Here is a 72089-nt window from a genome sequence, read left to right on the forward strand (position 1 = left end):
TAGTCTTGTCTTGATCAGACTTAACAGCCTCCTTGTTCCCTAAGAGCCCTGAGTGTTCTAGTTAGTTTATGTCAACTCGACACAAGCCTAGACATATCTGGGAAGAGGGAACCTCAGCTGAGAAATTACTCCCACCAGATTGTCCTCTGGGTAAGTCTGGTGAGGGCCAGAGAGGGATTAAAGCACTGAGAGTGGAAATAGAGGAAGACGCCTAAGAAGGCAGAGCAGAAGGAGAGGATCTGTATTAGAGTCGCGGCATTAGGAAGGCTGAGGACCACTGGTATAAGGTGTTCTCCTCCCATATTTATCACAACAGTTGGAAAGCAACTAACAAGCTACCCAAGAATAGAAGTTACTAATGCATTCTGTATCCACATTGGAGGCCTTTGCGCCCCTTCCTATCCGATGTTTCGTTTTAGACTTTCTGTGATTCCCAAGATTTGGAATAGAAGCCCAGGGCTGGGAGTTTCACCGTTAGCCAAGGTCAGGGCCTGATACTGTGCTGAGCATATCACTGGCGCTCAACAAATATAAAATGAACAAACTATAACCTGGGTAGCCAATGAGGCTGTGACAAGCTTCTGGGTCTGTGGAAGCTACAGAAACTCAGCTGCTTGTAGAAATTCTTCCTTAAGACAAGCAGCAGCCATCAGGATACATAACACCCAAGTTTTGTTATGTTTATTCAAACTCAGATATAAAATAGTAGGTGTATTTTGGCCAACACCATCAAGTCCCACCCTTAAAGTTCTGCTGTTTACAATTTATGATTTTCTTCGTGGTAACCTCTGCTATTCTTTCCCCCACTCAATGTTGTCTCAAACATTAAAATACATTTGTCTGCAAATGACAAGTGCCTCAAATAATGGCTTTCCATGCCTTCCCAATTTGACTGTTTTCTTTTCTCTGCCCTTCCTGAGTAACCAGTGCGGTTAGACAGCTCATCCACATATATTTCCATGAAGAAATGTGTGCAGGCCAAAGTGAGTCTCCTTTTACTGCGGTACGGGAGAGCATGTCCTAGATGTTCCCCAAGCCAAAGCACCATATTTTTCTGATGCAAGCAGGGCAAACTTCTCTTTTTTAAGTGAGGAACCTGCTTTCTCTCTGGCTACATCCTTGAATACAAATCCCTTGAAAATTATTTTTCAAGTTCCAAGGTTCATTAATTTAATTGAATCTGTTCCTGGGTTTTAATTAAATCTGTGTTTCTCCCAGTAACCTTTGGAGAAAGATAGCAGCCGCATCATCATATTGGAAAGGACAGGATTGCAGAGCAAGACACACATGAAAGCGAAGGACAGAAATGAGTAGGCAGGGTTCATATAAATTTATTTTTGTACCAAAAAATTAACATTCAGAGACAATGCTTTTATTGTACAGTATAATAAAATAACATTCACTAAATTAAAAAGTGGATTGTTTTTCGATGATAAACCGCAATACTTTCTCTATTTAAAAAAAGAAACAACATTTACAATTTGTAGCTCTTGTAGAGAAAGACACCTGTTCAATAATTACACAAATACTCCTGACAGATTTCAGTAGCCTGTTATGCATCCTTTCTTGGCTATGTCAGCTCCTACAGTCAACTAGCTTCTAAATTTGAAAGGCACCTGGTGACCAACATCCTGCTTGCTATTCAAGGTATCCATTTTAATTTTTTTGTTTGCATAGGCTTGACAAGTCTGAAAACTCTATTAAATTAAGAAGAATGAAGAAATCAACTACATGTGGTTGCCCGAAACAGTATCCTTCCCCTTAGCGACAAGTTCCCTCAGGGGAGTTACAAAGTGCAGCAGTTAAACATGTCCTGTACATTTAAACATTAAATATGTCAACAGTGAGGCATATTTTAAATATTTTTGAATCAAATACTATAGCACAAATATAATTTACAATATTCTCCACAGAAAACATTACACCTGAAATATAACTTTAGATATTATATAAAAATACATATATTTTTCTCTCCTCATTAGAAAAAAGAAAGTACTTCTTTGCAGGTTCCAGCATGATGTAACAATTCAAGAGAACTTAACCCTTCAAATCATCAGTTGTCTGCAATGAAATGACGCCCTCTTAACTTTGAGGTTCTCAGTGGCACACGGCTAGGAGTTAGATCCAGAGACTATGACCTCTTCACTTCATAAGCATCATTATACATCTTCCAGTCTGATTTAATTACGAAATTATACAGCCACTGTGTAACCACCAGGAGTCCTGCTGACTTTACATAGGCATGGCCTGTCCAGGGTCAAGAGAGAAGACCATGAGTTTTGTACAATGTGGGCCATGCCTCTTAGTAGTCTTACACACCTATATACATCTTCCACTTTTGGAAATGTTTCCAAGCATCTAGGACGTACAGGCGAATGTGCCACAGAACGGGTTTCACTCTATGTCTCGAACTTTGAAAGCTCCAAAGTAGGTCGCATCTTGATCCGGATCCAGCAGAAAGGGGTTGGACACCTGAACGCTGATTTCCTCCCCGGCTCGGAGCTTGAAAAACCCTCCAACGTTTATGGAGTAAAAATGGAATTCAGAATTCCCTGACCAGTATTTGGTGCTTCCGCCCTTCATCAGGTTTTGATAATTGGGGATTTTGATGCTGGTTTTAATGACATACACCATCAGCTGAAGATACTTTGCATCTAGGTCCCCCGATGTCTCGTGATGCCGGAAGCAAATGTTAGCGTACAGGTAATAGAAGCCATCTTGATTAACCCTTAGCTTTCCGTTGTTTAAAGTCATGTTGGAGATCTTGGCCCAGCCCCGATCGTGGTACCAAGAGGACAGACTGACTTTATGGGAACCTACAGAGGACAGAGGCACAGATTTAGAATTTACTTCTTGGATTAAAAAAAAAAAACTTTCCTCATCTTTTTTTTTTCATAGGATGGTGGAAGAGTGTTATGTGCTAACACTACAGTCTTTATTCTAACATGGTAACTTACCTTGATACTCATTTTCTATATGGGAATGGGTGCATTCAACTGAACTTAATGCTTTCTGTGCTGTCCACTGGAGGTGCAAAGCAAAAATCCTCTATTCTTGCCTTTGAGGAAGCTACAGGACACGAGCAATGAGTGCAACATGGTTCAGAAAAGAAGCAAAGCTTGGAGGAAGCGCATAGGATTTCTGTGAGAAAGGGGGGAGGTTATTTCCACACAGAGGGGTCAAAACTGACTCCATGAAGATGCTACAATGCCTGGAAACACACACACACAAAGAGAAGACTGAGCCCCGTGGAGGGGAGAGGTTCCTTCCAGGTTGAAGAGGAAAATTAGCCAGAGTCAATTCAGACAGGAAAGAAATCAACTTGGACAGGAAGAGAATTTCCATCTGTCACATAACTTAACCTTCATTCACAGACAGGAGTCTGTAGAAGGATGTAAGAATCGGGTCAAAGAAGCTATGGGTAGGCCAGTTCCACCTAGGTCACCATCTACTATCCTAACGTTAGCCAGAGTCACACAGCTGAGAGTCTATCCCCAGAGAAGCTCAGACACAAAATGTCCGAGCTCCTCAACTTCATGCAATTCCATATCTAACATTGTTAAATCATTGCCCGGTTCCATGTTTTCCTACAACCCCTTCTCGTCCAGAAATGAGGCGATGAGGGACGTCCATGCTATTGTTTCTGGAGAAGTCCACATTCTAGGGAACATTGTAAATCAGCCATATACCCAGTGTTTTTCATACTCCAGGTCTTTGATGTACATTACCGGCTCTTTAAAAATTGGGGATATCCATAATAAATCAAATTATGCAATATGTGTACTTATGTGGATATTAATTATTCTACCAGAGAAAGTGGTAACTTGGAGGGTAAGGCTTTACGGAAGCATGGGAAGGTCCAAAACCACATCTTCCCTCCGAGGATTTTATAAAGAGTTGCACCAAACTCACAGTGCCATCTCTCTGGAGCCAACAGGACAAACATAGTCAGCCGGTCTCAGACTAGGGGAACAGGGAATAATTTGTTTCTGCAGTATAAAAACTTTGCTGGGAGCTAGCCCTGTTGCCCTGCTGAGCAGTTCTTCCCAGAGAGATCCTTCCTCTGGCGAAGGACGGCTATGCAGTCGAAGGCCCACATTGGAGCACCGGATTGAGCCCCCCGAGGTCCGGATGGGGAGCGGAAGGAGGAGGAACATGAAAAACGAAATCAATACTGCGAGGGATGCTATCACCCACTGATACAAGGGAACGGATCTGATGAGAGTTTACCAGGGCCAGCCGGACTGGGACTGAACGAGGACGTGATCTAGCCAGATTCTCGGAATTTGGCCGGATTCTCTGACTGTGGCTGGCCCGGGGTCTTTCTGAAAAGCCATTGACTATGACACTGGGACCTGTTTCCTCTGCATATGCTGGATTTTGGGGATCCAGTCTGTTTGGACGCTCGCCTTCCTGGACCTGGAGGGAGGGGGAGGGAGCTGGAGCTTCCCACAGGGCAGGAAACCCTGACTGCCCTGGGGGACGGAGGGGAAGGAGGGGGGGAGTGGGGGGAGTGGGAGGGTGTTGGGAGGGGGGGCGGAAATGGAAACTTTTATAATCTAATAAAATTTACTAAAAAAAAAAAAAAAAAAAAACTTTGCTGGGTGCCATGCTGCCTACAGCTTGAGATGGTAAATGACAGAAATCAGTCAGGGAGCCCCAGAAAAGGTAAGTATTACAAGGTCTTGCTCATGTGCAGAACCTACAAGATGCGTGCATGTGCTTGAACACACACACACACACACACACACACACACACACACACACACACAACCATGCAAATAGAAGGGGTGTTATTTGGGACTGAGTTTGACGGAAAGTGAAAAAGGTCGAAATACAAGATATACTTGAACAAAAATGTTATTATGGTTTCAACATTATGGTTTGCAACAATATACTTAAATATTTTTTAAGAATAAAAAAAAATAGGGGCTGGAGAGATGGCTCAGTGGTTAAGAGCTCTGACTGCTCTTCCAGAGGACTCTGGTTCAATTCCCAGCACCCACATGACAGCTTAAAACTGTCTGCAATTCCAATTCCAGGGGACCCGACATCCATGACAAGATACCAATGAATATAAAAACAAATAAAAAAGAATAAAATAAATAAGCACAGGGACTAACACTGAAGTCACCACCTCATCAGCTAGATTCCAAGTCATGAAAGTTGACAACTCTCTGGCTTGGTGGCTCTAAGGAGATCTATGTATTATTATTAATAATAATAATAATAACAATGATAATAATACCACCTATACTATCTACCTTCCCACAGTACCCTGAGTCCTGGGGGGACTTGAACACTTGTATCCTTCCCTAGAGAGTCAGAGGATGAACCAGAGAATGATCTGTAGTCTCTTCGATGTGATCTGAGGACCTCCAAAACAAGCTACTGCAGAAATCAAATAGGAGATGGAGAAAGTGGTGGTGGTGGTGATAAGGCAGTAGCCCATCTCCAGTAGGACAACCCATCATTAAATAATCAAAAAAAACAAGGTTCCAGTGTTCAAAGAGGACAAACACCACAGCAGGGTGCTACAGCCCAGCCAGTCACCAGCCTGCGGGCACTGGACAGCAATCTTCTTTGTTCCCACTGGAGGTCTTAGCTCAGCTCTGGAGTCTAGTGCCCCAAATGTAAATACCACCCTAGGATCCCAAGGGAGTCAACATGAGACTGTCAAAGTCTGCTCAGTACATCATGGTGCAGGAGAATTGTCTGTATTCTGTCAATCATGTTTTAAATAAATGCTGATTGGCCAGGCAGGAAGTATAGGCAGGAAAACCAGACAGGAAGTAGAGGTGATGCAATGAGAACAGGAGAATTCTGGGAAGGAGAAAGCTGATTCCTCCCAGTCCAGCCCAGACCACCGAAGAAGTAATGTGACCTGCCCCGCTGTGAAAGGTACTGAGCCATGTGACTAACAAAGATAATAATAATGGGTTAATATAAGTCATAAGAGCTAATAAGAAGCCTGAGCTAATGGGCCAATCATCTTATAATTTATGGAGACCTCTGTGTGATTTTCTTTGGGACTAAACAGCTGTGGGGTATCGGGCAGGACAGAAACCCCAACAAGCAGGCCCTTCATGTTACACATCATCAGAAAGGCTGACATGTTGACTCCTCCAGACTGGTCCATGGCCACCTAATCCCTGGGCAGAGCTTAGGAAATTAAAAATATTCCCATCTCAAGTTACTCCATTTTGTCCAGCTTCTTACCCAATTCCTACACTACCTTTCCTTTCATTTGATCGTCACATACAAGTTAAATTACTAAAGTGAAGTCTCTTCTTCCTATGGAACGGGCCCACTTATGTTGGAGTGAGATAAGGGCCAGGGAGAGCAAGAATGTAATACAAAATAGTGGTGAGGATAGATCGGAACCTTGATAGAGTACCATCCCTATAGTTCAGTGTGTCTGAAGCAGCCTCTATATTATAATGTACTCTCTGCTTTTCTCCATTCCTGTTCTCAAGTACCAATTCCTCCTGGTGATCAGACAAGAGGACACCCAATATGGTGCTTTCTATTTCTGCCTAAAATGAAGGATGACTCACTCTGTCCAAAATTAAGATTTTTTTACCAAGTAGGTGGCCCTTGGGATGCTTACCACCGATGGCGGAGAAAATAAGAAGTGAGCATATAAAATATGATTTTTTTTCCCATTGCTATTGCTGCCTGCTGGAAAGAGCAATGTTTGAGATCAGTGACAAGGGACTGCCCAAAAGAAGCTGCAGAGATCCGTGATGTCAGCCAAGCTGAGCTTGGTGAGACAGAAGAACGGGAAAACTAGGAAGATTCAAGTCAAAAACGGGTTGAGGACAGGGAGCATATTGTTGGCCAGAAAAAAGCCGGTGGGGTGTTCAGGAGGCACACAGGTGAGTGTCTAGAAAGCCAGACAGCAGAAACAAAGGACTCACCAGAAGAGAGCAGTGGGGGATAGATGGGGAAGTAGAGATGAAGACCTGCCCAGCAGCCAGGATTTCTATTGCTAATGAGGCATGCTGAGGGCCTCTTACCCGAGCCCCATTGACCTCTCCAGCCCTGGGCTGGGCTCCCAGCTGCAAGATGTTGGACCAGGCTGGACCTCAGCAAACATTTAGACTGCCCAGCTTCCTAAGGAAAAGCCCATGTCCTGACCCCGCACCCAAAGACACCCTAATACAGTTGCCTGGAGAAACTTTTGAAACTGCAACACGGTCTACATAGGGCAAATTCTGATGGACTGTGTACGAATAAATATATAGCGGCGCTCCAAAATAAAAACAGCAAGGGAAAGCCAACTTCCTCGGAATCTTTCAGTACCAGCCGGTGTTGGGGGAACAATGGGCTAGCGGGGCTGTTGGCCCAACCAGAGCCGCTAACTCCGTTTTCTTAAATGGAACCACAGAGCAGTTCATTTCCCTGCACCCTAAACCAAATAGCTGTCGGGACACAACCAGGAGCTCCGCCTGGAGTTTTGGCACGGGTTAAATTCTAGGTGCCTGCAGAGGAAGCTTTATAACTAAAACGCGCTCGCCGTTGCCAAGCCGACGTTGGCACACCGTCGCAGGCAATATTTATCCTATGCCATTTAAAGTGAACTGAAAAGATAAATGTAGGGTACATTCACGGTACACGCAGCCCAGGCACTGGTATTAATTTGATTGTCTTTGTGAACATGCAAACTAGTTTTGCCACTCGGGGGAAATGAGCGTCGCTCCCCCACCAGGCACACACAGACAGAGAGCTATGCGGATCAGAACATGCAGCCTAGAGAATCTCCTAACAGCTCAAGAGTTGGTTCCTCACCTTCTGTATCTTCAATCAGAACAACAATAGCAACAACAAAATTCTCTCTATGGCCTATGCTAGGTTAATGGCTCAAAATTATTTATTCAAAGATGGGCTTTCATTACTTACAAGACTCTAAAACGTTTAAACTCAAAAAAAGAAAAAAAAATCCTACCTTAAGCCATATGTAGAATAAAATGGAATTTGCATAATGACTTAATCAAGCTCAAATAACAATTGTAAATCACATCTGGTGAGTGTACCATGCCTCCTTCTACCCAAAAATATAGCATGTATAGCTTCCCCACAACGTGGATATTACTTCTATGGTTACTGTAGCTGAGGCACAGATTCCAGTACTGCATACAAGGTCACAAGTAGACATTAGAACCCTAGTCATTAGACAGCAAACTAATTCATTTCTGCAAAAAAAATATATATGGCCCTTGCATTACTTCCTTCTGAGAAAGCCACGCTACCACAGGTGCCTTGCAGCCTGCTTCTAGGAAAATACCCAGCACCCGCCTGGGAACTAAGTAGAGTGGAAAGTCAACTTCTAATCTCGTTACCGTGGTGACGGTGACCTTAAGCAAGTGACAAACTATGCAAAGCCCCATCTCATTGAATAATCCAAATGGTAACTGCTACCTTGCAGTAAGGATGAGAACACACAGCAGAAGACCTAAGCCTAGGAGGTGCTCTGTATGGAGGACGCAGTAGCATTAACAGTGATGCTCAGTTACACTCTCTCAGAACAGAGCGTTCAATGGGATCCTTGTCTTCCTTGCCTAGCCCATTGGTGCGGGAGAATTGTCTGTATTCTGTCCATCATGTATTTTAATAAAACGTTGATTGGCCAGGCAGGAAGTATAGGCGGGTCAACCAGACAGGAAGTAGAGGCGGGGCAATGAGAATAGGAGAAGGCTAGGGAGGAGGAAGCTCCCTCCGCCATTCCTGCCCAGATCACCGAAGAAGCAACACGTGAGCTGACAGCTGAAAAAGGTACTGAGCCACATGGCTAACACAGACAAGAATTATGGGTTACTGTAAGATGTAAGGATTAGTTAATAAAAAGACTGAGCTAATGGGCCAATCAGTTTATAACCTAATGTAGACTCTGTGAGATTTTCTTTGGGACTTGCTGGCTGTGGGGTACTGGACAGGACAGATACCCCAACAAGTTGGCCCTCATGTTACAGCCCATGGTGAGTAGCCAGAAGAACTACGTGGTGCATTGAGCTCTGGATCCTCATTTTCAGAAGTAATTGTGTCTCTGGCCTGTTAAACTAGATGTTTACCAAGGAGCGGAAGGACAAGCATGAGCAGAAGCGACAAAATATCTCAGCTTCCTGAAGACTCCTGTCGTCTGCTAGGTGCCCCCACAGCCCTCCCCAAAGGAAAACTCTCTGGCTTGCTGAATGACGTCATCCACCAAGGAGGTCAGTCATGGGGATGCCTTTGGTACTAAGCTAATCTACTTCATGAGTAAAAACGCATGGCCACTGTCTTTCCGACTGGCCGGTACTTAAAAGAAACACCCACTTCCATGATCCAAAAATGAATACAGGGATGATGTGGTCTGTGACATGATTGACAGGTAGGGGTCAATTGAAGGGTTTGCCTCTTCCTTTCGGTTGAGAAGTCAAGACTCGAAAGTGTTAGTAACGGGCTACGGGTAGGTTTGAGCGTGTCCAGGGGTTGAGGGCTGAAAAACTGAAATACGTTTTCAGGCAGAGCGTAAATATAACTTACCCTTGGGGATGTTGGCAGCATCAATGGTGAGGTGAGCGAAGGGCTGCATCTCCGACTTGCCCCGCTGAGCCAGATCGAACAATGAGCCTTCCATCATAGCTGCGGATGACAGAACCAGGTGAGCTTAGAGATTCCAGACTGTCCGGGACTTCAAACACTCATGCAAACTCGTGATTACCTGGCACTCCCGTGAAGCGCTGTGGTCCAACGATATGTTGTAATTCCTGAAATGAAAGAGAATTTTATCCATCAACTCATTCTTTTGGTAAAGTAGTAAAAAGACGTAGGATTACCAGATGTACAATCAGCCAGTTTGTTTTACAATGTGGGAGCAAAATCCCTGCATCTCGTATTCCTAGATTCTGAACCCCCAAAACACTTAAAAAGTCCAACACACACATACACACACACAGAGTCAAACAAACCTTTAGGGCAATTAAAAAAAAGCAAGAGACAAATTAACCTGTAAAACCAAATAATTGAGCATAATTTTTTTTAAAAAAAATCTGTAACAGGTATACAAATGGAAATGAAGTAAGTCAGAAAAGTAACAAATGTACAAAATGCACAACTCTCTTTTGGTTAGCAAGGCACCTCCTTTTGTGTAAGTCAGTAGTGAATTCCTACTATAATGCAGAGGCTTAGCCTCTGGTTCACTCAAAAAGTGATTCGTTCTTGGTGGTGGTGGTGGTGTTTAAAGTCACATATATATATATACTTTAAATATATACTATATATTTAAATATACACTATATATACTTTAAATATAGACTATATGAAGGTCTAAGAGCTTTTAGTATGTCAATAATTAACTTAAAATTCTGTTGCAAATAAGTCTAGATGCATAGGCCAGGAAAAGGATGTATACAGGCAAATAGATGGCAGAAATTGCATATTTAATTTGAGCTCCCAAAATGAAGTCTCCAGCAAGTGACCACATGCTCCCCTGATTCAGACATTAGCTACCGTGAAATGTCCCATAAGGGAGAGCAGGTCAACGCTCCAGCTTTCTCCTTGGTTCAAATCTTGCGGCTTAAAGAGCAGCCTGCTGGGAAGGTCGGATGAGATAATGCAGGCAAGTATCCAGCTGTGTGCCCAGGAAAGTCAGATACCCAGATGCTATCAGCGCAGGACAGTGTCCTCGGTCCCTCACTAGAATCAACATTCCTGCTGACCACCCACCCCTCCACGACGTCTAAAGGACAGGCCATGTAATGAGAGCTCTCCCTATATAGACAGAGAGGCTTTCACCTATACAGTAAGGCCATCAAGTGGGCAGACGGAATAACCCAAGTTCAACCCTTAGCAATGAGAAGCCACCTGGAGGTAACATTGGTTCTTCCTTATTCTTCTCTCCACCTTCAGTGCCCTCAAAGGAGGTAAGGATCTCGTCTGTTGTTCATAACTTGTATAATGGAGCAGCAGGCGCCCACCCGGCTAGCTTTACCCGAAATAATTACACGGAAAACTGTATTCATTCAAACACTGCTTGGCCCATTATCTGTAGCCTCTTATTGGCTAACTCTTACATATTGATCTAACCCATTTCTAATAATCTGTGTAGCACCACAAGGTGGTGGCTTACCAGGAGGATTCTAACCTGCGGCTGTCTTGGAGAGGAGAGTCATGGCGTCTGTCTCATTGCCTTCTTCCCAGCATTCTGTTCTGTCTACTCCACCCACCTATGTTCTGACCTATCAGGCCAAGCAGTTTCTTTATTAATTAGCCAATGAAAGCAACAGAAATACAGAAGCCTCTCCTACATCAATAACTCTTGGAGAATCCACAGAGGTTATATAAGGTCAGTCTCTGCCCTGGCCTACGCTTGGGTCCTTGTACAGCCTGAAGCCCGCTGTAGGGAATTTTAAGCAGATGGTGGTCCCTTGCATTGAACAATGTGATGGCTCTCGGTCATCTTTCTGTCCCTCCCCACTTCTGCTGACCTCCAGTCTCACAGGTCTCCTTTCAGGATTCTCAATGGTGTCCCAATTTCTGGAATTTCCTGGTTTGGCTCACATGACATTCACACTACGGATTAGGTGTGTGTGTGTGTGTGTGTGTGTGCGTGTGTGTGTGTGTGTGTGATTATGTATATAGAGATACATATATACAAAATTATGTATATAGAGATAAATACATACAAAATTTTGTGTATTTACATATGCATATATACAAAATTATGTATATATACACATATACACAATTGTGTATATGATTATGTATATAACTATATACTTAATCATACATAGTATTCATACATATTTTTCACTCAGTAATTATACAATTATACATAGTATACTTTAATAACTACATATATTCTTATGCATTTATATATACACATACCTCATTATACATTATAACTTTATATGTTTATATATACAGTGTCTCTATATCCATTGTGTATATCTACACATAGATATCACATACACATACTGCATCTTTACCTGATTAGAATAGGCATCTTAGAGCAGAGCTGTATTCTGAGGCGTACAGCCACGCCCGCATTGTCCCCCAGCTCTGATTCGCACCACTAACAGGAGAGTAGATGTGTGTCACATCCCTACAGACCTCTTCCCTGATTTTCTACACACTCGGCCTCCACATGGAGAAAAAATCAAGGAAAATGTCACTGTGGCCAGTGCAGTGACTCTCAAAACTGAGAATGGTGCAAGCCGACACCTCCAGGAGGATGAGCGTGTACCAACTGCAGGATCATGCCGTCTGAGTCCGAGATGCAGGGGATCTACGCTGGATTCTCAAATTTGAATTTCTAACAGACGAGCAGCTGCTATAGCCTCGGCTACTGAGACTGACAAATCTCCTTTGCAAGGGTTTCTGCATGGGCAAATGAGGAATTAGCTCAAAGACTGAGACCCAGCCCAAGGCAGCAGACCAAAGCCCCTGATGAAATGGGCAGGGCCGTCTTTCTCCCTCTCTGCTGGGAATGCACTTTCCTTGCCCGTTTCATCAGCAGCTTCTAGGTCAGAGCTGCCACAGATCCATTTAGTTACAAGAAAATTCAATAAATAGCACCTCTCAGAAGCACTTTCAATGCCTGCTGTCAGGGGAAAAAAGGGTTCATGTCCCAGGATGAATCAGACCTCTCGTTAGAGACCCAGGAGGTAATGCTTTTGTATTATTTCACTAGAGAACCCAAGAATTGCAGTTCCTCTCAGAAATTCGCTAAGGACGTTTCAATACCAAAAAGGGATCTTACGATGAAGCTGTGACCTCAGGTCATGCACAAAAAAACACTGTAGCATGTATGTCTCCGCCCCAATCTTCTGAGCCTGAAAGTAATTGCTATTTATGGTCAATCGTAAACATACCAGTCTAAGTCTATAATTTTAAGCTGTCTTCGAGCATTGAAATTGTAAAAAGATACGTACATACGTACACACATACGTACATACATACATACATACATTCTTAGCTGAAGGATACCTGCCATGCAACCATAAAGGTCTGCGTTAGATTCCTAGAACCCATGTTTAGTTTGTTTATCTATTTGTTTGAAAAAAAAAAACCAGCAATACTAGACATGGGCTCACCCTTGTTATTCTAGCACTCAGTAGCTAATACCAGCACTCACAAGCAGGTCCTTGGAACTCTCTGGGCAGCCAACCTAGCCTAACCATCATATCATTCTCCACGCCAATGAGAGACCCTGTGCTCATAAACCAAGGTGGATTATTTCTGAAGAACAAAACCCCCAAATGGCCCCTGGCTCCTACACACATGTACACACGTACCCACATACAAGTGCACCCTTGCACATGCATGTGCGTGTGTGGATGTGTGTGAGTACGGATACTCATACAAATTTCTTGTAGGTAGAACTCAATTGTATCTCAGTGTGGGGGGGGGATGCACATGCATAGACACACATACATACATAGACACACATACACACACACATGCATAGATATACATACTCATACATAGACACATGCAAACACAGACAGACCGACTGACACACACACAGCCCTTGGTTCCCATAAGCTACCCAGGACAACAAGAATCTTACCTATGAGAGTTAATAAGAAACTTCACGAATGAATGAGCTTATTTATGGTCAAACTGAAACAAGTAGTCTTTTCAAAAAAATGTATTCATTTTTAGGCAAGCATACTTTAGGCCTAAATTATAATAACTTCCTCTAACAGAACAGCTAACGGGAACAAAACAGAAAGAAAAGAGAAAACTGAATCAAGCAGGCAGCCAAAGAAATTGCAGCCAAGGCTAAAGAAACCTTCAGACACAGTGCCACCTAGTGGACATTGCCTCAAATTGACGTCCCCTGGACCACCACAGGCAGGCTTTCAGGTTTTCAAGTTGGAAAGGACCAAGTTTCATATGAGTGTTATCTCTCGAAATAGATTGTATTAATTTTTCAAATTTTCTTTCAGAGTACATATGCAGAGAGAGAAAAACAATCAATTCAGGTTTTCTTTTTTTCTTTCTTAATTACAGCTGAGCTTAAGTCATAGGAAAAAAATGTTTAGATTTCACAATCTCTCCTCCGGGGAGCAAAGCACACAGAAGACCAATTGATTGTGTAACTGTGGTCTTCACTATGGCCTCCACTCAACTTCTCTTAAACGGGACATCCAAGAAGTGCAGTTCCCAGGAGTGTAATAGGGAAACAACCCGTACTAGGGCTCCAATCCCTTCGGACCCCCGCATGGCTTTTTAAATGATTTAGGAATTTCTTTTGCAAACTCAGGGAAAAGCTGCTTTTCTTGAGAAGTCAGAGCCACTTAGGGGAGGCCACACTGAATAAGAATAAATATGGACTCTGAGTTGTATTTTAAAGTCCTTAATTGGATATAGGAGTTTTGCTCCACACAATTTACCCAATCTCTTCTTCTTCTTTTTTTTTAAAGTTGATTATATTGAGCTATACGCTTTTCCCTGTTCCCCTCCCTCCTTCTTCCCTCCCCTTCAACCCTCTCCCATGGTCCCCATGCTACTAATTAACTCAGGAGATCTTGTCCTTCTCTACTTCCCATGTAGATTAGATCTATGTATGTCTCTCCTAGGATCCTCATTGTTCTCTAGGTTCTCTGAGATTCTAATTTGTAAGCTGGTTTTCTTTGCTTTATGTTTACAAGCCACTTATGAGTGAATATATATATGACACCTGTCTTTCTAGGTTTGGGTTACCTCACTCAATATAATGTTTTCTAGGTCCATTCATTTGCCTGCAAATTTCAAGATGTCATTATCTTTTTCTGCTGTGTAGTACTCCACTGTGTAATCATACCACTGTGTAATCATATCCATTCTTTGGTCAAGGGGCATTTAGGTTGTTTCCAGGTTCTGCCTATGATAAACAAAGCTGTTATGAGCATAGTTGAGCACATGCCCTTGTGATATGACTGAGCATTTTTTCGGTATATACCCAAAAGTGGTATTACTGGGTCTTGAGGAAGGTTGCTTCCTAATTTTCTGAGAAATCGCCACACTGATATCCAAAGGGGCTGCACCAGCTTGCACTCCCACCAGCAATGCAGGCTAAGTGCACCTTTCTAAACTGAGCTACATAGCTGCTAAAAACAAGACCCTGAGTATATGTGATTAAATTGGTCTTATGTTTGTTTGACCTCAATTTTGTTTTCATTCTTCTAAATAATGTGTGTGTGTGTGTGTCCTGACTAAGAGAATTCCCAGCTGAATAGATTCCATGTAAAGGTCAAGTTGCTGGAGTCTGTATTTATCAGTCTGAAATCTCACCCATACTGTGATATGAATCATGTGATCCATGCGGAACCTGTCAATCAAATCGCAGAAGAAGCAATTTGCACAGCCAGATGCTCCAGACACTTCTGGCACCCGTCAGTAGCAAAGGCCTCAGGTGGCTGCCTCCCTCTGCAATACCACAGCAGCTGCAGGGACATCTGGCTGGTTGAGCAAGAATTTAACACCCCGCTTGCCAGATATAATACAGGGTTCATACACTTGTTAACATATGTAATGCACTCATTTTAACATCTTAATGACACCCTTCATGCAATTCTTCTCCGACCTAGTTACAAGAATAGTGCATTTATCAGACAGTTAGTACATGAATGCCACACTCAGGTTGTTGCTGAAAATGAATAGCCCATTTCCCAGTCCTGCAGGGAAGTCCTGGGGACTCACACATGGTAAATGCCTCAGAAATCCCATCTCCTCCTCTCCAAGCCAGCACTACTGCCTTCAAGCTCCCATCCCTCCTCCTTGGGAAGACAGCGATTGCTTCCCTACCTCTTCTCCCTGTCTCTGTGCCTCAAACTGATGCTGGCTCCTGCAATGAGCATCTTAAATGCAAGGGGAGTTTGTCTCTCCTGTCCCTGAAATCGCTTGGTGACTTCAGGAACAAGTGCTCTACAGTTTACAAGGCTCTACATGGCCAGGCCTCTGTGACATTGCGAGATTTAAAGAAATAAATAATTAGGCCCATATCCAAAGTTCCCGAACCACTACTCCTAAAATTCCTGGGATTTCTTTACTGATGGAAATATCTTCTGTAATTCCTAAACCTTTCTCAACAGGGTCTATTTATATCAACAAGATAACTCAGAGGATGGGAGTTGGTTGCCAGAGCAACCAAGTACACGATTAGGAGACTGGAGTTTTGTAAGGCATCCAGTTGTCCTTCCACATCTTAAGACTTAGAAACTGCTTAAGGTGAGGAGAACTGGACCACTTGCTCTCTGAAGTCTTCCGGGCTTAGAGAAAACAGTAGCTAGTTTGTCGCTGAGCCGCCCGCTGGCTTCACAGCTCCTCCTCCCGCACTGGCTCTGTGTGCCACACCTCCTTCCCCAAGGATGCTGGCAGTGCTGGGGGTTGGGTGATGTGGAGCTTCTGATGGTGCTATGGGCCAGAACCCGGCTTCACATGCATGGGCACTTTTGCCGCTTGCTGTTCCTTGGCCAGAACAGTGGCTCATCTTTAGCCACGGAGCAGTCACCTTCAGCCAACCTTCCCAGGCACAGAAAGAGTCACTGCCACTGCGCTGTACAACCCCCTACCGAGGCAGGACTTAAAAATCTTATCTCAGCTTCCCCCAGCCAAACCCTAAAGCTCACACCCAGAGAGAGAAAAGCATTACTAGATGTCCTGATGACAGCCCAGGGTCCTTAGGTGGACTCATTGGTGACAGTTCACACATACCCCAAAGCCAAGAACTTTAGTGCAGATTTTTATCTGAGCAGGTACACAAAGGAAGATGCCTCTCGCCGCAGCTTCTTTAGCCCCCAACATGCCTTCCCCCGCCTGCTGCCATCAAAGCACTGGGAAAGCACTCAGAATGGAGGCAACTCCTCCCCATCCCCACGGAGGATACAAGTCCAAAAGGGGTCCAGCCGGGGGAGGGGGGCACAAGGAGAGGAGAGAGCAAAGGTAGAAGGGTGTCTAACCCCCACGGATCCCAAGGGTCAGACATCCACCTGCTCACTGAGCAATTGTCTTTGAAAGTTCTTCATGAGGAACTTGGCCATGATGGCCACATGGGTACCATTTCTTCCAGGAGTGGAAGAGATGCGTCCACAACCCCTAATGCACGCTCCTCATCAAGGGGCTGAGGAGCTACGTGTCCTTGTTTTCATAAAGCGGAGCGACGCTTTCCCTGGAAGGGCAATAGGTATTCTGGGAATAGAAAATTAGTTTTTATTGTTTAACCTTCATGGTTTAAAAGAGGAAGCGTCTGCTACGGGTAAAGGTCCCCCTAGGCTTTGATAAAGAAGCCTTATGACAGCAGCATTAGTCTTCATGAAAAGCCCAACTTTAAAATGTCTTCTACTATGCTACTCATTAAAAATGAGTAGACAGGGGCTCAGCAGAGGAGCGCAGTATGACTTTGCTCTACTCTGCCCACTGCAGCAAGCATGCCAGCCTTCCACTGGCAGAGCTTCCACATCCCTAAGACCCACCACTTCAGAAGAAGATGGCTTCCACAGTCTCTCAGAAGTGCTCCTGGTGCCCTAGGAATAAGAGTCACAGGGCAGCCAAGGTGTCGGGACAGCCACTGTTGACAGGCGAGGATGGGAAGAGAAGGATGCAAGCCACCAAAGGAGGACCCCGAAGGGGCTCATGCCCCTCGAAACCTGGAACTCTAACAAACCTTGCGGGTTTACATCATGGCTTGCTTCTGACAAGAGTGAGTAGCCACGTGTACTGACTACTGACTCGGCACAGGCTAGTGTCATTGGAAAGATGGGAGCCTCAATTAAGAAAATGTCTCCATAAGATCATGCTGTAGGCAAGCCTGGAAGGCATTTCTTAATTAGTGATTGATGGGGGAGGGCCCATTAGTGATTGATGGTGGTGCCATCCCTAGCCGGTTGGTTCTCAGTTCTATAAGAAGGCTGGCTGAGCAAGACATGAGAAGCAAGCTGGTCATCAGCACTCCTCCGTGGCCTCTGCATCAGTTCCTGCCTCCAGGTTGTTGCCCTGTTTGAGTTCCTACCCTGACTTCCTTTGGTGATGAACAATGATAAGGAAGTGTCAGTCAAATAACCCTTTTCCTCCCCAGTTTGCTTTTGGTCATGGTGTTTCATCACCGCAATAGCTGTCCTACTAAGACCCCACACATGACACATAATACAGAGATGGGTACGGGTCATTCATTCATTAAACGTGTGCTTTAGTATGTCTGTCACTGGGGACAGAAATGAAAGTCACGGGGCCCTGAAAAGCTCCCCTAAGGTAAGCCAGGTCCAACCTGGGTGCATGTAGCTAGTGCATGTGGTATGTAGGTTAAGTCTCGAGTGTACTCAAGAGGGCCTCCTAACTACGCAGGCAGATGGGCGAGCGTAAGTGGGAGCCTCTTTGGGGAATTGCCTGCACTGCATTTTGAGAGACAAGTAGAAAACAGCTAGACCAAAATGGGTCTGAGATGTTCAAAGAGTACACGCAAGAACCTAATTCATTCCTCTATCAAGGAGAATCCTGCTTGGATGCTTTATGAGGAGGTAGAAGTCACAGCACGCAGGTCAGGGGAAGAGCTGGGGTAAAAGCTTAAGACCATTCTCAGGCTTCCAGCTCTGTGTGCTGGAGATGACAGGGACAGCAGACCCGAGGAGCAGCTACAATGGGCAGAAGGAGCATTCCAGACCTGAGGAGTAGCTGCAATGGGCATAAGGAGCATTCCAGACCTGAGGAGTAGTTGCAATGGGCATAAGGAGCATTCCAGACCTGAGGAGTAGCTGCAATGAGCAGAAGGAGCATCCCAGACCTGAGGAGTAGCTGCAATGAGCAGAAGGAGCATTCCAGACCTGAGGAGTAGCTGCAATGGGCATAAGGAGCATTCCAGACCTGAGGAGTAGCTGCAATGGACATCAGGAGTGTTCCCTGTTCTGCAAATTGACTCTTAGCATTTTAAAATAGTAATTTTACCCCAGCTACTGCCGTGATCACCACTTGGTATTCTCATAAGGCCAAGATCAAGGACTGGATCAGCATCTTAGTGACCAGGAAGTTTCCTAGAATGGATCTCCTCCCGACCTTGACCTCCAGGTTCACCAGTCGTTGGACATCAGATCATCTTTGATATTGATAACTCTCACCAGCTTCTAGGCCACCTTCTCCAGACAACAGCCATCATTCTATCTCTCAAAGTCAGTTCATTTAAAAATAAATGTAAAAAATGGCTCTTCTGTCTAACAGTGTCTCTTAGCACTTGGTTGGCCTGGAGACATCACAGCGGGCACCTTTGTGGCTATCACATCAGAACCTCTAGTCAAGGATCTGGGAACTCTTAAAAAAAAACACAATCAAGGACCCCAAGTTCATTGAAGATGTAGCTAGATTGGAAAACAGTGCCCTGGGACTTGTCCTCTCCTCCACTCCACAGGTTGCCACTCTGCATGCACAGGGCAACTCACCCCTTAACAACACAAGCGTCCACCATGACTGCCCCCTCTCAGGTATATCCTCCTAACTCGGTCTCTTTCAAGACCCCATTCGAAATATCTTCCCTTCCATCCTGAGGTATTCATAGGATAGATTAAAGCCGCCGTCTCTGCCATCACTAGCTAGTTAGTTCCCCACTGCTGTCCTCCTGGCTCCCGCCTACTTCACAGGGGCTTTCCTGAGGTTAAGTAGCCTTCTGTTGAGCAAATGGCAGTTGATGGTGTTGTGGTTTAAATGAGAATGTCTTCCACGGGGCTGAGTATTTGAACACTTGAGGGCAGTTTGTGGAGGTCTAGAAGGTCCATCCTTCCTAGAGGACATATACCACTGGAGATGGATTTTAAGGTTTCCAAGCATTCTGCCATTCTCAGTGTGAGCTCTCCCTCCCTCTTGTTCCTTCTCCCTCTCCACTCCCCCTCTCTGTTTTGTGCTTTTATTCACAATTTGAGCTCTCAGCATCCAGTCCCTGCTACCACGCCTTTTTTTTTGTGCTGCTAAGCTTCCCTGACACGAGGGGGCTCTTATCTCCCTGGAACCTTAAGCCCAAACAGACCCTTCGTTCTGTAAGTTGCCGTGGTCATGATATTTCATCACAGCAACAGAAAAAGTCACTAACACAGATGGCCTTGGCTCTGTAGGGCATCTCTGTGGATTTCACTCCAGAGTTCCCATAAAGATCGCTTTTATACACGCTAAATGTGATTGAGGTTGATTGCAATGCCCAAAACTACTACGGCCAAGGGAGATGGAGTCCTACTGGAAAACCACCACATGACTAACATCGTGACTTGAAACACCAGCGACCCACACTCAAGTTCCCTTCTGTGTTTATGAGAAAGTCTCTTAGGATACACACTCCTGCACACAAAGACACAAAGGCAAAAAGACAGCAAATGGGATCTGAATTCTCCCCTTGATCTTTCTTTGGGAACTCGAGAGCCTAAGAGAAATAATGTCTGCATAACAACTCCAAAGGCTCCAGGCAGACACAACCTCTTTACATTTTCATTGATAATTTACTTCAGTTGAAATTTGGAGAGAGGCTTTTTTTTTTTTCTCAGACTGTCCTGGAATTCACTAGGCTATGGACCAGGCTACTCACTGAGATCCACCTGCCTTGGCCTCCTAAGAGCTGGTATTAAAGCCGTGCACAATCCTGGCTAGACTTTTTCTAATTATCAACACTGAAATTCAAAAAACCAGAGTTCCATGAGGAAAAAAAGAAGGCAACCACTCAACAAGACGAACATCCTGGTTTTGAGTAAATGTTTCTGAATCCATAAAATTTAGTCAAAAACGAAAAGGAGCGATCAAAATTATAGATGTGTATGTCTAGATGGCCCTGCAACTCCTCCTTAAATGGGTGAATGATGTTAAAGCTCCTTTTCAGCCTCTCTCCCATGCTCTCTCTAGGTACCTAAATATAAACTTCAGAAAAATAAAATTCTGACCACCAAAACTTTTCAGATTGGTGTTAATTCTTGCTCCATATATATATATGAATATCTATGTGGGTGTATGTGGGAGGGTATTGGATGCGGTGTATAATGAGTCCACTTTCCTTCATATCCAGAGCTAACGTGTGTCAGAGACTGCCAATGGTACCTCTCTCTCTCCTCCTTGGTGGCTCTAGGCAGCCTCTTCTTCAGGCATTGCGTGTAAATGTCTAGCCAGCAGGCTGCTACTAATACAGAAGTTATCACTCCCATCGTTTTTTCTGTTACCCTCTCCGCATCTGAACATGACAGGCCACCCTGGACACAGGGAAGATACAGACATGTTGAAGAACGAGAATCCAGCACTGGAGGGCTCATCTTCGGAGTATGACAGGGAGAGAGAGAAAAAAACATAAACCAGCCGTTTCCCTTGATGAGATTCTTCTAATTGAGAAGATGTCAAGTAACAATGACGATTTCATTGCGAGGCAAAGCATCAGAGATGTTGGACTCACTAGTCTTACTATAAGCGTACAGTGTACATGTACACTGTAAATTATAAAGGAATGAGACCAAACGTATACTGACTATCTCACGATAACAAAGATGCTGCAGTGATGACTTCCTTATCTGACTTCTCCATTAAGGTATTAGGGCAGTGGTTCTCAACCTTCCTAATGCTGTGACCCTTTAATACAGTTCCTCATTTTGTGGTGAACCCCAACCATAAAATTATTTTTTTTTTTTTGATTTTCAAGACAGGGTTTTTCCATAGCTTTTGGTTCCTGTCCTGGAACTAGCTCTTGTAGACCAGGCTGGCCTCGAACTCACAGAGATCCGACTGGCTCTGCCTCCCGAGTACTGGGATTAAAGGCGTGTTTTTTGTTCATAAAATTATTTTATTGCTACTTTACAACTGTAATTTTACTACTGAATTGTAATATAGACATCTGATATGCAGGATATCTGATATGTGACCCCCCCTCAAGGAGACACGGTCCACAGGTTGAGAACCACTGCATTCGAGGATCAGATGTCTGTAGAGAAGATAACTTGCTCTTTGCCATTGCTGTCCTTGGGTTGGTTGGTGTTTGCTTATTTCTAGATTTATTTATTTGATGTGTGTGAGCATTTTGCCTGCATGAATGTATGCGCACCACATGTGTGCAGTGTCTACAAAAGTCAGACGAGAACATCAGGTGTTACAGATGGTTGGGACCCAAAATATGAGTTCTGGGAACTGAACCCAGGTCCTCTGCAAGAGCAGCAAGTGCTCATAACCAATGAGCGATCACTCCAGCTCCCATCGCTGGACTTTCATATTTGGGCATGGAATTAGGGGGTCTAGCACAAGGGCACTTAGATAGGAGAGAAGAGTCAAGTTTCCAGTATGCATTCTAGGTCTCCATCTCCAGGGCGATCAGACTGTAGAAGAACAAACACACCCACGGGACACGGAAGTGAAACGAGAAGTCTAGCTAGAGACACCACCTCACAGAGTTGTGCCAGTTCTGATGATGCCAGCTGTGATGGCACTGAGGTGATATTATCCACACCTGCCATTCGTGACAACCAAACACATGTTCGATGAGTCAGATGAGAAAGGACCATCCTTATCAAATGCCTGAATGGCTTTAGAAATTGGTTGATGTCCCATTTTACTCGAGAATCTTAGTTTACAGAGTTCAATAGGTGACCCACCGTTCACTGGTTCTTTATTCTTTCCCCAGACAGTAACAAGTTAGGTACAATATATTCAAGAGCTGACCAGAGCCCTTGGCCTGGGGAAGCTTACAGTTTTGTTCCACTGTCTGTAGACATTTCTTACTGTTCAGACTTATGAGGGCTTTTTCTGGTGTTTTTGTTTCCTTGCTTGTTTGAGCTAATGTAGGAGACCACTCATGGTAGGCTCATAACTAGCTCTTTTTCCCTGGTGGCTCTAGGCAGCCCCTTCCTCAAGCTCTATAGGCAAATAGCAGCTCTGGAAGCTGCTGGAGCCGGGACACTGAGACTCTGAGCTACCTCGGTCCCAGACATTATCAAGCAAATTACGAGTGTGTGTGTGTGTGTGTGTGTGTGTGTGTGTGTGTGTGTGTGTGAGAGAGAGAGAGAGAGAGAGAGAGAGAGAGAGAGAGAGAGAGAGAGAGTACCACATGACTACATGACTACCTCTTTTTGGTCATTCCACTTTTTTTTTTTTTATTTTATTTTTAAGATAGGTCTCTTACCGCCCTGGTATTTGCCACATATACCAGGCTGGCTCTCCAGCAAGCCCCTGGAATCTGCTTGTCTCTTCTTCTGCTGTGTGGGAATTACAAGAATCTATTCCTGGATCCTTATTTTTATCTTACATGGATAAGTGTTTTGCCTGTGCTATGTGTGTACACCACATGTATGCCCGATGGTCAGGGAGGCCAGAAGAAGCTGTCGAATCACCTGAAACTGGAATTACAGATGTCAGAGAATCGAACCTGCTTCCTCTGGAAGAGCAGCAAGTGCTTTTAGCGCTGAGCCATCTCTCCAGCCACCCTCCATCCCCGGCTTTTCTAGATGATTGTTCTAGAAATTAGACTCAGGTCTTCCAAGCACTTTACTAACACAGCCATCTCCCCGGCCCTATGAGGGAAAAAAAAAATTAATGTTCTCAAATAAGACATTTGTTTACATAACTATTAAACAAAAGCAGTCTTGTAAATTGCGTGCATTAAAAATATTTGTATTTCAGGTTTGCAGAGATGGCTCAGTGGGAGAACTGATTGATGAGCAAGCATGAAGGCCTGAGTTAGGACCACTAGACCCACATGAAAGCCAGGTATGGCAATGCCCATCTACAACCCCGGTGCTTAGGAGAAGAGCCAGGCAGACCCTGGGGGTGCATGGACCAGCCAGTGCCAGTCTCATTCAACGAGCAAGCTTCACATTCTATGAGATACTCCATGTCAAAAACATAAGTGGAGATCAATAGAGAAACACACTTGATGTCAACCTCTAGCCTCTATATGCACAAGTGCCCTTCACACACACACACACACACGCCCACAGGCACACACATACACACACAATTTGAAATCTAGCTTTTAAAAGCTAATGTGAAAAACAAATACAGGAACTGGAGAGATGGCTCAGCAGTTAAGAACACTGACTGCCCTGCTAGAGGACCCAAGTTCAATCCCCAGCACACACGCAGCTGCTCATAACTCCAGTTCCTGGGGAATCTGGCTCCTTCCTCTGGCTTCTGAAAGCACCAGGCACACATGTGCTACACAGACATGCATGAAGGCAAACACCCATATGGATTAAATAAATAAACAAGCAAATGAATAAAGAAATAAAGCAACCATAAGCCCTCTTGCTTCTTCCTGCCCCCTTCAAGGAGCACAGGGTACCTCTTTGCAGACAGACAGCAAGGTGACATCTATTGATTTCTTCCTTTGTTATCATTCATCTAAATACTTTGACAGGCAAATTTGAGACAGTTTTTATATTTTAAAAAAAGGGGTCCCAGTGTGAAATCAACAACCTGGCACACTGAAGGCAGGTGGAGTCACAGCCCTGAGGGCTCAGAATATTGACTCGATACATAAACAGATGTCTATCCATGGAGCCCAGACAGAAGGTCGGGGGTGAGCGTCCTTCCTGCCATCCACAGCAGTCCTGGGTAAGCCCTGAACTCACCACTCTGCCCAAGCCTGGTTAACTAGGCAGAGCCCGGGAAGGCTGCCAAAACTGGAAACAGGCATCGCTTCACACATCAGACACCACATTGTCCCAGTGTTTTTTTTATTGTCACAGACTGTTATGATAGACTTTATAAATTGCGGTTGGGAGAGTTGGACCAGTAGGAGGCTTTCAGAGTTCTGTGCTAACGGGGGAAAGGGGCCAAGACAACCTAGCCACAAACAAAAAAGGAGGGAAAAACAAGATTACTTGTCTGACCACAATGAGCTGGGTAAACACCACTTTCTGCATGCCTATAATGTGATAGTGCACTCATGTCTGCTATGTCTTACCACTGCCTGGGCTGATCTCTCAGTACTGATTGCAACTATACACGATTTATTTTATGGCTTCACTCAATATCTGTGAGCAAAGTTAAGATGCAAACCTACTTCCAGAAGGCCTGCTACATCCAACCGATTGTTGGTGCTGCCAAGACAAAATTAGACATCTGACTACTCAGCAAATATTGCCGACGTCACAATAACCAACGCTTTACATCAAAGGATAATACACTGGGTAAACCATCCGTTTGACTAGGATAAAGGAGTAAATTTGCGGGTCTAAGGAAAAGGCATGGCGAGATGCCTGGGTCCACAGCTGCACCGTATGGATGTTGATTAAGGGTAATGATAAGGTTTGGGAAACATTCATCTCCCTCCTACAGATCGGGCCTAGGAAGAACGAGGTTCCCTCACCTCCAGCACACACTGGTGACGCCCATAATGCATATATTATACTAATGTACACCGGCTCACTGTAATAGTTTGTTGAGCTTTTAAAAGGCTTCTAACAAATTGTCCATGTTTTCTAAAATGTAAAATCCGGTGGTAGGGCGCATAAAGCACAACACTGGTGAAATAAAGTCCCACTCCTCTCGAGAACCACGATGACTTGTTAATACAAAAGACTAGGCTCTCTTTCTCCCTCCCTCCTTCCCCTCCTCTCTTCCTCTCGAAAGGAGTGTCCCACGATGTCACTCTCGCTAACCTTCAGCTCACAATCCCCCTGCCTCCGTTTGGGATGACATGAGCCGCCATAGCTGGCAACCATGTGCCTTTAATGTAAGCAGCTGATTCTTCTCGTCTGATCTTCGTCCTAGTTACCCACATTCTGAACTTGAACCCAGAGCCTCGGCCATACTAAGCATGCACCATGCCGCCACTGAGCTCCACACTGCCTCCCCATCCCGCCAAGAAAAGCTGTTAACTTTTTAACAAGGGTAAAATTCTTTCTTCCCTCAACCAAACTGTGTTCACTCATTTAAAGTAATTTCATACTGTATTAATATGCATATATTCGCAAAGACACATAATAGTGGCTGTAAGCAACACGCCTTCTTATGCTTTCTCTGGTGACATTGATTTTACTGCTTGTAGGACGCTCAGTTTTAGCGAATCATCTCTGGAATTAAGGTGCGGGTAGAATTGGTGGTGGCCACATTTAGCCAGCTACTCTCTTAGTGAGGTGACACAATGAAGCAAGCGGAAAGTTAGCGCCATCATCAATTTCATAAAGTACAGCAAGTCTCACCTTGACAGTGTTATCTTTACCTTAATTAGCCTTACAGCTTACTCCTTCCACCTGCACTTTTAGCCAACACACTTTTAGGGCGACGCTCTCCCGCCGGAGAACTAAGCTAGAACCGGACCAGTTAATTAGTAAATCTTAACAAACCCAAGGCCCAACAGCCTTGAGAATGCCAGCGTTATTCCGAGATAATGAGACAACACGAGAAGTAGCGAACTGGAAGCTGGGAGGACTTGTGGATGGGGCTCACAGGCAGACACGCAGCATTTAGCACTGAATTCCTGCCCAATTTTTGGTGGAGTCAGTAAGTGCATTAATTCCGCAGCAGCAGAATTCCCAGGTGGCTCTACTCAGGGAAACCTGACAGGGATAGGTTCCTCAGCTGAGGCTGAGAGCACAGCTGTCTCCAGTCTTCGACATTCTCATCTTTCTTATTGCCCAGCTCTCCCCGACAATCAGAAAGGAGACACCTGATTTCCACCTCCCCATCACATCTCCTCTGCACGCCTGCCTCTCACCACACCTGACAGCCGAGGGCCAGTTACCTGGTTCCTCATGGGCACCCAGGCCACAGGTGTGCAACAGGGAACCCTGCAGAAACAAATGAGGAAAGGGCCACCAGAGAGTCCCCAAAACCTAGAACGTGGTTTTAAGATCAAGGATTCTAACTAACAAAGGGATCACCAACCAACAGTAGTCACTTTGATTCTCCTTCCAGGTGTGCGTTCAGATTCCTCCTCTTGAAAAGAAAAGACAGAGCCAGATAGTGGTGGCACACGCCAGAGGCAGAGGCGGGCAGATCTTTGTGAGTTCAAGGCCCGCCTGGTCTACAGAGTGAGTTCCAGGACAGCCAGGGCTACACAGTGAAACCCTGTCTCGAAAAAAAAAAACAAAAAAACAAAACAAAAAAAAAAAAAAACAAAAAGCAAAACACGAGAAAGAAAGGAAAGAAACTGACCCCCGCCAATTTCAAGAGAAATCTCTTGACGATAGCCTCTCAGCTCTTTTTCCATTTACAAAAACGAAAGAACAGCGCCAACAGTGTTTCTCAAGCCTCACTATCCCGCTATTACAGTGCCAGGGAGAACCCTCGACTTAGAGACCGTGGTGTGGACTGACCTTTTGCACGGCCCCGTGGAAGGCCTGTTTCATCCTCCTGCAGGACTCGGGCAGGGCATCTGTGTCGTCGCTCTCCACAGTCGAGTCCTGTAAGCCTGTGTTCTCACGGAGTGTGAGAATCCTAGAAATGCAGCGGGTGCCATCTTCCAATACCCTGTGAGGATCCATCTGGGGGCGGGGAGGATATTAAAGTGATTATAGTTAATGAAATGTGACTTGCTAATAAAGGGGCGATGCTTAAGAGTTTCATATCCCCCAGTGATAGATAACAAATAAAATTACCCTCTAGTTGATGAGAACATCTTTTTTGCTGTTGTTATGTGTAAGTGTATACACATGCATGTGTGAGTGTAAGCCAGGAGTTGATACTGGACATCTTACTCTGTCACACCCTACTTTAAGTGCTTGAGATGGGGTCTGTTGATGAACCTGAATCTCACCCTTTAGCTAGACTGGCGAGCCAGAAAGACCTTAGGATCCTCCCGTCTCCATTCCCCATCACTGGGATTTGGATGGCAAGTACTCTATTGACTCATCCATCTCCCTTACCCTGTAGATGGCAATCATCCATAATACACAATGTCAAAGATACTTAACAGAAGTGTGTGTGTGTGTGTGTGTGTGTGTGTGTGTGTGTGTGTGATCCATGGGGAATGAACTTCTTCGTGGACAGAAGAGGCATCGAGGATATCTTATGTGATGCAGCAGGTAAGACTCGTCAAGTTAGACAGGTAGCTCACAATTACAATCTAAGGACTTGAGAAGCTGATGAAGAAGGATCAGTGGCTAGGGAAAGCCTGGGCCATATAGTGATTTCCAGGCCAGCATTGGCTACATTGTAAGACCCTGCCTCATAAACAAGAAAAAATAAGACACATGCTGCATTTAGAGGAAACCGCCTGGAGATGAAGGCCACCCAGAGATCCAAAGGAGGCAAAGCTGGAAGCCAGAGTTTGACTTCTCTTCCAGATGAATACCTATTTACCCAGTACTTCTCAGCCTGGGTCTTACAAACGTGTAAGGGCAGTGCCTGTTTTCACATTGCAGTGGAGAGGGTACTTGTGCAGGCCATATGGACAAGTGCTTGGAAACGCTACAATATAAGGACTGTCTCACCCAAAACATCCCCATGGAGTAACTAGCCAAACACAAGCTTATAAAAGGTTCCCGTCAATCATCTCTCTGGGTGGCTCTTCAAGGAACCCACCTTCTCGTTCCCAAGCTCCCATAAGGCTTTGCAGTGGCTTCAACCACCATAGAAGAGGGAGTTCAACTTGCTGTTGTTTTCCTCTGGTTTTTTTTGAGACAGGGTCTCTCTGTGTAGTCCTGGCTGTCACGGAATTCACTCTGTAGGCCAGGTTGGCCTTGAACTCAAAGAGATCCACCTGCCTAGTCCTGGAATTAAAGCTATGTACCGCCACCACCCAACTGAGGTTGATCGTTTTCACGACGGCTTAACTGCCCTCTCTCTTCCAAAACTCAAAGTCCTTCACGATCAGTAGTTAGAAAATATGTTAAACTAAACACAAAGGGGAAATAAGTCAGTTTATACCAACCAAAGCACAGCCAGGCATAACACTGTCTCTCTTTCCCCAATTTAATTAGATGAAAGTAATCGGAAAGAGGTGTGCCCTTGTTAACCAAGTCTCAGGAACAAACCAAAAGGTACCCTCTCCTTACCGGAACCTCTCACAAACAGTCTTTTACCAAACACACACACATGGTTCCACGCTTCACTATTCCAGTCATGCAAATATAAGGCTGGAGAGACGATTCAGCAGCTAAGCATGCTTGTTGCTCTTCCAGAGGACGAGAGTTTGGTTCCCAGCACTGAAGTCAGGCAGCTCACTGCTGCCTGTGACTCCAGCTCCAAGAGATCTGCTCACCCCATTCTTGACTCTGAAAGTGCCCGCACACATTGGCATACTCACATAGACACACACACACACACACACACACACACACACACACACACACACTTGCACAAATAAAAAAATAAATATTAAAATTCTAAAATAGATCAGGATAATCTTTAAACATGAGTGAGATCCAACCTTGAAACAAATCATTTGTTTTCACTAAAGGACAAATGTCAACTTTTTTTTTTAATTTTTACACAAGAGCCTCACTGTATAGCCCTGGAAAGCCTGGAACTCCCTATGGCAACCAGATTGGCCTGGGACTCACAGAGACCAGCTTGCCTCTGCCTCTCTAGTCCTGAGACTAAAGGCATGTGCCACTGTACGCAGCTCAATCATACTTTTGAAAAATGCTCATGTAAGTCAATAAGTATCCTATAAAAGCAGATATGTCTGGGCACTTACTTGCTATGAAGGTCCACTGGGTTCAGATCTCAGGAAAGCAGGATTCTGCAGGGGCTTACTACCAGGCCAGAGCTGAACTGAAGGGACCATGTGGCATTAGGAAACACTGGAGACCTTAATCAAAGCTCATTGATCTTGCTTCCTACAAACTAAAGGCCTTCTAACTGCAGCATCAGGCCTCAGCACTGTCCACACTTGGGGTACAGTCAATCAAGCATAAACTCACAGGGAGGGGGGTTGTATTTTAACTGAATCCAAAGGTGTCCTCTCCATATTAAACGCCAATAAGTGATGCCTAAAAGTGTCAAATATACAAATTCGTGTAGTTATTCTGTTATTAAAATGCCCTCCGGTCAAGATTCAGTACTTAGCACAATATTGCACCAGACAACAATAGTTCATGGCTTGGTAAAATTTAAAAAGTGGCATTCAAAGACTGTCCTTTCTCTCTTTAAAAAAAAAAATGCTGGTGACCGGACCTCACTTGGACCTCTCAGCCAATTTTATCACAGCCTTAATTAAGTTAAATTCGACTGTTGAATCTTTCTTCAAATATGTCAAGCACGCACTTGAGAATCACTATTCACATCTCCAAAGCTCATCAGTCACTGCGACAAAAGAAATCAAGAGTGCGCGCCAAAATTAACTTTGAACTGTCTGTTAACTCGTTTCCTTAAGGATGATAAGTTAGAAATCCACTTTGCATCTGTAACGAGATGTGTCTTCCCCTTCAGGTGCCCAGACGGAGGAAGGGAAGCAGCTTGAGAGGGATCCAAGGAAAGCAGGTCCGGAGCAAGGCCAGTGGGGGTAACTGCAGGACGACTCAGACTGACCAAACGTATGTAGCTCCCGCCCAGTAGTGAATTCTGGGGTACACGGCAGTCTGGATAGGGGATTTGCATGGTTGAAAGGACTATTTCAGCTACGAGATATTGCATGCTAGTAAATTAGAAATGGAAAGACGTGTAGGGTGGCAAAATCATTTGAAAGACCCCTCCAGATGGTTAAGTATGTGAGGAGCCGTGTTAGATGCTGAGGAGTAGGAGGGGGGCACTGAACAAACAGACTCCCGTGTCTTTGTGGAAGGAGCATCGGCTGACATTCCACAAGAGAGCACAGCATATTGAGTTACAGTGAGTCACACCTGCATGTGTGCCTGCAGACACTATAGGAGTGTCTGATTTTAAATGAATGGTTAGGGCTGGGAAAGCAAGTATACACTGGAGGCCTTGGGTTCTATCACCAGTACCACACACACACACACACACACACACACACACACATACACACACACAGGGGACTTTGAAAGTGTACCTATCTGATGATCAGACAATGCTGTGGCTAGGAAATGAACTTTTTCTTACTGGTGTGTGTGTGTGTCTGTGTGTGTGTGTGTGTGTGTGTGTGTGTGTGTGTGTGAACTTCCTTGAAACCGATCATTCTTTCATAGGGTTAAATGAGGCAGGATGCTTGACATTTGGGCTGCTTCCTTATCGGTTTTTCAAACGAGCTGCCTACCCACCTCAACATCAGATCTGGAGCAGTGGCTGCTGTCCTGGGTGAGGCTGCCATGTGCCCAGGAGAGGGGAGTTTAAAAGCAAAAGTAGATCCATCTTTCTAAAGGCTTACCGTTCAGCTAAACTCTAAACATGAGTATGGCTACACACACACACCACACACCACAGACACAGCACACACACCCCACACACCAAACACACACACACACACACACACACACCACACATACCACACACCAAACACACATACACACATATACCACAAACACACCACAGCAAGCATACACACATATACCACATACACTACATACACACACTACACACACCCCACACCAAATACACACATATACCACACACACACGACACATACATACCACAAATGTATACCTTACATCTATACAAACACACACATACCACACACAGAGACCACAGACACACCACATAGATACACACAACTTTAAAAGCGACATTTTAGAAAGGCTTTTTTTTTCTTTGTAAACCAAAAGGATGTAGTAAATACATAGGACAAGCCAGCTGCCATTTTCCCTTCGGCAGGCCCGGTGGGAGAAAGACCATTTACAATGGATCTAGGGTTTTTTAAAATATAGGCAAAGGCATGGGCAACCAGAAACACACAGGGTGACCTTTCCCTGCTAATTATTTAAACATGAGTAGGATTTGGTGTAGGGTTTGGTTTTTTGTTTTGAATCTAGGCTGGTCTTGATCTTTCAATCCTTCTGCTTTATTTCCGTTCACTATCTTTAATCTATAATAAATCTGACTTCTTTATCTTAAATGGTCAATGTGTTTTCTGAGACTAGATAACTTCATTTTTATTCAAAGGCGTTCAGAAATCCCAAATAATTCGTCCAGAACTTAAAAATTTAATACAACTTAAAAATAAAACTATTCATCATTTGACACCAATGCCTAAAAGTATAAAAGAAGGTTTTCAAAAGATATAAAAGCGGAAAGAATTGCGGATTGAGCCCTTGTGTGCCCAAAACCCACCTTTGAAAATTATTCATGAATGTCTAGAAACCATTCCTCATATATAAACTGTGAGTTCCCTACACCTGCACACATTTCTATCAATTATTTTGGAACATTTTCGAGACACCACAGCATTTCATGTGTAACGGTTTTTGGATGCATCTCTTAAGCGATTAGGATTCCCTTCAGTATCAAGTGTGAATACCACACTCAGTGAGATACAATCAGAATACTCAAATAAAAATGTTTTTCTGGATCCAACTACTCTAGGAATGGAGACAATCTTTTTAACATGTAGTTACAGACCTGGGTTCAGAATAATTATTGAAATATTTTAAGTAAGTCTTAGAGGCATTGAATCCTTGTGGTGATTGGGGACTAGAGGTACGGTGCACTTAGTGGAGGGTTTGCCTAACATACACAAAGCTCTGTGCATTTAAACCCGGACACCACACCACGTATAGCGGTGCATGCCTGCAGCCCTAACTCTTGGGAGGTGTAATATCCTTGGCTACATGACAATTTTGAGGTCAACCTGTGCTACATGAGACCCTAGCTAGGAAGGAAGGGTGGGAGGGAGAAAAGGAAAGAGAGAGGGAGGGAGGGAGGGAGGGAGGGAGGGAGGGAGGGAGGGAAGGAAAAAGAGAGGGAGGGAGGGAGGGAGGGAAGGAGGGAAGGAAAGAGAGAGGGAGGAAGGGAAAAAGAGAGGGAGGGAGGGAGGGAGGGAGGGAGGGAGGGAGGGAGGGAGGGATGGAGGAGAAAGAGAGGGGAAAGAAAAAAGAGGAAAAAATTGTACCCAGAAACCTGATGGTATTAAATTCTCCAAAGGAAAATCATCTTGCTTTGTTTGCTAGCTCACGAGCTTACTTTGCGAAAAAGATTGTTTCCTTATTAATCTCGGGCCATCAACACTATTATGTGATGAAAGGTGACCATACCATTAGTGTGACATACACCTTAGGCCACTCCACCGCCATAGAATTCCTTCAGGAAAGCTGAACAAGAACCTAGCCGGTGACTACTTCCTCCACAGGTATGTCAAGTCCCGGGGTTCTTGGCAATCTAAAAGTCCCTAGAATGCGCTCGCTCTACATTTCCTTCTGAGCTCAATGCTCACTCCACCATTATGGCTGAGGAAAGTTGTTATGACACTAACAAGTTAAAAAAAAAAGACACTGGAACTACCATCTTCATACCTTAAAACCTAAAACCTCTCTGCAAAGAATTACTATAATGGCCTTCTATTTGAAGCATACTCTATCCGCTGGCACCACACACACAAAGGGACTGCACATACAGTGAGTGACCTCAAGTTAATACTATAACACAGAGCCACATATTGTGCAGACTCTCCACACACATGCATTAAAACGCCAGAGGGCAGAAAACAGCAGAGAAGTCAGTCTTCATGGACGCCCCATGTCCCAACGAAGGGTGGGGGTGTCTACCCACTTTCACATGGATTTGTGTGATTCATGCCACAAGCAAACCACCCAAACCTTGTCTGAGGCAGAAAATCTCAACAGGTAACAAGTGTGATTATTAAGACGGGTTTGCCGAGGTACTGGTTTTCGGTCTTTCTATTTTTGCATTAGTGGGTAACCACACCAGTGGTAGAAACTGCAAGCCAGGAGATCTGACGACTTAACAAAGCCTCGGATCCAAAGCACAACTCCAGACTTTGGCACATGTCAAAAGCCTACACCGTCCAAGCAATGGCACAGTTTAATGCATCCAGCTTGGTTTAGTAATCACCTTTGATTCTGGAAACAAACGAAGTCCAAACCCAACTTTCTTTTCCCATAGAAATATGCACAGTCAGCCCCCCACTTCCTCTGAGAAAGAGTTCATAGCACCAGACAAGAGTATTTGAATGAATCCAACCAACTGCTCTGCAATTTCCAAGAAAACACAAGAGCACAAACCACCAGAAAGCATAATATTACAAATTTACCCCTCCCTCTCTCTTCCATCTCCGGCAGTTCTGAGTCTTTAGCTTGAGGCGTCTTCCTCTCTTCAAAGGTTGGTTACTGGCTAGATTGTAGTCAGGCTGTACACACACACACACACACACACACACACACACACACACACACACACCTTCCTTCCTCTGCACACCTCACAGGCAGGCACACTGGGGCCCTTCCTCCCACCCCTCAGAGCCTTTGCTCCGGAGAAGTCACAGAGCCCCAGCCCTGGGACCCACCGGGCACATTTGGTAGTACTGTCTCTCTGTGAATCTAGAGACCTGAGTGTCACCCCCAGGTGCTCCAAGGACTATTGACACCCTCTCTCTCACTGTGGTCCCAGCGTGCCAGAAAAGCCAGGCAGCCACAGGTTTGTTAGCAGCGTTGGAAAAACACTCCTTTTCCCCCTGAATGGGTCAAAGTTGTTTCTTAACTCCAGGTGGGGAGAAAGCGTGAGATCACTTGCTCAAGAGGCAAGCGGCCAATGCTGCTTCTGGGGGGAAATTCAAACCCATCCTCTACCAGAACCAGAGTTCTGTACTCTGCTTTGCGGGGGAGAAGGCGCTGGTGAGACTAGCTGGACGTCCCCAAGTTCCCTTCCTTAGCGGGTAGCTTTCCCGTGAGGAGTAGGCAAGATCTCAGGAGTCCAGCCCGGGGGTCAAACTCAGTTTCCCCGACAGACAACAGGACGAGGAAGGCAGCCACTCACCTGCGCTCGGAAGTACAGGAACAGAGCGACACTGCAGACCACCTGGCCCAGCCCCAGCCCCAGTAAGGCCAGGAACATGGAGCGGGAAGCCGCAGGGGGCGGCGGCGCGGCTGGTGCTGAAGGCGTGGGGTGCAGCGGCCCCTCGTGCGGGGCGCCGGGGCCGCCGCCCATCTCCTCCGAGCCACGCAGGTACTTGCCGTAGTCTCGGCTGGCCCGGCGCATGGCGCGACGGGCGCCCTGCTTTGCGACCGCTCTGTTCCTTCCTCGGTCTCCCGCTGTTAAACACCGGTTCACCGAGGTCCCAGCAGTGACTCTCCCGGGCACGGGAGAGAGGGCAGGGGACCCAGGGCAGCCCCAACTCTTATAAACCTCGTGTAGAGGGCTGGCCTCGAGAGCCAATCAGCCCCAAGAAGGCTGCCTCTTCCACTCCCACTTTAGCCCTCCTTCCTTTCCTTCACCCTCCCCCTCTTCCTCACTCTCACCAACCGGCCTCCTCCCTCCCCAGAAAGGCCCTCTGAGGTGGAGGCTGTGGGTGGGTCCAGTGGTTTCTGGCTCCCTCAGCTTGCCCATCCTCAGTTTGCATCACTGGGCCTCAGTTTCCTCTGTAAGATTTGGAGAGTTGTTAGTTAGCTTCAGTGAACTCCGAAGCGCTTCCCTGACCACCACTCTCAAAATTTCAGAGGAGGCCATCCTCAAGGGTCCTGAGGTTTGGCCTCTGCTATGCTTCCAAATATAGACTCCCCGGATATTGGGAAGACTTGGGGAAATTCTAGAACTCCCTCTGAAGTCCCTCCTTCTCTCTTAAAAGTGACTTTACATGAGGCAGGTTTTGAATGATGCTCCCATAAGAGAGGGAAGGGAAAAAAGGGGGGGGAGCGGGGGAGAGCGGAAGAACTACACAAAAAAGGAAGGGTAAATAAAGGGGTGCAAAGATGCAAACAGGCTCCCAGGAAAGAGCAAGTGGCCAAGTTCAGCTTCACTGGTTCAGAAAACCTAACGCTGAGGGCCAATGAGCTGGCTCAGCAGATGAAGGCGTTTGCAGCGAATCTTGATGATCTGAGTTTGACCAGTAGAATCCTCACCCACTCACACACACACACACAGAGAGAGAGAGAGAGAGAGAGAGAGAGAGAGAGAGAGAGAGAGAGAGAGAGAGAGAGAGAGAGAAATCTGTTGTCATGTTGTTGTTGTTGTTGTTTATTTATTTCTTTGAGACAAGTTCCCTCTATGTAGATTTGGCTGGCCTGGAGCTTGCTATGTGGACCAAACTGACCTCAAACTCATAGAGTTCATCCTGCCTCCACCTCCGCCTCTGCTTCCACCTCCCAAGTGCTGGGGTTAAAGGCCTGCGCCACTTACACAGCTAGAATAAATGTGTGTTCTTAAAAATCTTTTTTCAAGTTTTTTTTTAATGTCTTGATTCAGAATTATTTCCCTTGGGAAGAAATATTAGCTTCTCTCACAAATTCTGAAACGAGTTCAAAGCGTCTGATACATGTTCAAAGGTGAGGTGCTGCCCCTTGTAGGAGATGTGCCCCCCTTCTTAAGTCTCACTTTTGCTGTGCATTTCTCTCTGCCTAGTTCTCTGATGGACATTTCCACAGGGCATGTGTCACTGGTGACCTGTCTCTGACTTAGTGATGCTCTTCCTCTTGGCTATTGTTCCTCTCATTCTTTTAAAGAACCTCGTATCCAGGGACAATTTTGAACACAGGGCATCAGTCATATGGAAAGTATTGATTCTCTAGGCTCCCCAAAGCTTCCAGTGTCGACACATTACATGTCACAATACCAAACGCCTAAATCGTTTATAGCACTTTTTTTTTTTATTGAACCCTGAAACTCTTTAGTGGTTGGGAGCATAGATTATTGTGGCCCAAGTTTCTTGAAGCTCTTTTTTCCGTCCTTGAGAGCTTGTGTTGTATCATTAGCAACAAATGCCGCTGGTTGTTCTCAAATGGACAAGCACATCTTGTTCATTTTCCAGAACAGCCAAGTCGGCTTGTACTGTGATCAGCCTACAACCCAGGCATCGGCGCTTCTGCGCAACCATCTCATGCTATAGCAGAAGGGCTCCAATGCACACTTCCCATTTTGCCTACAGGATACAGTTTTTAAAACTCTACGTCCCAAGTGTCAGGCTATAACAACCACAGCTTTTACTGGCTTTGGTTTACCAAAGACATTCTTCTGAGTTTAGGTTTATTCATTTTATTTTGTGTGTATGTATGTATGTATGTGCCCCATGTGCATGCCTGGTGCCTTCTGGGTCAGACGAGGGCATCAAATGCCCTGGAAATGGGGTAGCCGATGCTTGTGAACCACCACATGGGACCTGGGAACCGAACCCAGGTCCTCTGCAAGAGCAACATGTATTCATAACTAGTGAGCCACCCCTGCAGCCTCTGTCAAGGACATTCTTAAGGGAAAATGGCTTCTGTTTTTCTTTACAGGTTTTGTGCTTTTCTAGCTTTGCAATAGCACTGGGTCATTTTGACCATCAGTATTAATGTCTACAAAGGAAAAACTGAACAAATACTTAAATCATTAAAATCCGCGGCCTCGGCATAACCATACAGATAGGTGTGATCCTGTCAAAGTGTGAGGACTACCCTTAGAGAAACCTTGCTCTCTTTTCTTTTGGGAGAGCCGTGCACAGGGCAGCTGGTTTTAGTAGACATGGCAAACGCTTAGTTAAAAGAAGGTTTTGAAGGTAGTAAAACTTGAGGATTGTTATGCAAGGGAGACAGACCTGTCATCCAGGAACGGGAAATGAGTCACAGCAAGTGGGGAGGTTAGAATTGAGAAACACTAAGCCACTGGCCACTGTTGGGAATCCCTCTCTAGCCTACCTCCACATTCTTTACCAACTGGGGTTGTCAGTCATTCCCCTTAGGCCCTGGTGACTGCTGCTCCTAGTTAACTGGTTGAGAGACCCGGCTTTCATAAGCATTTTCTACACTGCCTTCAAGACTACACAACAGACTTCATCAGAGACTCTTCTTGAACCGTCAGACTACCGCGAACATAGAGGCTGATTTTTCACAGACCCGCCACAGTCCGAGACAGCCAGGGTCCACCTTTTATATCCTGCACTCCCTATTCGGTTTTTGTCTAAGGAAAAGGTCTGTAAGTATTCAAATGTGTAGACTAATTTCAGCAACACCAAATATGGCCAGTTTGAAACTAGAAAACACCTGGTTTTAAATGTGAGAGCTGTATTGGAGGAGGAATGCAAAGATGTGATTCAAGGACTGGTTTGAGGTCAGATTGGAGAGACGATAAACTACACAGGTTTGCATGCTAAAATGATGCATAGACTCCTATCTAAGGTATAGCTCCTAGCGCGAAGATGCAGTCAGTCCATCACGGCAGTGGAAGGCAGTGCAGCCTGGGGCAGCTGGGCGCCTTGCGTCCATAGTCAAGATGCAGTGAGAGAGACCGATGCTGACACTCATCTGGATTTCTACTTCTGACACGGTCCATGGCCCCAGCCATCACAGGACGAGAAGAGAGTCAAGGACTCCGGCAAGGTTCATGTGGCCTAAGAGAAAGCATTCAAAAGCAACATTAAGTACACAGACCGGATATCGCCTGTCTGGTTTCAAAAGGCAGCTCCAGTTCTTCCTAGCTATCCAACAACGGCAATTCACTTCAGCCTTTTGAACACTCCTTGTTAAGATAGGCATGGAGCTAGGATTATCAGCATCATAGAAATGTGATCAACTAACTTATATGCAGAAACAAGCAATCGGACTCATATCCCTCTCTGTAGTTTATCAAGAATAGATGAAGAAGGAAAAGGAAGAAGAGGAGGAGGAGAAGGTGTTGTTTCTGGGCCTAGAGAAGCTAGGCCCTTTCCCCTCCTTACTCTCAGTGCAAATGATGGTGGTGATGAAGATGAAGATGATGATGATGATGATGATGATGATGATGATGGTGATTCTCAGTCCTGGCATATTCTCCTGTACCTTTGGATACTGCGCCATAGGGTTTGGGGGTGCCAACCGCTCAGACAAACATACTCTGCGTTTGTCACTGAGGTGGAATCTATCATTTTATATTTCTTTTATGACTTACTGCTTACAGCAGTCCATTGTAACCAATGGTGTCATTCTAAGCCCTAGGAGACAGAGAGATTTAAGAGATTCCAGCCTAAACATTTAAGAACTGGTATTCCAAAGACTGGAGAAGGCTGTTTTTCAGCAAACATCAACAAATAAGGAGAACGTGCCCTTCCTTCCTCCACCCTTTGGTCTATCCGGGCTCCCTGGATGGTCTGCACCCACTCAGGGTAGAGTCATGTCCACTTTATAAAATCTTTCAATCCGTGTGTTCCTCCCTTCCCAAAATGCACTTGTAGATCTGGGCAGCCATGTATCTTAGTATCCTGAAGCTCTACCACATTAACACATAAAGTTAACCCGCAGACGCTCTGTTCAGAAAAGAGTATTTTACAGCCTAAAGCTGGTGGGGCAGAAAGAAATTATTGTCTTCGATGTTCTTCTGCTAGACAGCTTGAGTAAAATATCCCAAAGTGTTTGGTCACTGTTCCTTGTTTTCTATACTTCCATTGATTCAATTGCTACTCATGCTGTCTCTTTCCTTCAAAGACGAAGCATTTTGGCCGCATTGCAAGAGTTTTCCTGCTAATAGCATCTGATTAGAAAGTCTAAATATCGCCTCCTTTTCTTCCCACTTTATTTTCCCCCAAATACATAAAGGGGGGCTGGGATTTTTCATCCAATCCTCACTGCAATACCGATATTCTCTTGACTCCTTTTCCAAACTCTGAATGTGAGCGTCACTAATAGTGAACATTCTTGTGAGACAGGTCTCTCCAGAGAAGGCTTTTATTAGATGCTTTCAGAGATGATGTTACATCTTCACATTTGACAAAGTCAGTAAGAAATTACAGTCAATGCATGAAATTTTCAGGTTACTTTCATCATTATTAGAAAGAATGAGACTTAGAATTCTGTTGGCATCTAAGAGCATGCTGGATGGCTCCAGATGACAGACTGTGTGGTATATTTGTTACTCTACAAATAATAATGAGATCACACTATGAAACTTATTTTATAATGGACTGTGTATGTATTTATCTGTCTATTTGTTCATGACAAAATGGTAAATTCCAACTGAAAAAGAAAAGTTTAAGAAAATGGGAATTCCCTAAACTCTAGTAAAGGGGTTAAGATTTATTATAACACAGCCCTTTCAGTACAAAATTGTGTCTATGAAGGACAATTATAATAATTCAATACTATTGTTCTTTCCTTTGTCTTTCATTTGTTCAGATCTTCTCTCTTCAGCAGGTGTTTTCTCTTTCCCTCTCTCCTCTGTACCAAGGAGAATGACCCCCCCCCCCCATTGCCTGTGCTGTCCCCATTGCCTGTGCTGTCCCCATTGCCTGTGTTACCCCCACTGCCTGTGCTGTCCCCACTGCCTGTGCTGTCCCCACTGTCTGTGCTATGTGACTCTGCTGTTCTAGGACTGGCCCACATCTGCCAGTGGGAGGCAGTGGTCCAGAAGGAAAGAGAGAAGGAAAGTAGGGCCTTGATTCTTTCTCACCCTAATTCCCAAGCTCCCTGAGATTCAAGTCATGGCTGACTGGCCTTTCCTTCTGCACTGCTCGGGTTCTTTCTGGACTCTGGCAATATCTTTGTCTCTCTGTAACCCTTTGGGCCAGGGAACATTTATTCATCTCTTATTTCAGACATAACAAATTTAGTGACTTAAAATAATGGAGAAATGTATTATCTTGAAGCTTTGACAACCAAAAGACTGAAATGTCTCTGCAGGGGTTTGGGGCGCGGTTGCTTCTTTTTATTTTCCTAAAGTTTTAAGAAGAGCCCATTTCTATTGTTTTTTCCAGCTTCTGGCCTCCACCTACAATCTCAGCACATGGGTCCCTTCTTCATCTTTGAAGTTCATCAATTCAGTCTCTGACCTGTTTCTGTCCTGACATAGTCTCTCTGGCTTCCACCCACCAGTCTCCCTCTTGTAAAGTAGCCCTTTGCTAACACTGCACCCATTCAGACCATATGGCTTTATACCCTGATCTCAAGTATATATATATATATATATATATATATATATATATATATATATATGTGTGTGTGTGTGTGTGTGTGTGTGTGTGTGTGTGTGTGTGTGTGTGTATGTGTCTGTGTGTGTGTGTCTGTGTGTGTGTCTGTGTGTGTGTCTATGTGTGTGTGTCTGTGTGTGTCTGTGTGTCTGTGTACATATATATATATAAATGTATATGTGTAAGTATATATGCAATTTAGTTATATATATTATATATATTAGAATATTATTCCTCTTTGCCTCATAGAGTAGGGTCTTCATTAGTTAATTTAGGACTTAAGGTATGGCCATTGAATGAAAAGCATTAATTTGTCTTCTGCAGTTTAAGAGATATTCATTTTTGTTTGTTCCTGGGTCCATCATTATTTCTTATTGCTTTTCTTAACCCTGGACAAAGCCCTTCAAAATTTCTTCAGTTATATCTCTCAGGTTTACCACCCTTTCCTCGCTAGGGCTTGGTGTGATATGTCGTTGGCCTTCTGTGTCCATGGGTGTCACACCATGACCTTCAACCAATCGTGAATGGAAAGTGTGCAAGAAAAAAAAAAGAACCTTGAAAGTTCCCAACAGAAAAACTTGAATTTGCCACACTAAGTACTCTGATGACATATGCAAAGTTATGGAAGAGATGCACACATGAGCATCGTAATGTAAGTGGCATCATATGTAATCTAGAGGTGATTAAAGGCTACAGGAAGGTGCACATGGAATGTACATTCCATTGTTCTGTCTAATATAAGGGTTCCGAGCAAGTCTATGGAGTAAGCACTGACTGTACTTGCTAAATTAGAAAAAATTACGTTTGATTTATGAGCTTAAGTATTCTAACACACACACTAGTATATATATTTATGTTAATAATACTTTTTAAGACATTATGCTAGGTAAGTAATAAATATCTTACCCTGGAGGCTGGGTCAACCCTTGCAAACTTAATTCCATGCTTTCCTTTGCCCTTCATATTCTGGTCACTTTATTTCTTCTCTGAGCATTTCTGCCCCTTCTATTCTCAGACCCAAGCTGGTTGTGCTCACTGAAGACCCTTGTGAAATCTCTTATTTATTTTGTTTATTTGTTTATTATGTATAGTGTTCTGTCTGCATGTTGGCCTGTAAGTCAGAAGAGGGCACCAGATCTCATTACAGATGGTTGTGGGCCACCATGTGGTTGCTGAGAATTGAACACAGCACGTCCAGAAGAGCAGTTGACATTCTTAACCTCTGAGGCATCTCTCCATACCAAAATCTCTCCCAAACAGTCTAGCCAGCATTCCCATTGCTCCTTACAAACAACATGTTCTTATCACATTTCCTTCAACTAACTAACTTAATACGATATGACAAGTTAACGCTAACTTATGTCATTGGGGAATCAATGTTTTAGGTTGACGGTCTGAAGACCTATTTCCTTCACCACAAAAGAATGTGCTTGTAATGGCCAATTATCAGATACAGGGTGCACTGGTTACTTTGCTCACACTGTGACGAGATCCCTGACATGAAAGGGGTTTTATGGCTCAGTTTGAGGATCCCATTCATCCTGACAGGAAGTGGTGTCCGTGGCAATGTGAGGTGACTGGCCACACTGCACCTGCAGCCAAGAAGCAGAGAGAGAGAGAGAAAACCTGGCGTCTGCTCACTTTCCCTTTTTTTATTCAACTCGGACCCAAGTTTCTGGAACAATGCCACCCATAGCCCAGGTATGTCTTTCCACCTCTGTTAGACCTCTCTGGAAATGCCCTCACATACAGAGAGGTTCATCTTCGACCGATTCTAAATTTCACCAGTTAGATAATTGTGATTAATCATCATACCAGAGAAAACAGAAGAGGTACTAGAAGAGGCAGGTGTTTCTTAGGTATGCAAGAAAGAAATGTGTCTGTCTGTAGTTCTGTGTGTCTTCCACGCTCAGTGGTGAAAATCTTGTTAGTAATATTGCCACTAGGTCTCCATCAAGTAGTCTTGTACAATACTTTTTAAATTACTATGAATTCTATTTTATGTGGAACGAAAAATACTATCTTAAGTATTGAGCCTTTGAAACAAACTTTTGAGAACTATTGAAGTCAGGAAGATCATTGTTGTTTCTGAAAATAATCAAATGATATTGAAGTATCTCATTGTATTTATCCCCTGGCTGGTTCTGAACCTATGTGCTGCTCAGTTTTGCTTATGGAAAACCAGCTTGTGACCTTCAAATGCAACTCCCAGGTGACCCACCTCCTCCCATTCGGCACAACACCCTAAGTCTCAACCCAACAGTGCTCTCAAATTTTAATTCAGTCAGTGGCTAGATCCAACAGTGGAGTCAGAGCTTTCATGATCCAGTTGATTCCTCAAGGCCCTATCAGCTGACAGTCGAGGCTTGCACACAGGACCTTTGGAAGCGCATGTCAGATTCAGCCAGACATTCTGGCATTGGCTCCAGTGACAGTTGATCCTAACTGTCAGCTTGACTGAATTGAAAGAAACAGAAATAGGCTGAAGTAAGGGTGAGGGGGATTGATCAGGTTATTTGATGTGGGAAGATCCATCCACATTGCCTTCACCTTCCTCTGCAGGGTTCATCGATCATGTTGCTGCTTCGTTTCTTCATTGAGAGCAGAACCCAGGTTCTTCAGGCTTCCCTGTAGACAGGAGGCCAGGGGCTCTCCAGGAATCCTCCAGGCCTTCAGAGCTTCATTCAGATTCCTGGGGCATCCAGCTGTGTGACTCTAAGAGCTACAGGATTCTTGGCTTCTCCGGTGTAAATACAGTCATTGTTGGATTACCCAAGTGTACCAAGCACATCAACCTAATAAATCCCCATTTAATACACACTCATTCTGGCAGTTCTGCTCCTCTAGAGAAGCCCAATACAGCTCTCTAGGTTCATGTTTATCCACAAGGCAAATTGTATTTAGCCCCTGTCTAAGAATCCCGCAAGAGTCAATAGTTCTTGCATTTCTCAAAAATCCAAGTTCAAAGACCCTCTGAGACTTGGACAAAACTCTTGGCTATGAGCCTTTATAAAAGCAAAGATGAAACACATATTTGTAGCACACAATAGTGAGATACGGCACACACTGTCATTCTGGGGAGTGGGGAGAATGAGGACATAGAAAAAAAGGGCATGGAATACAGCAAGACCAAACCCCAGAAGGGCAAACATAAACCCCTGCAGGTCATGTCTGGCATCTAGGGCACATGGTGGTACGATATAAGCTTCAAAGGACCCGTTTAACTCTGAATCCACTGCCTTCCTGACTTCAACCCTCATGGCCTCTCTCCTGAGTCTTGCTGTACGCACCACCTGTGACTTCACTTGGCCCATTTCCCATTTTGAGTATCTCTAACATTCACACCTACACTGACTCTTTGGCTCCATTCATTTAGCTTTATGCATTGCCCCCTGGGTCTTCTTAAAAGGAATTAGGTCCCGCTACATATAACCTAATACCCCAATTCTTTAAGTCTCTGTGACCCTGTAACTTCTTACATCCCTCATGCCATGATGACGCAAAGGTATGCTGCCATCAGAGGTGCCACCGGTCCCTGGTTCTACAGGGGCAGTAGCTGAGCCAGGCGAAACAAATCCCTGAAAATAACTTGCTAGTTGGACCTATAGAACACAGGTCTCTCCAAGTCCCCCACTGTACTCTCTTCTCAAGGGAGAAAAACTTCCAAATGTGTTTACTATTTTATGATCTGGATGGGTAGGGTCTTTGAAATTCCTGAGGTTTCTTTCCTGTTGCCCCAGTGAATTGTATTTCATTTCTTTTTAATTGAATTTATCTCCTTAATGGTTACACTATCCTCACCTACAACTTTCACATGCTTCTTTCCCTACCAATCTTGACAGTGGGCTCGGATGTCTGTGCTCCACTCTTTGTTCCTAGTTTTCACTGTAAACATGGGAGGGGGGAAGCCAGCAATACCCTTCACTCCATCTTGGGCTGCCTTGGAATTTTCAAGTAGCTAGCCCAGCCTCTTGAAACGTATTCTACCAAGGGGTCTCAGAGAACAGACACAAGAGAGACAAGATCTTTGTCAAAAAAATAACATGAATATCTACCAGGCCAACACACAACATCATCTTCATTCTTATTCGAAGCCTCACAATCCCAATCTCCAAAACGTTTCAAATTTTCTCAAAAACCAGTTCTGAAGACTCTGAACCACAAGGTCCAGGTTAGTCACAGCCATGCCTCCACTTCTCAGAGACAATTTTCTGAGAAAAACAACTGAAAATGAATGTTTGTGAGGATCCGTGCTTTCAGAACCACAGTGTTAAGAGCGTACGGCATGGGAGGCTCTTTACCTCATGGCAGCTGGGGAGCAGCTAAAGGGCACTGACCTTTTATTTCTCCACCAGTGTTCACTAGTGTGAATGCCCATGGCTCTGATGATGTCAGGAGACTGGAAGCCTCTTGGGCAATGGTGGGCACTTAAGAACAAGGTAAGGAAAGTGCTTCTTCAACAGGAGAGCAACTTAAGACAAGCCAATGAGGTTCTGTCCGTGCTGAGAGATTCCAGTGGATTCCTTACATCTGTCAAGATACATGGGTCCAACTCTCGGTAAAATGTGGGATGGCTTCTCTTCTCAGATGTCATGCAGTCTATTTTTCAGCTTATATGTGATTGTATGTGGGCACACACATGAGATAGAGGACTAGTTGCAGGAATCAGTTTTCTATCTTCACCACATGAGTTTTGGACATCAATCACATTGTCAGGCTGGGTGGCACGTGCCTTTACCTGCCGAGCCATCTTCCTGGTCCTACAGGGTCTACTAATAGATAGGACCCCTCATGATTGCAGTCTATTTTGTCTAGGAGTTAGTCTGGACTCTTCCACACTGTCTCATCAGATGCGAAGCTTTAGGCTATCATCCTGTAACCACATATTTTCTGTTACTTAAGACCGACGTGAGAAGATAGGAAAAGAAATGACCTGCGCTGACGCTTTCCCAGAACTCTGATTTCCCTCTCTCTTCCTAAATCTGCTTGTCCTTTCCTCTCCTCTAATTTCCTATTGATCTGCTTCTATCAGTTTTCTCCCAACGAACCTATCTTCTGGGTTTGTCTATTGACCATGTGCAACTGGCTGCGTTGCCTTCCTAATATTTGAATCCTGAGCTCCTTGTTCCTTCATTATTTGATGTGTATCTTTAATCTCATCTTCTGTCACCACATACCTGACACTTAAAATTCTAGATTGAGACCATAAAGAATAATTGATGAAGTCCTCATACTCTATGCTATTTTTGTCAAACCTCCATGTCTTTGTTCTTCCGACCTTTGTTCATTCGACAGGCACTTACTAAGCACCAACTACAAGTTCTGGTACTGTTAACCTAAAGCTAGTTCAATAGAAAACTTCAGGAGTGGGAAACATAGAGGAAATATAATTTGACAGTCGAACTGGAACCGATGAAATAAAAATAGGACATGAGGAATGTGTGGAACACAACCAAATGGTCTAATGTATGTATAGTTGGAGCTCCAGAAAGAAGGCGGCTTAGTAAGAAACATCTGAAATCACCATGGGAAATTTCCAAACCAAATAAAGACTTCGACTTATAGACTCAAAGGTCAGAAAATTTCCAACAGATTCTACCTTTATACACACCATAATTCAGTTGCCAAAGTACAAAAAGAAAGACCTTGAAACCACTGGGTAACTATCCAGCTTTTTCTTTTCTTTATTGCTAGAAGTTTCAGGCAGGTTTCCTTCCTAATTTCTTTGCTTACAACTTATGGGACAAGGTCACCTTAGTACCAAGAACACATACAGTTCAATACTTAAAAGAGGAAATCACTTATTATTATTATTATTATTATTATTATTATTATTATTATAAGAGCTTTGCATAGTGGCACACTCCATGGGCTCAAGACTTGAAAGTTGAGGGAAAAATCATGAGTTCAAGGTTAACCTACATATATAGTATAAACCCCCATCTCAAAAATAAACAAGCAAATAAAATACAAATATAGACTTCTGGTGTGGGAGAATTGTCTGTATTCTGTCAATCATATTTTAATAAAACGCTGATTGGCCAGGCAGGCAGTATAGGTGGGTCAACCAGACAGGAAGTAGAGGCGGGGCAATGAGAATAGAATAAGGCTACGGAGGAGGAAGGTCCTTCCACCACTCCTGCGCAGACCACTGAAGAGGCAGCATGTAACTTGCCCAGCTGAAAAAGGTACCAAGCCATATGGCTAATGTAGATAAGGATAATGGGGTAATATGTGCCGTAAGAACTAATAAGTAGCCTGACCTAATGGGTCAATCAGTTTATAACCTTATGGAGTCCTGTGTGTGATTTCTCTTTGTGGGTTACCGGGCAGGACGGAAACCCCAACAAGCCGGCCCCATCATACTACAGACTTCATTTAAATATTTTTAGTTTAAATGTCTTTTTCTTTCTTATCCAGTCTAGAAATGCTATGTGATGGGGACTAGCGATGAGAGAATGCGATGGAAGGTTGAGTTAAGTAAGGAGCGATGAAGGACAGGAGGGGCTCGTTCTACTGCTGAAGTTAAGATCTGAGTGGATGCTCTCCGGTAAGAGTAAGAATGTTCAGTGCTAATGCTTTCGTGGGGTATTTTGATGGTTTGTCAATGGCTTCCATCTAGAAACTTGCGATGTTTTCCCCAGCCTAGCCCTTCAAATGCTCTCTCCCCAGTCATCAGTTTCTGCCACTCCGGGCACCTCCCGTTTTCTTTCTTCTGGCCAGCCTGCCTGATGAGGCGCCTTCTTGGACCAGGTCCTTTTGACGTTTGGCCTCAGACTGTCTCCTCTCTGGTCACCCACATCTTGTCCCCAGGATCCACTAGGTCCTGTTGTCAGTGAAAACAAACGATGTTTTCACAGTGTGCCACTTCGTCTGCGCTCTGCCACCGGATAGACAGCCACTGCCACAGCTTGTAACTTTCAGACTTCTTAGAAAAGGCACAGCATTCCGGCCTGTCACCCTGTGGCCACAGCAGATCTCACACTCCCACACCGATTCTCTGGAAACACCTCTCAAGCTGTCTCCTGCTTATATCGGGCTCGCTTTGCTTACCTGCAGCCCTTTTAAGCTAATAGAATTCTTTGAAATTCTCTCTCTCTCTCTCTCTCTCTCTCTCTCTCTCTCCTTCTTTAACATACTGTCACACACACAAGCAAAGCAACCACTTACCATATAGTATAATTAGTGAACTGTCTTGGGAGCACATAAGAGAAGTTCCTAACCTTGGCCATAAAAGACTTGTTGGAGGAAGCCATATTTAAACAAGACTTGTGGGATGAGTAATAGTTATTTAAGCAAAGTGGAAAAATAGAGGGGCCAAGAAACAAAACAGGATGTATTCAAGGAATTGGAAGATTAGTGTTGCTGGAGCCGAGCATGAGGGTGGAATGAGGGAAGAGGACGCTGGGAAAATGAGCCTTTGTCTTTGCAGATAAAAAGCTGAATTTCCTTCTGAGGCAATGGAGAGTCAGCGAATGTTCCCTTTTCATGTTTCGTTGCACAGTTCAGAAGGCATTCAAGCATATTCAGAGGATAGGCATGGCATAGATGATGGGAGGAGCAAGGCTGGAACAGAAGCCAGATTTGGCCGCTGCCAAATCCAGGCAAGGAGCAGAGAGAGGGGGCAGAAGGGGTGGAGAAGTTCATGGAGTCTCAGAGCCATTTAGGCAAAGGATCATTGGGAATGGCGGTGGGAAGTTGAGGAAGACAAAAAAAATCAAGATGTGACCCCAGTCACTACCTTCACTGAGATGAACACTCAGGAGGAGGTGGTCAGGTCCCCACCTGCAGGTTGGAGTAGCCTGTGACATCTTTCTGACTTTTGTTGCTGGAGTGACCCCTGTTCAGCCTTCAGATCCCAGCCTAGCTCACAACCCCTTCCCCCTCTTCCCGCACACTTAGATTGAACTCAGGAGCTCTTGCACTTCTGTCCCCACCTTTGCCCTGTCACTGTCTTCATCACAGGGACCCTAGTCACTTAGGTGTCATCTTCACAGTAGCCAAGAGCTGGAAGATATGAAGATATGGCTTCCGTGTTGCTTACTATGTGTGTCCCCGCCACCATCAAGGAGCCAAATTCCTGATGCCCAGCAGATGGGGGCTTTGGACAGAGTGAGTCCTCCTGGATTTTAAACCAGTGACACAGACGGAAATGTCCGTCATGAGGTGCTTCTGAGCAAGCGTGTCACCATGCCATCATCTCAGCGACAAACACAAATCACTGCCCCACCGCAGACAAGACTCTACCCACCTGGGGAAGACAGGGAACTGGGTTATTCTAATAGGACTCGTCTCAAGACAGTATAGCAAACGCCTGAGCGAATGTCTCATTGAGCTGTCTGGATAGAGACCTTCAGTTCTTTCCGTAGTTACAACTCTCAGCCCTCAAACAAGTCACGGGTTTTAGGGAAGGAAGGGACCGGTGTAACCACGAATATATTCATGCCCTGTGGTAGAGCGACACTGGTAGAACTCAGCCCGAAAACGAGGACTCTGGGGCCTCACATCCTGTCACTAAATCCAAGCTGTGCCACTTACAGGGGAGGTGACCTCTTTCCCTGGGTCTGAGTTTCGTCATTTAAAAGGCTAAGAGAATGCACTCTAGGGTGGCTGCAGGGTCACACCGCCACCATACCTCAATGATGAGAGGTCTAGTTTAATACTCATGAGTTGTTCTGAGGTCAATACTCGTCTACATATTTGAAATCCAAGATAACAGTTCTTAACATGTGCGTGCTACTGCTCCAGCCTTTCTTCCTGTTGTCTCTATTGTCACGACAGCTACTGCACAGACGTGTTAGCCTACCTCTCAGAAATCGTTTCTGAAATTGAACCTCTTCCTGCTTCTCAGCATGCCCTGGAATGACTGAACTCAAGGAATTCTCCTGTCTCTGCCTCCTGACTGGTGGGAGCACAGGGGTTTGTAACCATGGCCAGGTTCTGGGCACCATGTGCAGCTTTCACTCCCATCAGCACCGGAAGTGAGGAACAGACCGGGAAAGAGTGTCGCCAAATCTAAGCGCTCTGCTAACCTGTAACAGCAGAGCTGAAAGCCCTTCGTTGGGAAGGCCGAAGTGGGAGTAGCCCAAGTTCAAAAGTTTCAGGCCAGCCTGGCCTACACAGTGAGAGCCCCCGTCTCAAAATAAACAAACAAATAAATAAAATAACTACAAGTGAAAGTCAGGGTGCTTTATTTAATGGCAGTATTTCAAATCTTAGTAGAATGATCACTTATTCGAGTTCCTGTCTTCAAAAATAAACTCAGTGTGCGCAAAAAAGAGAGAAGAGTTAAGGCTGTGAATAATGCTCTTCTCTGACAACAGCCTGCCAACCACAGCTAGAAATGACAGGGGCTGGCCAAGGTGGCCAGTCAAGAAGGAAACGCGGAGCAAATGGAGGCCATTTGAGGTCACAAGAAAACACAGTGTAACACTACCATGTTCAGATCCAGTCCATGGGGAGGACCATGACAGACCATAAGCAGACGTTCTGTGGGAATATTTCTCTCATCAGTTGCAGAAATTACTAAAGGTGACTTTAAGTTTTTATCTGGAAAACCCATTCGTTTCTCAATTTTAAGACTTAAAAAAATATTGAGATGGTATGTGTGTGAGAGAGAGACAGAATGAGACACCCAGAGAAAGGCAAAAGGTGGGGAAAGGGGAGGAGAAGGGGAAGGGGAGGGGAAGAAGACAGGGAGGGGAAGGGAGAGAGGGAGGAGAGGAGGTGGGGGAGAGAGGGGGTGTAAGTGCCACGACTTGACTGTGGAAGTCAAGAGGTCAGAGACAATGTGAGCTTTGGCTTTCTTTTTCTATCGTGTGGGTTTCAGAGATCAAAATAGGTCATCAGGTTGGTGGCAAGTGCCCTTATCCTTGAAACCATCTTCTTGGGTCCTTCAATTTTAAAGTATTTTTGAGAGAGAAAAAAAAATCATTGAGAAATCTGTAAGACTCATTAGCAAGAAGCTGTCTGTTTGGCTGTGTGACTAGATCCAAACTTTTTCGTTACCGCTAGCGCACACAAGGACACTGTGGGACCAGTGGGCAGACCGTAGGCTAACCTCACCTCCTGACATTTGAGTTCACACTTGCCATTTATTCTTCCTAGTCACCATTTTGATGGAAACTGTGTGACTCATCTATAAAGCCATTTGTATGAATATAGAATTTTTTCATGTTTTGAAAGTAAAATTAGCATTTCTAAGGTCCACATACTGAATTATGCCAGCCATTTTGGACCACAGGAAGTTGCTTGATAAAAACCCCTGCACAGAAGGTAATTTTCCTTGTTAGACTTGTGGAACTTACCACCCACAGAGGGGAGGGAGATTACATTATAGAATAAATTAACCCTCAGATGGGTGGTTCGTTTGTGAAATCTAAGATCTTGTGTCCAATCTTGCTATATAAACTAGCAACTTTGTTGACATTTTGGTGTTAGATCAAAAACTATTAAAAAATGTGTGTGTGTGTGTGTGTGTGTGTGTGTCTGTGTGTATTGCATGTTAGTGTTTACATGTGTAAGTGCGCATGTGCATTCAGGTAGAGAGGTGCATGTGCATACGTGCACTTACATACATGCATGTAGAAACCTGAGATGAATGTTGAGTGTCTTTCTCAACATCTGTCCACCTTATTTTTGGGGTACAATGTCTCTTTCACTGAACCTGAAGCTCATCAGCCCAGCTAGGTTGATTGGCCAATGAGCTCCAGAACCCGCCTGTCTGCCCCACCCTTCAGCCCAGGGGTCCTAGAAATGCAACTACTGCACCCAGGACATTGAGTCTTTGGGACCTGGACCCAGGTCCTCATGCTACACGACAGGCACTTTACCAAGTGAGCCATCTCCACAGCCCCTGTTTGAAGTGGAAAATGTTCTAAAAATGATCATACTTGGTTGTTTATATTTCCAATGGCACATTCTACAGTGACAAGATACAACAAACCTGTTCCAGTCAACATGATAGTCATTAGACATAGTTATTTAGGAACATTGTGATTAAGGTGTGCCCTTCCCTCTTAGAACCAAAGTACTGAATTTCATCAGACTCTCCTTAGCCACTGAACTTACACCTACCTCATGGAGCACATAGACCTAAACTCGCTTTCTTCAATCTTTCATTTGCTGAAGATGTAACTTTGATTCCAAACACCCACATCAGGCAGTTCACAACCTCCTTGAACTCCAGGTCCAAGAGATCTAATGCCCTCTTCTGGACCCCATGGTTAACTACACTCACACATGCACATATACACACAGAGACATACACATACACACAAAATTTCGAATAAAAATAAGTCTTTAAAATATCTGGTTTATCACTGTTTACTAACATTTGGCATGCAAAACACTATATTTAAAATGTACCAAGGCTCAGCAGGACCCAGTGACTGTGGAGATAAACAGGAGAGTGTAGAATTCTTGATAAAGTTGAGAAGTAATCCCGTACACTTGCTTTAAAAAACACTCGGGGCTTCTTAGTCCATTTCTGGCCACTGGGCCAGAAACACTAGGCTAACACAAGTTTAAGAACTTTGTGAACTGGCTCAGCACATGAACTCAGAGGTTAGTCAACATCTTAAACAAACAAGCTGTTCCCTGCCCTAGTTCACCACAGTCTGGGTCAGGAACAAAAGACACTTAGGAAGGAGCTGAAGTTTTATCTGCCTCTTTAGCATCCATCTCTTTCTTTCCCAATCCATCGGTTTAACCTGGAAAACACCTGACTGATCATAAAAGAGATGCCAGTTGGTCCTGGGGACCACTCAACTTACTCCATAGCTGTGTCAGGAACATCACTCTCTGTGGGACCTAGCTGAGCCATACACATTTCCCTCTGGCTGTGTGTCCCCACCATAGACCTGCAGCCACAGCAATGGTAAGATGAGTGTAGCTGCAAGAACATCCTCACTTCTGTGTTTAATATCCTGAGGAGGGGAGTGTTTCCGTAACACCAAGAAGAGTTTGAACAAATAAACATGATCAGTACACACTATAATTAATGGCTCCACCACAGCCAAACTCCCCAGCTTCACACTGTCAGTCTGTCTAGACTCACCCAGGATGTTGCTTTCTCTTCCATTTAGGAGAACAGGTCCAATCTGGCTGCAACTAAGTAGTCTCACTTAGGGCCCTTTGCACGTTGACATTTGCTGGATGGCTTTCTCCATCCCCTTTCCATAGGTGAAAGTTGTTGGGGACCCCCGACATATCGACAACAAGTATTAGGAAATAACAGATGCTAGTTTATCATAGTCAGAAATAAATACACATTGTTTACATAGAGTTGTTCCCTTAAAACTTACATGTTGCATTCCTACTCTCCAGTACTTTGAAACGTGACTGTGTTTGGAAGAAAGGACTGTACATTAAAGTCACGAGGATAGCTCCGATGATGAAATGGCTGTCCTAAAGAATACAAAATTTGGATACAGACTTGTGCAAAGGAACAACAATGTGAAGTTACTAGAAAATGCCATTTACCATTTATAAGCCCAGGAGCGGCCCCTAGACAAGGCCTCTCTTATGCCCTGCCTGTGCTTACATCTTGTGTCGGGACCATAGTAATCCCTGAGTGCCTGTATGCTGTTGGCATGGGTACGGCCATGTCAAGGATTCTGTGATAGTTTGAATGCAATTACAAGTGGCGTTATTAGGAGGCATGACTTTGTTGGAATGGGTATGGCCTTGTTGGAGGAAGTGTGTCACCACTGGGGTGGGCTTTAACATTTCCTGTGCTCAAGATACTGCCCAATGTCTCAGTCCATTTCCTATTGCCGGAAGATCAAGATGTAGCCAGAGCTGCTGTGAGGTAATGCCTTGCACCCTGTAAAAGATTTGTTACTCATATTGGTTTAATAAACTGCTGATTGGCCAGTAGCCAGGCAGGAAGTACAGGCATGGTTTCCAGACTAGAAAAATTCTGGGAAGAAGAAAGGCAGAGACACAATTGCAAGACAGACACACAGAAAATAGCAAAATAAGAATGCCTTACTGAGAAAAGGTACCAAACCATGTGACTAAACATAAATAAGAATTATGGGTTCTGGCTATGACAAACAATGCTGCTATGGACATAGTTGAGCACATGTCCTTATGGTACAACTGAACATCCTTTGGGTATATACACAAAAGTGGTATTGCTGGGTCTTGAGGAATGTTGTTTTCTAATTTTCTGAGAAATTGCCATGCTGATATTCAAAGGGGCTGTGCCAGCTTGCACTCCCACCATCAACGCCAACTTAAATGCTCCTTGACTGAAGAATGGATAAGGAAAATGTAGTACATTTACACAATGGAGTACTACACAGCAGAAAAAAATAGTGACATCTTGAAGTTTGCGGGCAAATGGATAGATCTAGAAAACATCATATTGTGTGAGGTAACTCAGACCCAGGAAGACAATTATCATATGTACTCATTCATAAGTGATTTTTAAACATAAAGCAAAGAAAACCAGCCTACAAGTCACAATCCCAGAGAATCTAGACAACAATGAGGACCCTAAGAGAGACATACATGGATTTAATCTACATAGGAAGTAGAAAAAGACAAGATTTCCTGAGCAGAACTGGGAGTATGGGGACCATGGGAGAGGGTTGAAGGGGAGGGGAGAAGAGAAAAATGTAGAGCTCAATAAAATCAATTTAAAAAGAATTATGGGTTAACTTAAAATGTAAGAGCTACTTAGTAATAAGTTTGAGTAATAGGCCAAGCAGTTATAATTAATATAGGCCTCTGTGTGTTTACTTGGGTCTGGATGGCTACAGAACCAAAGGGACAGAAACTTCTGTGTACACGGCACCATGCCTGCCAGCATGCTGCCATGCTCCACATCATGATGATAATAGCCTGAACCTCTGAACTGTAAGCTGCCACCTCAATTAAACATTTTCTTTTATAAGAGTTGCTGCGGTTGTGGTGTCTCTTCACAGCAGTAGAAACCCTAACTAAGACAGACCCCAAGGCCTCAGACCCATGGGAAAATGTCAAAGCCTTCCCCAGACTAGGCTAAGGGAAATGGCAAAGTCTTCCCTCCCAGGCCAAGTGTAGATGTTGACGGTGTGTGCGGAAAATGTCCACCATGCTTTTACCCCCGATACACTCTCCTACAGAGCCAGCACCCACTGAAATTAGCTCAGCCTGTCTCCTTGATGCAGCTGTTTACCATAAACCCCATCTCCTTGTTTATCCATTTGTAATAACCATGACTCCTTGTTCAGCTGCGTGCAATAACTCTGCCTCTCTATTTAACCGTACATGACAAACATACTGAGCTTCTGAGGTGTGATGCTGCAGCCCAGAAGCTCAGAGAGCCCAGACCACCCAACCCCAGCTTTTCTGTTTCTGTATCTGTCCACCTGCTTGTCTTTCAATCATTCTCTTCTACACCAAGTGAGGTCCACCTCTGGAGCCATACTGACCTTGGCAATCTTGACCTGATCTCCATTCTGAGAAAGTAAGTTTCTGTTGCTCAAGCTGTTTCATTACAGCAGCATTATCAAGTCAATACGCAGTTCCTGTAGCTCCATATCTGCAGGGCCACAGATTTTTTTTTAGCAGAGATAAAAACTCTTCCGCCTGGGAGCCTCCTTCATTTCCCTGAATACAGAACCAGAAGAAATACCAGGCCACCTCTCTGGTCCAGCTGGAAACTGTTTGTTTTTTCCTCCATGGAAATCTTTATCCAAAATAGAACAAAAAATTGAGACCTCTCTCCCTTTGCATCCTCTTCTATTATCCAGGATGAATTCATCTATGGAGCCCAGAATTCAACCTTCCTCTGGAGAGGTCAGAAAAGTCCTGAGAAAGTCCTAGACCCCATGCCAATTCTTCCAAGCATAGTAGGGACATCAGGTTACCTTGGCAAGGAGCTCCTGCCAGATTCTTCTGGGCCAAGAGTTTTGTTAGAATCTATGGAAATAGAGGAACTGGGGAGATGACTCAGGAGAAAGCACATGCCATACAAGAGTGAGGACCAGAATTTGGATTCTTAGAATGCACATAAAAGGCTGCCCAGGAATAGTAGCTGTGTGTACAGGAGGTGGAGACAGAAGCCCTCAGGACTGCCCAGAACAAGTGATCTCTGGATTCAGGGAGCGACCTTGCCTTGGTAGATGAAGTGGGACACAATCTTTACTGTTGTTCCCACAGAAGAGTTTCTTATATTGTTCATCCACCAGACTCCTTCTGCCTTTCAGGAATGTTATCTGGTGGGCTATATTTTGAGAATCCCAAAGGCCACTGCCAGTGACAGAGGACTCTTTAGCCTTATGCTGATGCCCACCCTAGCCTGGATCTATGTCTCTAAGAAAACTGAACTTGGGGAACTGAGAGTAGGAGTCATAACCAAGCATACTGTCAAAAAAAGATTTGTTTAGGCCATTCTGCCTTTGATATTTGAAACTGTCATTCACTCTATAAATACGAGTGATACACCTGGACATCTTCTGTCACAATAGACAGAAGGAGTTCTATGATGGGGGTGGGTATACACAGGGATGTTATCAAGACAGTTCATTACTACAAAGACCTCAGGATGGGAAACTCAATCACCTCACTGGAAAAGAAACTCAAAACCCATCTCTTGCTGCCACATCAAACTTCCCTTGCTCACAAGAGGTATTAAATAGCCAGTTTCCCATCCCCAACGTTCAACAGCTCTTCAGGTATACTATTCCCAAGGATTCATAGTTGCCATCTATCATTTATCTATCTACCTACCTATCCATTCATTTACCTATCTATCTATCCATCTATCCATCTATCTATCTATCTATCTATCTATCTATCTATCTATCTATCTATCTATCTATCTATCTCCTTTTCCTCTTCTTTTCTCTCTCCTTGATTCTTCCTCTCTTCTCTGTCTTTGAGACAGAGTCTCTTAGTAGCTCAGGCTATCCTCAAACTTACTGTGTAGCTGATGAATACCCTGAACTTCTAATCTTCCTGCCTCCAGTTTTCTGGCATGGGGATTCCAGACCTGTACCACTGTACAAGATTTATGTGGTACTGAGGATCAGACACAGGACTTGTTGCATGTTAGGCAACCACTCCACCAACTAGGCTACATTCTCACCTCTTCCCTACATTTTTTGAGAGGAAATATTCATTAATGTAACAAAAAAACCTTATTTCACACATTTAAAAACATATGTTGTTTGTAGTTGATCATGTGATTTAATTCTCTTGTAATTTTAATAGTTATATTTACTATAAATTAAATTTAATAGAAAATCCATATGTATATGCATAAATGTATGAACCTTTAAAAGAATTACACTTGGTAAAAATCAGTGTGGCAATTTAGCATATATTTATCAATAGCCAGTTTTTATAAATGAACCTTTACTAATAAAGCTGCCTCCTATTTTCATTATCATGCTTATTTTGATATCCACAGCTGTGTGGGGGCACTAAAATAATTAAGCTTTCTTGTCTAAATCCTGAATTACTTACACAGTATGTAGCCCTCATCATCCTTGTAAAACCTATCTAATTACTCAAATTCCTAGAGGTGGGGCCAATGGAAGGGAAAATCAGGGTTCCAGAGGTGGGGAAAGTATTAAATACTTAACTTTTATTTTTTTCAACTTGGAAATCCAGTGGTTTGTTCCGCGGGGACAAACGCCATCTATGGCATCAAAGCCGTCACAGTTAAACTGTCCTGCTTTCCACTCTGATGACTGTACCCCGTCTCTGGCCTAGTCATCACCTACTCCTGGGTGTCAGACCTGCCTCCCGCTCCTGTCCTCACGTTTAGGGCTCGGGTACACTTTACTGGCTGTGGCTCTTCTCCATATTTAGCTCTTAGGCTACGCCCCTGGAAGAATTATTAGATGAAAAAGTAACATCGTTCAGTTCTTGAGTCAAGTGCAGCTGTAATTTATGTTCTTGTGACCAACATTACCTCTGAAACAACAGGAGCTTCCGTTACTCTACAGTGCACCATTTGACTTCCTTCTCGGTGGTTCTAGTGTCTTCGGTGTCTTCAAACTTTGGCTTCTCTCTAAAGAGAGATACAGTTTAAATAATGGCAATCAGTCTTGAATGGTGAAGCCTGCTTGCGAAAAGACTCTTTGCATAGGCTGGAAGTACCTTCAGAATCCTTTTCCCACCCCAAATCATATACACTTTGTATATGTGGCTCTTCCAGGTCCTTGAGGGTAGCTCTCCATGCTTCAGCCCATATACACATTCACATCCACAGACCTACCATGCACATGCTTAAAATGAGAACCTATGCAAGTAAAATATCAGTTCCATAGAATACTCTGTCATGCCGCCAGGGAGTAGACATGATGAACAAGCTGAACGCCATGCTGTCAGGGAAAAGAAGATGGCACATGCAATGCACACATTGGCCAAAATGAAATCAAATTTATTCTGGCAAGCACGCACTTATGTATGAAGATAGTTTCAGAGTGAGACCCTCCCAAGTGATATGCATTGACTCTATGTACACACATTTGCTCACTCAGTAGTTTGTCACTAGTAGTGTGATGCTCACCTGCTGCTGAAACAAATGTAACTGCCCGGGGCGACAGGGTTACAGCTTCCACCCCCGTGGAGTTTATGTGGGTGAGTGCAACTCTTACCATGATGAAGTCAGATGGGGAAGCCTTCCTGACCAGCTGGGAAAGCCTGTGGGCCGCACAACGCAATCTGACCTTTCCACCATGGGCCCAGCCAGCCCCGCTCCCAAGCCTCCCCCAGTTTCCCAAGATGAGTCTGTGTGAGCTTATCTTGCCTCTCCAAACTTTAAGTTGAGAAGAGCTGACATGGCAAATGATCGGAGGCCCAGGACTGGATTTAAGTGAAACAGTAGAACTGGAAACAGGAGAGGCGATGGCGCTAGCCAACCACTCAGCCCCCACAACAGACAGTTCCGTGAAAGTAGTGAGCACATAGGGATATTCTGTACGAAGCTGGCTGTGACCTGCCCTCTTCCAGGCCAAGCTGGCTGACTTCCTATGCAAATAAAGACTCCTTACTCTGTGTCTAGAGTAAATTTTACTTGCAGAACAGCTGACCAAATTCTGGGGCTCTGATGAAAGGGAACCCCGAAATGCACAGAGCTCACAAGCCACCATTTTGCACTGATCACAGCTGACTGGAGATTTGTGTCTATTTGTCCATCTGCCTGTCTCCTCTCCAGATCTTTAGCAATTCAACAATAAACACCAGAAACCAAACCCCACTCAAAACATTCGCAAACACACTGCAAACATGGCTAATGTTGTGGAAGCCAAGGAAGTGGGGCTGGGGGAGACGGGTGTTGGTGGGTGTTCCCAGTTCCTATGGTCACAGCCTTAGCCACAGCCTGAAAACACAAGGTATCAGGTTCTCTGCTAGCCCCCTCGGTGGGGAGAGCTGGGAGTTTCTGACCTCCTTTGGGGTTAGGGCTGCTGTTCTCAGTCTGTGCGTAAGCGAGTGGTCACAGTCCTTAATTGCAAAGGGGAAGTGGTCAGAGAGCACACTGCCGTGGCGGCGAGATTGATAACTCATAAGATCTCTTGGAAGGACGCCAGGAAATAAGAATGGGGTTGAACCTGAACTAAATATACGTATACAACATTTGCATGCTTGCCTGTGCTTTCCAGCGTGCTCTGGAAAGGAAAAGGGGAAGCTGATAGAAAAGAATCGGAGATGGAGTTCCTAGCAAAGCAATACTCACTGCCGTTCCCTTCTTTAGTGGAGAGAATGCCAAAAACGAGTAGCTAGCAACTCCCACTAAATCCAACAGTCACTCCACATCCTAAGTTAGTCAGTGTGCTCTTTATGGATTTAGTCATACGTCTATCATGATAGTCTTACAAAACACCCCTCTGTCCCCATTTTGCAGAAAATGAATCTGGAGACCAGACAGAGGATAGCTAGGCAACACTAGAACCAGGATTCGTTCTCCAGGTTCCATGGACCTCACAGTGCCACCTTCCTGCCATTGAAGTCTCCTTTCCACCAAATTCCAAACGGATGCTTCCTGTGGGAAAGCGACTGCAGTTTGAATCATGCCACTGGCTGGTGGGGTTGTTTCCTTTAAGACCAAGTCTCGAGGATCAAGAGTAGTTTATGTTGGATGGCCAGAGCCTGGAGAGGTTCCAGGAGTGGAACACACATTACTTTTATTCTGTCTTCCCATTCCTGAAACAGAAAGCAAACTAGAGGAACTGCAGAAAAAGTCGGCCATATGCAGCCTCCAATTTGCTACGGAGCGTTGTTGCTTCCGTTTGAAACGACGGTGAGAGCTGAGCTGCCGTTTGGTTATCTGACTTGAAATGAAAGAATTGTTGATGAAGTGGCTGTGATATCACTCCTTGGAGTTCCAAGGACTTGACAGTAGGAAGAAGCCTGAGAAACGGGAGACAATGAAACCAAGACCACAAAGGCCGCTTGGTCATCACATACCCACACAGTGTCTTCCAGGGAAACCAGTGAGGAAGACAGGCTGCCCGTGTGAACTGGTTCCACTTAAAGGCAGTCTGAGGGGAAGGTTTCTAGTCTTGGCTGTTTGGCCTCTGAAGAGCTGTACATATAAAACCTAAATGAAGAGTGGTGAATTGTCCGGAATCTCCTTGAAAACCTTGGTGACGTGGAGACCGTGCTAAGTGAAACAAACCTGACTGCCTACTGTGTGCCAAAGACCATGTCAAATGATGTGGAGGGTACAGAAATTAAGAAGACAGGGTCCTGACCTCCAGGTGCTTGCAGGGGTGACAGAATTCGGATTGTCTCTCCTAGGAGGCAAGCTGGGAATCGGAACCCGGAACATGGGTTAGAAGTAGAACTGAAAAGAAGGGAGCAGTGTCGGTGGAGAGTGTGGACTTTAAACTGGATCTGGAGATGAAATAAGACATTGGTGGGTGAGTTAAGAAAGAGAACTCAGGGATGAGAAAACAGTGAATCCTGAACCGAGAGTGGCAGGGTACATGACGGTGACTGTAGGATGGGTCTCTATGTGTACACCCTTCCCAGGGGTGCATGAGGAGACTAAAGGGGGTAAACCACAAGACCTTGAATGCTATGCAAAGGACTGTGGGGTTTATCCTGCATATTCAGGAGGTGGATGGCCAACTAGTTTCTGGGACCAGTCACTCGTGTTACTTTCTACAATTCTTAAACTATACCCCAATCATGTGATTTAATGCCCTTTCAACTTGGTTCATCACCTGCCTTCTGAATGACTGCCACTGAGTAACTCTTCATCTGTTACTTCACAGATGTAACATCTTCACAGATGTTACATCTTCACAGCCAGTGCTGTGCAAATTGATAAAGGTACTTGGAATGTTCTCCAGCCACGCCCCTCCACCCTGATAGCTCAAATTCACGTTGATTGATAGGAAGGCAACCCATCAAAATTCTGCTTATGGAAGCGATTGCTCTGGCTGTTGGATCACCTTCCACAGTTTTATACGCACATATTCCTTACAGAGCAAAGTTTGCTGTAAACAGCAAGAAAAATCGGCACTTTCTGCCTGCAGAACAGAAACATAAACCTTAAGCCACCTTTCAAAGCAGACTGATGCCCCCTGATTGACAAGTTCGCACAAATGAAAGTCACTTAGAGCTGCAGTGCCCTCGCTGGACCACACTGCATTGAACCCCTCCTGCTGGACAGGAGGATCCAGGTCAGCCCTGGGAAAGAGCTCAGTTTGTAAAGCCCGTACTGACGCAGCAGCGAGCTGGAAGAATGGTTTTTTTGTGGGAGGCACCCCAAAAGTGGCTATTATTTTAAAAGAGATTCTCATGGAAAGATAGTTGGCTGTAAGATTAACTAAGTGGGCTCACGGAAGCCGAATAAAACCAGAATGGAGGTGAAACGCTGAGCACTGAGCTGTGTCCTCCCACCTCTCACAAGCACGACTGTCGCAAACTTGAAGCTTTCAGCTCCTGCAGGACTCTCATGATAACAGTGACAATGAAGCAGAATACTTCTAAAAGAACAGTTCATAATGGTGAAAATCCCTGCTTTATAAATTTGAGGTGTGGTATGCGTTTCCCTTGCCCGTGTGACTGCCTCTGACAATAGACAAGAGGGGCGTAAATGTTTGGTTCTTTTTTTTTTTTTCATATTCTAAGGTCTCCAAAGTTTGTAACCTGATATAGCAAGAAGCATTATTCCCTTTTCTCGCGGCATACAAGAATACCATTGCAAGGGCTGGAGAGATGGCTCAGCAATTAAAAGCCTGGGCTCTTCCAGAGGACCCAGTGCTATGCACACAGAAGATCAAAAGATATTTGCTGGGAACATTAAGTACCAAACACTCTGCTGGGCTCTAGGAAGATGGTTGAGCAAAACAGATGCTGCAGGTGCAGTCCCCATAACCAATCACAAAGTTCAAATGAGTTACCCTAGCAATGGCCCAGTGCCCCACTGAATTCTTCCGGCTGTTTTCTCAGTGAGTGCTCGTTCCTTGAGTTGGCAGAACAAGCAGGAACATGGCCCCAGGCACCTACACTAGAAATTCTAGTGACATGGACAGACTCCCCAGTGGCGAGGACCCTGCTGGCATCTCTGTCTAAGGGCTCAGATGTTTTTCTCTTTGCGTTCCCCCAAGTGCCATTGGGATGCAGTAATGGAGGTGACAACGTGTCTTCAACCCCCAGGGAGCTGTACCAAATCCCCCTGCTACTCTTGCATGATGAGGAAAAGTTCTGCTGTCACCAGTGGTGCGGTTGCCAACACGGGAAAGTTCATGTCTTCAGTTTCCCTTGATACATAGCAAGGGAAAAGAGTTTGTCTAGACGTGGTGAGTTTCAAACGCCCTCTAAGGTCTGAGATGAAAAGAATAGGAAATGGAAACAGTAAGGGTTTGTCTAAAGGAGGGGAAGCGGGCTGGAGTGGCAGAGGAGACGTGACGTCTTGGACCCATGACAATCTACTGTGTGATGCATAAGGTATATGGACACGGCTTGGATCCTGTAAATTTCACACTGCTGTCTTTAAAGATGAAATTTGTGACAAGGAAGAAGGGTCAGGGAAAGTGGTCTATTATTTTATGCCATTACAGACTTGGGATGGAACCACAAACCAGAAACTGTGGAGCCAGACAGGGTCATGACCCACCATCAGCAATTATCATTAAATCGACTTTCTTCTGTCTACCACTAAAAACCCTGCTGAAGAAGAGGTTGTCTGGAAAAATCATGCACCAGAGTGGGTTAGATTTTCCTTTTTTACCCTAGCATGAGTCTCTCACATCACCATTTATGCTGGTGAGAGCCCTAGGTAGCGCCTCTCCAACTGCAATATGACAGGAAGGCTCCAGAAGCCCATTGCTTTAAGCAGAAGTCCGGGGTTTTCCCTCACCTTGGAGGAGGCCCACCAAGAGAGCTTTGGATGCCATCTGGCCGGCAGTTCGCATTCCTTGGAAGGACTTCTTGGCTCATAAAAAGATGGATGCTGCCAACTGAGAGGTCACTGAAGAGAGAGAGTGCTTAGGAGACAGATAACTGACTTCGCTTTAGGGAACCCCGGGGCCACACAAGGAGCGGAGCTGTCTCGTAGCAAATTGTGTCGACAGAACGTAAAGGGAGTTGGAAGGTGTGAATGATGGGGAGAACGTTCATCAGCACACATCCTGTGTACACGTTCATCAGCACACATCCTGTGTACACGTTCATCAGCACACATCCTGTGTACACGTTTATCAGCACACATCCTGTGTGCACGTCCATCAGCCAACAACCTGTGTACACGTCCATCAGCACACATCCTGTGTACACATCCGTCAGCACACATCCTGCGTACACGCCCGTCAGCACACATCCTGTGTACACGTTCATCAGCACACATCCTGTGTACACGTCCGTCAGCACACATCCTGTGTACACGTCCGTCAGCACACATCCTGTGTATACGTCCGTCAGCACACATCCTGTGTACACGTCCGTCAGCACACATCCTGTGTGCTTTAGAGCCTGGAAGGGAAGGCGGGTGATGGCGACACACTTGCTCACTGGTACAAAGTCATAGTCCAGATAAGTGGTACGGAGGAGCTCTTGGCAGGGACAATCACACATGTGGGGGGAGCCTGGATCCTTCTGAGTAGCCAGGAAAGACTCCCGGAAGGAAGCAATCCTTAGGCAGACAGATGGGTGTCTACAATCTCACAAGGAAAATATGTCAAGGAGGGGGTAACTCAGACACAAGGACACATATGTCAAGGCTTTATAGCTGCAGGAACCACAGCCTACGTGGATGGACACAGAAGGTGAATGGAGTAGAGACCTGCCTGCAGACAGCCTGACCATTCAGCTTTTCATCAGGCAGAGAAACATGTCATCCTTGTCCCCAGAAAACAGGAAAGCCTCAAGGATTTAGGCATAAGATAGACTATTTTTTAAAAGGTCACTGTGTCTATAGTGTGGAGGACAGTGGTTGAAGCATGTAAGAAGGGGTAGTGACTAGTTAGGAGGTCACAGGAGATTCCCAAATTAGTGCAAGTGTTAACTGTCAATTTGACAGGGTCTAGAATCACCTGGAACAGGACTCAGATAACACCTATGAGTCATTATCTTGCTTAGATTAAGTGGTATGTGAAGAGCCACCCGATATGGGTGGTACCCATCCCCAGAGACGGTATGCTGGATGGTAGAAGAAAGAGCAAGTGAACTGAGCATACCCTTCACCTCCGCTGCCATGAGATGTGACCTAATGCTTTAAGCTCCTGCCGCCCAGACCTCCCCACAGTGACGGACTGTTCCCTTGAACGGTGAGGCGGAACAAATCTTTTCTCCTTTAAGTTGCTTTTGCGGAAGCATTTTGTCAGAGCAACTGGAAAAAAAAATTCAGACAGACATTTGCAGCTGAGACTGAGGTGCTAGAGACAGAATGGGCTAGGTCCCAGAAGTGTCTAGAACATTTTGTACCTGTGTGTCTGTCCATCCATCTATCCATCCACACAGTGATTACTACAGAGTATCAGTGTCTCCACTAACAATCTTAGCCCTGGCCCGGTGGAAGATTTCAAATTAGTCAAATGCAGACATGGACAGTTTTTTTTTTTTTTTTCATTCCAGAGGACGTTTAGTGACATAGAAACTGAATGGTTGTTTGTACTACTGGATTCTGTGAGCTGTGTTCAGAAACACAGCTAAACATCCTATGATGTCAGTGGGCAGGCCTGTTCCAAACAATGATCCCCCCAAGAAAACATTAAGAATGCCTGGTCTACAGGCTGAGCTCAGGGAGATGGGTCAAAAAGAGGAAGGAGGGATTATATGAGCAAGGGAGTCAAGAGCATGACGGGAAACCCACAGAGACAGCTGAATCAAGCTCGTCGGAACTCGCGAACTCCAGACCAACAGCTGTGGAGCCTGTATGGGGCCAAACTAGACCGACTAGCGTGTAGGCAACAGATGTGCAGCTTGGCCTGAGGGGCCTCTGGCAGTGGGACCAGGATCTATCCCTGGTGCATGAGCTGGCTTTTTGGAGTCCATTCCCTATGGTGGGACACCTTGATGCAGAAGGAAGGGGCTGTGATTGAGGAAGGCTGGGGAGTCTTAAAGTAGAAGGAACTGAACAATGAACACTTTGCATAATTATCCCAAGATATTAATTCTGGTAAAAGAGTGGCTAGCCTTTCCTGTTGGCTCTCAGCATATACCTTGGTGTGAATGTTAAATGTCTCCCAGAGCTTCATACATTTGAATATTTAGTCTCCTGCCGACTATGACATCTGGAAGGCTGTGGAACCACTAGGAAGGCGGAGCCTATCTCAAGGAAGTGGGTCTCTGGGGAAGGGGTGGGCTTTATTAAGTAGTCCAATCTCTCTGCTTCCTGAATGGCCACCAAGATATGAGCAAGCAGCCATGCCTTTCTCCGCCATGCCTCTCTTACCATGCTGTATCCTGAAATCATGAGCCGAAACAAATTCTTCTTGCCCTGAGTTCCTTCTCAGCAGATAAGCAGCTAGCTAGTATAGTGTGTCTTGTACCAACCCTTAAAATCAAGCTGAAGACTAGACCCCAAATTCTATGCCTTTTCACATTGACTTCCTCTACCATCTGTCCATCAGCCAACACTCACCGCTAGACTGTTATCAGAACCTTGAATTCTAAACCAGTTCTTACCAAGAGTTGGCTCTGACTTCTCAGAAAGGAGGATGATAGTCCTTGACAGTAAGCCTTCCTTAAACCCCCTGTTGACTGTTCTTCTCCTGCAGGTCCCCTTTTCTAGTTACAGGGAGGATTGCCTGGCTCACCCGATTCCATTGCAACATGTGGAATCCCAACCTCCGCTTCCTGAAGGCCATTGTCTCATGAGGTGGACCAAAACAGGATGATCAGGTAAGAATGGATGAAGGCAAGTGATTGTCAAGACACCAACAATAGGAAGAAATACAATAACTGTGTTCTATCAATGAATACAAGTTTTCTATATTTTCATGCAGAGAAGACACCAGCCCCATAAAAACGGTTTGCATTGTAGAAACCAAAACTGTTTGGTATTTTATCATAATCCAGATGGAGTTCGTTTATTTTCCAAAATTCACCTCACCCCTACATTCTTTTTGCTCGACTGTATCTTCAAGAATGTGAATTTTACCTTTGTAAGGACAATGATCACTCCAGAGTTACTGATGAAAATCTTCGCACAGAAACTAGAGATGAAAACGACTTTGATTTTTTTGCTGATTGATTTCCTTGCCCTGATGCAATCTCCTGATTGGCTTGCCTGCTGGATGCTGCAGAGAAAATTTGATTTTGTTTCCTTTTGTACTCTTCGGGAACCGTGATTCATGTTTCTTTTGCTGTTTGGATGAATATGATAAACAGGTGAATTATTAAATGCAAGGCAGTTGCATAGAATCACACAAAGGTTACTTTTATTTCCATATGAGTTCCAAGCACTAACTCAGATGAAAAAAAAATGTATGTGGTAACTGCCGATAACCAAAGTCTTTTCTACATGTTCCGTACATAGTTTCAAGGAAGGGGAAAATAAGTACAACTATGTGCCAACAAGGGCCCATCTGATAAACAGAATACTGCCTGCATAAAATAGTGTCAGGGTCACTAGAAAATACCTCTCTCTCCTCAACTGGTCCCCTGGCCATGTTTGGAAATGTTTTCATTACACCCGCTTTAAAGCTGAGACCCAGGCTGCAATGCAGCTCAATGGCAGAGCTTCTGCCTAGCGTGTGGGAGGCCCTGGGTTTGATCCCAGGTACTTTTGTTACGATGGAAGTGTTAAGGAAGGAAGTTAAGAGAGTTAGTCATCAAAAGTGTTCACACTGTCTCCAAAGAAACAAAGTAATCACAATATGTATGTGTACATTAACACACATACACATATGTGTGTGTGTAAAATATGTAGCCTTGATTTGAGGGGCTGACAAGCTTGAAATCCACGGGATAGGCAGGCAGGCCAGGAAGTCCAGCCAGAATTGACACTGCAGGCTTGCATCCAAAGGCAATCTGGAAGCGGAATTTTTTTCCTCCTACAAGGACCTCAGTCTATTTTCTCTCAAGACTTTCAACTGATTGAGCGAAGTCCACCTACATCAGATTCTACTGATTTAAACATTAGTCTCATCTAAATGTTAACTTCAGAACACCATCTTGACTTGTGTGTGTCCACAATGTAGCCAGGTCGACCTATAAAAGCAACCACCAAAAATGTTTAGGTTTACATGTCTTTACCGGATAGACTTGTCAGTTCCTCGAGGGCTCAGGAATTGGCACAGACTAGTTTTAATAAAACATGAAAGAGGAAGAAAGAAGAAAGAACAACTGGATATGAGTTCTTGGATTCAGGAAACATAATCTAACTTATGCTTATGGTCTCATAGAAAATCCAAAGCCAAGAAGATGACAGTGGACCCTTGAGTCACTCTTGAACTAGAACTCTGTTGAGCCCTCATCTCTTTAGGATTCGTACAGAACTTGCAAGGACAGGATGCTGACATTTGTTGATTGGTTCTCAGTATGTAACAGACACTATTCCCATTTCTCCATATATTAGCTCACTTAATTGTCTCCAAATGAAGAAATGGATTGTGTTGTTGCCTCCGTTTTACAGAAGGAAATGTAAATCTGAGCTGTAGCGAGGTTAAGCACCGTGCCCGGGGAATGTCGCTAGAAGTGAGCAAAGGAGGAATCTGGGCCTCTGGAGCCTGCATTCGAGCTCAGTCCTCACAAACACAATCTTGTCTCTCAAACCACTATGGAAGATGTTATCTACTATGTCCTGCGTGTTCCCTGTGTTAGTACATGCACATACAATATGTTCCTCTCAGTACCAGGAAAGCGATTGCATCTCCAGGACCTAGTTTATTAAGATGGACCAGATATACAACCCCTTTGGCTTTCTCCTGCCTGGCTTCTACCCTTCCCTTCCGGGTGCCTCGAATGTCTCAGGTTATATGAGTGCTAGGAGGAACTGGGGGGGAAATCGGCCTGCAGTTGTCTCTGGTACCCTTGCCAAGCAGCATAATTGTTCACTGGGGATGTTTCCCGGTTCTGCTTCCCATCATGCTCTTGTTTCTGCTGTCTATCCTTGATTGCCTGCCTCCATGTCCTGTTTATGAGCTTCCCCTAATGCAGCATTTGACACCAAGACTTTCACTCCGCTTCTGCCTGCGAATATGTCCACAACAACTCCTGCTTATCCCCAGATCTTGTTGCCAGCTACCTATGTAATTTCAGTGCTGGTACCCAGTACCCAAGTTCCACTCCAAAAACGTTGTCTCTAGCATAGCCCTTCCAAGGCAATAACAATTCCCGTTGTCTGTGACAAAGGACAGAAAATCACAGACACAATGAGAGCTTCCACGTCCATCATGCTGATGCTATAGGGTACCAGCACTGTTCCTTTCTCCAAATACATTAGTCAAGTGTGATAGAACTCAGCAATGATTGGTTAGTATTCTAACCTAAGATACAATGTACATGGAACTGTACAATGTACATGGAATCGTACGATGTACAAGGCCCCCTTCATTGATATGGGTGAACTCTCAAAGAAGCCAGCAGACTGGACAGGGAAGTCAGTGGTCTACATTCCTTACATACTCTGAACAGCAGCATCAGGAAAAATCGGGTCAGAAAACACTAAAGCCACGGTTATGAGACAATCTGGAAAACCCAGAGAGTCCCACTGGGGTGTACCTCATAAACCACATACAGATCACGGCAATGGAATGCCAATCCTGTAGTGTTTGCCATGAACCAAAGGATATCGGGCATAGGGGTCTCAGAATCTTTCCATGATTCCACCAGAAGCCAGCGTTCTCACTTATTTGTTGATGAGGGAAGTGAACTAAATTGGTGTGCGGCATGGTGAGTGCAAAGCTAAAACCAGCATGTGAGGACAGAGCAAACATTTATTACTGCAGCAGGGAAGGAGAGAACAGTCGCTGTTTTGGAGAAACTCGCCCCCTAAACAAAGGAAGGGAGGTGATTTCATTCTGGGAGTCCATTCTATAGGAAAGCAGTTTGGGGACAAACACATTCCTGAGCATGCTCAGTACAGCAGCGCACTTCTGTTCAGTATAAGGTCATAGTGTAAGAAGCAAAGATTGTAGATTCACTTTTGTCTATGATTCACTGAAGGTCTTGGAACACCAGTTCAAAAGGTTAAGACTGGGCTGCCAGGTGATGTGTCTTGTTTGGTAGAGTGCTTGCCTAGCCTTCGTGAAGTCTTGGGTTCGATCCTCGTTAAGACATAAAGTGGGGATCGTGTGACACCCTTGGAGCCCCAGCACTCAGAAAGTAAAGGCAAAAGGATCAGAAGTTCAGGTGAAGGTCAAGGCCAGGGAATTCCGGGCCAGCCTGGAATACACAAGACTCTCAAGAAACAACAACCACAGAAGCTTAAACGGCACACAGGGGCATGTTATCATACTGTTTACATCATCAAGATGGTGGACAGGAACATCTCTGGCTGCTCAGTGGTCTCCAAAATTTTTTGTCTGAGAAAAAGGAAAGGACCCATCAGATGCATGTTAAAATAAGAGTTTCTGCCTAAGGTGTTTGCCTCACTTAGTGACTGACAGTAAATGCCGTCAACATTCTGAATCCCTTTCTTCACAGTCTTTGAGATACTGTGTTCAAAATCGCATCCTTTCTTGTACATCCCATGGTCTCTGAGTCTCAATGCCGAGGTAGGTCACAAGATTTCTGGGTCTTCTCATCGGGAACAGGTCATTCAAACTTCTCTTGGGTTGTCTCCAGAGTGCTGTGGTTATTCAAGAGCACCTGGATTTTGAGGATTTCCTGGGCATGCTTATGGGTGATCATGCATCAACACAATTCAAGGCTCACTGACCTTCCCCATGTATTCTCATTCAGAGGTACGGACATTGTGTACTTCTGGGAGAGAACATATATATTTATGTATATATGTATTATATATGTACTTGTGGCATTTTTATGCAGGATGAACTATCTTGAGACAAAAGGTACATGTGGATTTTAAAAAGTAGTAATAATGATGCAATTATATCAAAAAGAACCCATCCAGTTTCAAACAACAAAGAAGTCAACCCCCATTAGCTTAAAGAAGAAGAGAACTAACTGAAATACATAAGGGTAAAGTTCTACGGCTTTGCGTTTGGTTAGATTCAGGCCCTAGACAGTGTCATTGGGATCTAGTGTTTCAGAGGGCTGGGGATGTAGCTCAGAGGTAGAGTGCTTGCCTCACACACTCAAAACCCTGAGTCTGATCTCCAGCACAGCGAACAACAACAACCTAACATTTCTCTTTACTTCCACTTCTCAGCTGTGCCTACTTCAGCTTTTATGGGGCACACATGAGTGGCAGTAGACACCCCTTTGCATAATTTTAGTATTCCTAGCCACTGAGATTTGGATACACTCTCCCATCTTCTCAGCCATTTGGAATCCCATGTTATTGACCCTGAGTGACATGATTTGGGTCAGGTGTCATCCCTGGATCAGTCTCACTGGCTTGAGATTGGATGCAATGATTTTTTTTTTCTAGCCTACAGCTGCTCTCTGGAAACCAGGGAAGTGTTGGCTTCCACAGAAAGTCCTAGAGCAGAAGTTCTCAGCCTTCTGGATGCTGTCGCCCTATAACACAGTTCCTTATGCTGTGGTGACCCCCACCCATAAAACCATCTTTGTTGCTACTTCATAGCAACTGTAATTTTGCTACTTTTATAAAGCATAATGTAAACATCTGTGCTTTCTGATGGTCTCAGGAGACCCCTGTAAAAGAGTTCGTCGACTTTTAAAGGAATCATGACCCACAGGTTGAGAGCCACTGGTCTAGAGTAAGGAGCTTCCCTCCTACTGATTCCCAATGCTGTGACCACAGGAAGTGAGAGAGGTTGCCTTGGAAATCAGACTTCATTTCTGTCATCCTCATTCCTGTATTCTTTGTCTAATCCCACTTTCAGCATGCCTTATCCAATCATCTGACTTTTGTTGACAACTCACAGTCTATCTGATCCTCGTAGACTTGTCAGTGGCTCTGTCCTGGTCAGTCTCTGCCTATTGATCCCCAAATCTACCAGAGTCTTTCTGAGATTATACATTGAACCAGCATAAGCCTGCTATGCGGCATCTCAAATCTGAACCTCCCCACTGCCTGTCATTGCTTATACAGAAAACAAAGCCTGTACGTCCGTGGATCAGTCCATGAAAGGTAAATCAGACACATTTAACCAAACAGAGAGCTGGGTTTTTTAAAAATTATTTATTTATAGTTGGTTTTTAATGATTATAGAAATTTCTTTAGTGATACCTCCCAGAAGAATAAAGATAGTCAGATAGCCAAGTAACAGATACAGGGAAAGAATCTTCCATTGCAAAACTCCTCTATAGCTGCTGATTGTAACACTGTTTACAGTATGTAAACAGCACTCGCATACATGCTATCTCTCTCTCTCTCTTTCTCTCTCTCGGGCGTGTGTGCATGCTTGCTTTTGTGTGTGCTCACACATGCATGCATGTGTGCATGCGTGTTTGTTGTGCTGGGATCTGACAGAACTAGTTACATGGAATGGGTACGCCAATGTTACTGTTCCTGGCCTCGAAGTGCCCAGTAGCATACTGGTGACGTGACTAGAACAAAAGCCTTCCAGGGAAGGTCTGGTTTATACCAGGAGAACATCTGAGTGATGATTCTGCCTCCATGGAACAAGGAGCCTTTTACATCCATCACATCACAAGCCACCCAAGGAACTTGTGACCTCACTGCTAAAGAAGATGTGCCTACATTGTCTTAAGGACTAGAGCTGAGATACAGAACACAGAGAAAAATAATTAGGGATGAAGGGGGTAACGCCTA

The 72089-nt window shown here is 44.6% G+C and overlaps 1 protein-coding gene across 1 annotated transcript; it reads right to left on the minus strand.

The window, feature by feature from the left end:
- Positions 1 to 1307: 1307 nt before the first annotated feature.
- Positions 1308 to 35067, minus strand: Tnfsf11 (TNF superfamily member 11). The gene is made up of 5 exons (XM_048422182.3): positions 34735 to 35067; positions 27225 to 27392; positions 9704 to 9749; positions 9526 to 9624; positions 1308 to 2816 (listed from the first exon to the last, which is right to left on the minus strand). The coding sequence occupies exons 1-5, from the start codon at positions 34954 to 34956 to the stop codon at positions 2395 to 2397; spliced, it is 957 nt and encodes a 318-aa protein (XP_048278139.2). The 5' UTR covers positions 34957 to 35067; the 3' UTR covers positions 1308 to 2394.
- Between the last annotated feature and the right edge of the window lie 37022 nt (positions 35068 to 72089).

This window comes from Myodes glareolus, chromosome 12 (assembly GCF_982192425.1).
Source record: "Myodes glareolus chromosome 12, mMyoGla1.1, whole genome shotgun sequence".
Lineage (NCBI taxonomy): Eukaryota > Metazoa > Chordata > Mammalia > Rodentia > Cricetidae > Myodes > Myodes glareolus.

Excerpts from the sequence above, each read along its gene's own strand:
- Tnfsf11 (XM_048422182.3), bottom strand. The coding sequence starts at position 34,956 with ATGCGCCGGGCCAGCCGAGACTACGGCAAGTACCTGCGTGGCTCGGAG. Across the intron at positions 27,393-34,734 it reads TCCTGTACTTCCGAGCGCAG|ATGGATCCTCACAGGGTATT; the intron begins GTGAGTGGCTGC and ends CCCCGCCCCCAG. Across the intron at positions 2,817-9,525 it reads TGCTGCCAACATCCCCAAGG|GTTCCCATAAAGTCAGTCTG; the intron begins GTAAGTTATATT and ends TGTCCTCTGTAG.